This window comes from Oryza sativa, chromosome 4 (genome assembly GCF_034140825.1).
Source record: "Oryza sativa Japonica Group chromosome 4, ASM3414082v1".
Lineage (NCBI taxonomy): Eukaryota > Viridiplantae > Streptophyta > Magnoliopsida > Poales > Poaceae > Oryza > Oryza sativa.
The window spans coordinates 13,560,288-13,632,376 of NC_089038.1; the positions used below are offsets into that span (position 1 = coordinate 13,560,288).

The 72,089-nt window shown below is 42.7% G+C and overlaps 3 protein-coding genes and 1 long non-coding RNA gene across 9 annotated transcripts in view; 1 reads left to right on the forward strand and 3 right to left on the reverse strand.

Annotated features, from left to right (window-relative positions):
• Positions 1 to 14,314: 14,314 nt before the first annotated feature.
• Positions 14,315 to 24,212, reverse strand: LOC9266921 (uncharacterized). Of its 6 annotated transcripts, none has more exons than XR_001545211.3 (13): positions 24,096 to 24,212; positions 23,838 to 24,016; positions 17,133 to 17,276; positions 16,771 to 17,044; positions 16,296 to 16,677; positions 16,124 to 16,205; positions 15,925 to 16,045; positions 15,703 to 15,857; positions 15,316 to 15,613; positions 15,118 to 15,236; positions 14,952 to 15,031; positions 14,798 to 14,872; positions 14,315 to 14,650 (listed from the first exon to the last, which is right to left on the reverse strand). XR_001545211.3 is itself a non-coding variant. In XM_066309316.1 (13 exons), the coding sequence occupies exons 9-13, from the start codon at positions 15,815 to 15,817 to the stop codon at positions 14,632 to 14,634; spliced, it is 678 nt and encodes a 225-aa protein (XP_066165413.1). In that variant the 5' UTR covers positions 15,818 to 15,857; positions 15,925 to 16,045; positions 16,124 to 16,205; positions 16,296 to 16,425; positions 16,575 to 16,677; positions 16,771 to 17,044; positions 17,133 to 17,276; positions 23,838 to 24,016; positions 24,096 to 24,212; the 3' UTR covers positions 14,315 to 14,631. The 6 variants fall into 6 exon arrangements, 4 of the variants coding, with proteins under 4 accessions (XP_066165413.1, XP_066165415.1, XP_066165416.1 ...); XM_066309316.1 differs by having other exon boundaries at positions 15,118 to 15,506; positions 16,296 to 16,425; positions 16,575 to 16,677; XM_066309318.1 differs by having other exon boundaries at positions 15,118 to 15,315; positions 15,433 to 15,506.
• A 7,160-nt stretch (positions 24,213 to 31,372) lies between these two features.
• On the forward strand, positions 31,373 to 34,862 carry LOC136356347 (uncharacterized). Its single transcript, XM_066310109.1, has 4 exons — positions 31,373 to 32,416; positions 32,518 to 33,056; positions 33,198 to 33,970; positions 34,079 to 34,862. The coding sequence occupies exons 1-4, from the start codon at positions 31,384 to 31,386 to the stop codon at positions 34,698 to 34,700; spliced, it is 2,967 nt and encodes a 988-aa protein (XP_066166206.1). The 5' UTR covers positions 31,373 to 31,383; the 3' UTR covers positions 34,701 to 34,862.
• A 9,136-nt stretch (positions 34,863 to 43,998) lies between these two features.
• LOC136356303 (uncharacterized) lies at positions 43,999 to 46,908 on the reverse strand. Its single transcript, XR_010741018.1, has 3 exons — positions 46,439 to 46,908; positions 45,179 to 45,267; positions 43,999 to 44,237 (listed from the first exon to the last, which is right to left on the reverse strand). It is a non-coding gene; the product is annotated as an uncharacterized lncRNA (long non-coding RNA).
• Positions 46,909 to 67,929: 21,021 nt separating this feature from the next.
• Positions 67,930 to 72,089, reverse strand: part of LOC9269507 (transcription factor BHLH6-like) — a 4,666-nt gene continuing 506 nt past the window's right edge. Inside the window, exons 2-5 of the mRNA XM_015778381.3 lie at positions 71,820 to 72,089; positions 71,449 to 71,697; positions 71,079 to 71,249; positions 67,930 to 68,291 (exon numbers count right to left, since the gene is read on the reverse strand). The exon at positions 71,820 to 72,089 is cut by the window's right edge and continues 22 nt beyond it. Coding sequence (XP_015633867.1) covers positions 68,223 to 68,291; positions 71,079 to 71,249; positions 71,449 to 71,697; positions 71,820 to 72,089 — 759 coding nt within the window. The 3' untranslated portion in view covers positions 67,930 to 68,222. The remainder of the gene's footprint in view (positions 68,292 to 71,078; positions 71,250 to 71,448; positions 71,698 to 71,819) is intronic.

The following is a 72,089-nucleotide window of genomic DNA, read 5'->3' on the forward strand; positions in this document are numbered from 1 at the left end:
GTATGATTGGATCTTTGCTGTATCTAATTGCTTATATGCCAGACATACAATTTGATGTGTGTTTGTGTGCACGCTTTCAAGCTTCTCCTCATGCTTCACATCGTCAAGCGGTCAAGCGAATAATGAGGTATTTGAATCATACACTTGAGTTTGGAATTTGGTATTCTACTTCATCTTCTATATGCTTAAGAGGATATTTCGATGCTGATTTTGGAGGTTGTAGGATTGATAGAAAAAGTACTAGTGGAACATGTCATTTTCTTGGTACATCATTGATTGCATGGTCTTGTAGGAAACAATCTAGTGTTGCTAATCAACTGTTGAATCTGAATATGTTGCTGCTGCTAGTTGTTGTTCACAGATTCTTTGGCTTTTATCTACTTTGAAAGATTATGGTCTTACTTTTGAGAAAGTACCTCTCTTTTGTGATAATACTAGTGCTATTAATATTGCTAAGAATCCTGTTCAACACTCACGCACAAAGCACATTGATATTCGTTTTCACTTTTTGAGGGATCATGTTGAGAATGGAGATGTTGAATTGCAGTTTTGGACACAAAGTTGCAACTTGCTGATATTTTCACTAAACCTTTGGATTCTAATCGCTTTGCTTTTCTTCGTGATGAATTGGGCATAATTCATCCTTTTGGCATGATTTGAGGGGAGTTTGTACCTCATGGTTTTATCAAGCAATAATATGACAATGAGAAAAATTGAGAAAAGAGAGCTTTGTTCTATACATATGGTATTTTCTTGTGCATGCTAGCAATACTTTGAAGGTTTATTTGTCTCTAGCATAGCTTGTATGTATTCTAGTCTTTTCATGATATTTAGATTTGGCTTTTAAGAGAGATGATGCATGACACTTAAATTCTACTTGAATTAAGCAAATATGCAATATTGATGCTAGCATATGGTTTGGTTTATAAATGCTCTATATATATGCTTTATTGACTTGTTATTCCTCATATAGTTTTAATTGCTCATTGTGAAAAAGAGAATAAAAAATATGAAAAAAATGAATATCGAATCCTTGGAAACAGTCTTGACGACAAGAACGTATTCGATGTGAGCAAAATAATGGGTGCCGAATCCCTGGAAATAGTCTTGACGACAGGGACGTACCCGGAATAAAAGAGAAAAATATGAGAAAAAGGCTCAAGAAAAGAAGAAGTTTAAAAAATTCTCTTGGTTATTTTGTGCTAAAGTTTATTTGAGAAAGCGTGATAAATGTAATAGGTATATGTGTTTAGTGTTTATTCTTCAAGCTATGTGCTTGTTAAGATGTTGCATTATAAATCGTCTGAAATCATGAATTTTTTATTGTTGATTCAAGCTTAATTGTAAAATCTTTGGTTAATGGTTATATGTTAATGCATGCTTATTATATTATAGATGGGTTCATCTTCTTTTTATTGCAATACATGACTTGATATGCTATGTGTATGCTAAGCTCTTGAACATTAAAGAACATAATTTCTATGCTTAATGAAATCATTGTTAAAACGGGTAGAAGTAATATGAAAATTTTTGGATTTTTGGAGAAGCAAGGTCAATTTTTGGAGAGTTGTTGAGAAGAGCATGAGAAGAGCAAGTTTTTGGTTCATGAGAGAATTTCTTTCTTTTAAAAAGGGGGAGAAGTTTTCTTTTGGATTTTTGAGCACGATGTGTACATTTGTATGAAGTGTGCTTTTTACCAAATAACAAAACATTTTTTATGGGTTTGCCAATGTGTTCATCAAGGGGGAGATTGTAAAATCAAAGGTGTTTTTGATTATTATTCTGTGATAAATAATTGGGCATCAGAGATTATTGGTTTTGTTATTTGGAATCTATTCACGAAGTGGTTTTGGAGATGATTGGATTTCGCAGGTGATCGCAGGATTCGTCATTTTATGTGACCGGTCAGACCGGGCTATGTACGCCAGTCAAACCGGCGGTGATCGAGCGGTCGGACCGGCCAGCCCGCGGTCTGACCGGCCGACGCTGTGTCGGTTTCGGTTTTGGTTTCGGGTTGTTTGTTTGGATATCCGTAATTATTTCATGATTATGACTTCTAGATGGATACTATACGTATGTAATACTGATGTTTGCTACTAATGAGTCAAGTTGGAGATAGCTTGGTCTCGGAATATGGTTTCTTTGTTTATTTCATGTGTAGGTGACTCGATGCCTCGGGAGAGTATTTGCGGTGATGGACCGGGAATCTGCTTAGGGATAAGACGACGTCTGTGGTGGTCAGAGATCATACGGGATACTTACTCTAGAGTTGATGCACGTGGTTGATGGAGATTTCATATGGCATACGATGGAGGTATTGTGTGCGTATGGGATGCGGAGTCGAATTTGGAAGGAGTCCAAATTTGGTACGATTGGTTATGTAAAGTTTCTTTCTTGTACTAGAGGGTTTACTAAGGTGTTTAGGACTTCTAGTATGAGTTTGGTTCGTGGCTTTAGGCTGCCTACCTCCGGTATAAATAGAGGGGGAGCGTGAGGCTTCCCGGTATCGCTTTAGAGAGCAATTGAGTTGAGTTTTGAGTTAGGGTTTCGAGTTTAGTCAAAATTTTTGTAATGAATGCTGTTGGTGCACTTTGTAAACACAAAGAGAATCAATAAAGTCGTCATGCACTATAAGAGTTCTTCGATTTGTGTTTACCGGGTTTCAGCGGTGTAACCGGCAATCTACCGGCGGTCAGATCGGAGGCACGCGGCGGTCAGACCGGCTGCATACGGGCGGTCAGACCGGCGGCGGCGACAGGCGCGGCAGGCAACTTCGGCGGTCAGACCGGAGATTCAACACCGGTCAGACCGGCGGCATCCACTCGGTCAGACCGGTAGATTAATCTCGGTCAGACCGACTTCCGTCGATTTCGAGGGTAACTTTTATTTCCGCTAAAAGTTTTCGGTTTTTGGATATATCAACCATTCAACCCCCTCTGGTTAGATTAGTTCTTATGATTCGATCCTACATCAGCTTCTCACTTTCACCAGCTTTGGAATGCCTGTGGCGGCACCACTCGCCGGACGGTACACTCTAGCAACATCTGCAGGCAGTCACTGCCCTGACTGACATGCTTGCGTGCATCAACGATTCCCAGTGTCTCCCAAACCTAGATAGATCGATGGTTGTTACAGATCACACTGCGAAAATGGGACTATATAACGTACGAGTATTAATTTTGCAGAGGCCGATCAGCAGCAAGCAAGTGCTCATGAATGAGTGACCTTGCTCTTTATTTATTTGGTTCCTCCCAAAGATATATATGGTCGTCAACCAATTCGATCAATAGCTTCGTACTCCTTACGGCCCAACTAAAACAATGGCACGACTGCGTTGCTCAGCGTTAATTGGGGCAGGAACCCTCCGATTCCACATTAATTTCCACGTGCACGCCTTGAATCCGAATTTGTAATTTCGAAACAATCAGGATATTGGCAATTTCGGTTGAAAATTTCCGCACGATGAACATTGGACATTGTGAGTGGACACTGAACATTGTCATGATATCCGCACACCACAGACCTCTGCAAACATTGAGCATTGTCATGATCCGCTTGCAAAAGAGATTACTATAGAGCACACATTCCACAATAATCATAAAAACCAAAAAAAAAATCAAAAGCATTTTCTTTTGATAGAAAGAACATCGGTGCCCGTTGTTTAGCAAATGGAACCCATCAATTAATGCTTTTCGTCCAAACATGGATTTCATCCAAAAATCATACGGGGTACAACCTTGCCATGGCTCTTGAGGGTCGCTGTGCACATGCACAATCATACCTTTAGCACGTCCAATGGTCCTGATGCCGTCAAAGCCCCGTCCTATGTGTACTTTATCTCAAGAACTTTTCGTAGTCCTAATATATATACAGATTATATATTTGCATCTACATATCGACAATCACAACTTGCTAGCTAGCTGGGCCAAAAATGCATAAGACTAGATCCCAAATGATTAATTTCCATCTTCATAGCAAGTATAAATTAAATGGTGGTTTTTCCATGTTCGTCTTATGTACATGTAACTACATGCATATACTCCTATATGATATGATTATCGGTAAAATTAATTAATTTACGGTGCATGTGTATTTACTTGATATATACGTATTTGGATGTATTCATATGTGATCATCATTCAATTATAATCCTGTTAACGACCAAATTTAGCGTCAACAAATCTAATTCACCCATCATGCTCATCTCAAATTCCCTGCGCATAGTCTCAGCAAACTCCACAACCAAAGCGTGAGATGAACAACCAAAGATAATATCATCCACATAAATCTGAACAAAAAGTTGATTCTCACCATGCTTAAGAACAAAAAGTGTTTTGTTAACCTTTCCCATTGTAACACCTTTTGCAAGCAAAAAGTTCTTAAGCTCCCCTTGAACCTGTGACAGTGTACCTGCAATATCGGGTCTAGTACCTGGACTAGCCTCATCAAAAGAAACTTCGCAAGTCTCAACGATTTTGTTACTCGCCAAAATAAGTACACGGTAGCCACGAGTATATGCGGGGTAACCAATAAATAATCTATCGGTAGAACGTTCCTCAAACTTATCTAAATTTACAGATTTCAAGATAAAGCACTTGCAGAGTTTTATATTCATCCAATATCGTTCTAGCCATCTCGACCAAAACACGGTTTTTCCTTTCAACAACACCGTTTTGTTGTGGAACACGAGGAGAAGAAAATTCATGTTCAAGACCTCTTTCATTGCAAAAGTGTTCAAAAAAGTATTTTTAAACTCACCACCATTATCACATCGAATTCTTTTTGAAGAACCAGGAAATTCAAGATTCAATCGAAGAAACAAACCACGAAAGTGTTGAAAAGCTTCGTCCTTAGTTGCCATAAAGAAAACCCAAGAATATTGAGAAAAATCGTCAACAATAACCAACACATACCACTTTCCTCCAACGGATTGCACTCTAACCGGACCAACAATTTCCATGTGTAATAGCTGTCCTGGTGCATCCGTCATCACAGAAACAATAGGAGCATGTGAAGAAGCAACCATCTTAGCATGATGACGTGGTGTACAAACCAAATCAAGATCTTTCTTAAGTTTAGGCAAACCACGAACAAGATCCAAACCACTTAACCTAGTGAGATGATCAAAACCAACATGTCCAAATCTACGATGCCAAAACATCACATCTTTATCAAACTTAGATACTAAACATGTTATCACAGGTAAAACAGGATTTTCAAAATCAGCTTTAAACACTCTTTCATAGCAAGAAATATTCAACACAGAATCACCACAAGAATCAAAAACTTTACTTCCAGTTTTCTTAAAGTGAACCTCAAAATCTTCATCAACAATTTGTGAAACCGAAAGTAAATTGTACTTTAAGTCCTCAACCAAAGCTACATTCCTCAATTTAAATTTTCATTTACCATAACCAAACCTGTAATGAGAACAGCACTTGTAGAAGCATCACCAAAAATAATCGATTCAGTCTTGGATGCCTTTTTGAGGGAGGAGAACCAATTTTTATCACTGGTCATGTGCCGCGAACAACCGGAATCCACGATCCACACATTCTCCTTCCTTGCCACCAATACACACAAGCAGAAGTCAAAGCCTCAGTATTGGGGTTAGATGATAATAAAAATTTAGGAATCCAAAACTGATACACACGACCAGAAGATCCAATAGGCATATATCCACGTGCAAAATCAATTTGAGAATTTTTAGAAAAATTTCTCCGAGGCCGGTCTGACTGAGGTACAATGGCTGGTCTGACCGGGGGCTAGTCTGACCGCTTCTGTACCGTCGGTCTGACCAAGGCTCAGTAGCCGGTCTGACCAGTCGCCGGTCTGACCGCGGGACCCACTGCGGTCTGACCGGGTTCCTCGTGGGAAAACCCGATTTTTGCCACTTTGATTTTGCAAAAGCAATATCTTTCTCCTTTTTCTGTTTATGAGCTAATCTGAAACAAAAACCATCCATATGTCCATCTTTACCACAAAAAGAACAAGTATATTTTTCACGATGATTAGACACATTGGTAGAATTAGAAGACTTAGCAACACAAGCAACAACAGGAGGTTTTGCATGCACAACATTGGATTTTGAAGAAGATGCACTCAAGGTAGACATGATACCAGCAGATTTAAACACAGTTTTGTTAGTATCAGGTTTAAACAAAATCTCACCACTTCTAGCACCAACACCTAACACAACAGGAGGATGTCTAGAATTATCAGCATAAGGATTAAAACCTAAACCACGATTATGTGTGCTAATCTTTGATTGATCCAAAATCATGTTGAGATTCTTTTTACCATCAGAAAATCTTAGCAAAGAATTTTTCAAATAAGAAACCTCTTTTTCCAAATTAGCACAATTTTCACAATCTACCATGACACCTTTGCTTTTACGACACTTGGGGCAAGAAAGCACTTCATTGTTTTTCACAACATCTTCCATGTACTCAACATGACCTAAAGCATGTTTTAGTTTCATCTTATTCAAATTACATGTTGAGTAAACCAAAACATCATGAGATTGTTTTAACTTTTTAGCAGAAATCATGTTAAACATCAAACTAGCATGAAAAGCAATTTGATATTTTTGCAACAACGTTTTAGTTAAAAACAACTCATCCAAAGTGCGTGTGTGCAAAGCAAAACTAAGAGCAAGAGAAGATTTATTTTTCAAATCATGTGCAGCATTAACATCTCTAATTTTTAAAATCTTATTCATTAAAACCTCACAATTTTCGCAATCATCATCATTAGGAATAAGAGATTTTAATCTAGCAATTTCAGAATTAAGAGATTCAATGATAAATTCCTGTTTTCTATACATTTTCTCACACTTCATATTTTTTGCACTCAAAATATTAATAGCTTCTTCAAAAGCACTTACCTCATGATCTTCATACTCTATATCTGATTCAACACGCGCCATGAAGCAAACACTGGAGATGTTCTTTCCCTTATCATCATCTCCACTCTCACCATCTACATCGCTTAATGGCTCAAATGTGGCATAGACTTGATCAAAAGCCCTCCTAAGATTCTCCTTGAACTTCCTCCCTTGGGATGTACCCTTCGGCTTGTTGTTGTTGGTCTTCTCACCATCTTTGTCTTCTCTTTTGCCTCTCCCAAGCTTAGGACAATGCGAACGAAGATGATCAATTGAACCACATTCAAAGCAACGATTTGGACCACCTCTTTTTCTGTTCCTGGATTATTCATAGCTCGAGCAATTCTGTTGGCAACCAAAGCCAAATCCCCCTCCTCAATTTGTTCGAGTTGGTCATCAGATGTGGCATTAAAAACAGCAAGAAAAGAAGGCTTAGATGAAGAAGCATCAACATCCAAAAAAGAAGAAGAAGAAACCAAAGCACTCGACTTAGAATCAACTTTCCGAGAAAGAACATTCATCTCATGTGTTTTCAATTTTGTGTAAAGTGAATCCAAAGACAAAGTAGACATGTTAACAGACTCCTGAATAGATGTAACTTTCATCTCCCAAATAGACATGTCAAGACCATTCAAAAAGTGTCGAGAAATCTCATATTGTGGATAATTAGTATCATAAGAAGAATCAACAGATCTAAGATCACTCAAAATTTTATTAAACCTAGAAAGATAGCCATCCATAGCTTCTCCAGGTTTCATCTCAAATTTAATATACTCATTTTTGAAAATATCACGACGAAGTTTTTTAATGTTATTTGTTCCTTGATGAAAGTTACTCAAAGCATTCCAAATCTCATGTGCAGTTCGAAAATGCGCAACACGATCATAATCCGAACGAGAAATACCACTCAAAAGAATGTTGCGAGCTTTGCAATTTTGTTCAAAAGCAATTTTTTCAGCAGCAGTATTAATAGCTTCAGGAATCACATAAGGATGAGAAACTTTTCTCCAAATATCATAATCTTCAGCCATAATGTAAGATTGCATCCTACTACACCAATGATAAAAATCCGTTCCATCGAAAACATGAGGCTTAGTTGAAAACCTAACAGGAGTAGCCATGGCAAAAACTCTAGATCGATAAAAATCAAAAGAAGAAAACAAGGCTCTGATACCACTTGTAGGATCGAATCACAAGAACTAAGCCAACCAGAGGGGGGGTGAATGGTTGGTATACCCAAAAACCGAAAACTTTTAGCGGAAATAAAAGATACCCTCAAAATCGACGGAGATCGGTCTGACCGGAATTGATCTGCTGGTCTGACCGCTCGGATGCCGCCGGTCTGACCGCCGGTGAGTTGCCGGTAAGATCGCTGAAACCCGGTGAAACACAAATCGAAGGACTCTTAAAGTAGATGACGACTTTATTGATTCTCTCTGTGTTTACAAAGTGCACCAACAGTACTCCTTACAAAAATTTTGACTAAACTCGAAATCCTAACTCAAAACTCAACTCAATTGCTCTCAAAAACGATACCGGGAAGCCTCACGCTCCCCCTTTATTTATACCCGAGGTAGACAGCCTAAAGCCACGAACCAAACTCATACTAAGATTCTTAAACACCATAGGAAACCCTCTAGTACAAGACACAAACTTTACATAACCAATCATACCAAATTTGGACTCCTTCCAAATTCGACTCCGCATCCCATACGCACACAATACCTCCATCGTATGCCATATGGAATCTCCATCAACCACGTGCATCAACTCTAGCCTTAGTATCCCGCATGATCTCTGACCACCACGGACGTCGTCTTATCCCCAAGCCGACTCCCGGTCTATCACCGCAAATACTCTCCCGAGACATCGAGTCACCTACACATGAAATAAACAAAGAAACCATATTCCGAGACCAAGCTATCTCCAACTTGACTCATTAGTAGCAAACAACAGTATTACATACGTATAGTATTCATCTAGAAGCCATAATCATGAAACAATTACGGATATCCAAACAAACAACCCGAAACCGAAATCGACAAAGAGTCGGCCAGTTAGACCGCAGGCTGCGCCGGTCTGACCGCGCAATATACGCCTGTCTGACCGGCTACCAGAGCCTGGTCTGACCGGTCACATAAAATAATAGAACCTGCGATTCACCTGTAAATCCAATCATCTCCAAAACCACTTTGTGAATAAATTCCAAATAACAAAACCAATAAACACCTTTGATTTTACATCGTCCATCGTCATGATCTTTTATCCTACTGTAGTATCGTTTTTATTAGGGTGATCTAAATGAAAAAATGTTTAGTGACGGTTATACCTTATATTTTGGGATATAGAGAGTACCTAGAACAATGATCTGCTTGGGAATAAAACTTGGAAACTAGCTTGATCCCCTTGGAAATAAAAGTTTTGTTGGAAATACATGACATTTTAATTGTTGAACAGACCTATAGCATGGCAGTGAGTACATTAATGATTCCTTTATGTCCATTAATTCGATTGAATTTTGCTCTTTTCCGAACGTCATCACTCGAACAGAGTACCCGCAAGTTCCAAATGACATAAACTGGAGTGTTGATTTTTCACTTACATACTGGTCACCGGAATTTATCAACAAATTAGGGTACGAGATGAAACTGGCACCAGTGTACCTTGTCATGCAGAAAAATTTCTGCTAAGGACGGCCAGCATGCGCACGGCCAAGAATGGGACAACTGTGAAGCATCTGTCTACTGTTCGCATCCTGATTAGGGGTGCGAGTACTCACCGTATAGCTACGGGTGGGGAGAGTATAGATAAAAGACTGAAGTGATCAGACCGAGATCGAGAAATTCAGTCACTAGTTCGGTCTCAGGTGTTGAAAAACCGAATTATCATATCTCATGTAGCAATAATCTAATCTAGTTAAATAATATCATATCCCATGTAGCAATAATATCATATCCAGCTGCGACATAATATAAAATTTAACTAGAAAAATTTTATCTTTAAGTGACATGGTTTAAGAAAAATGGTGATATTAAGCAAGAAATTAACAAACTAGCTCAAATGGTATAAATTTACGGAAGTTCAAATTTAATAATATAAAATGGCTATTTCACTCATTGAACAATGTTGTTTCTTATTGGGTACATATGTACACAAGTGAACCATGCTCCCGCCATTGTTCGACACATATCTATTTGGGACCTCTTGCGTGAGTGTTGGATGCGCTTGCTACAATAAATGTATGAGTCAAATCAATCTCCAGTGATACCCTTTGGGAAAGGAAGCCCCAATTAAGGGAGGGGCACTTCATCCCCAACTACCCCCAACTTCCAACTTTCCATCACATCCAAAACTTTCTTACACACATAAACTTTCAACTTTTTTTCCAAACTTCCAACTTTTTTCAAGAACTAAACACAGCCCAAACATTGGGAGAAAACAACCAAGCCACGATGATGAAGGCGAAGCAAAGAATTTGGGAGATGTGCTATGGGAAAGGTCAGACTTTCGGATAGAGCAAATGGCTTGCTACTACAATGACTTTTGGACGCTGGGGATCGTACTAGTGTGCGTGGCATTAGGCCCTATAGCATTACTCGTACCTGACCAGGGGCGGAGCAAGAATGGAGGGGGGTGCACCACTAGTAGCATATAATTTTAAGCAATATCACAATAAATTTTAATGTTTTTTGCGCATTGTTATCATCAGTGATACAGTGGAGTGCACTGACAGAGAAGCAGAGAACAAAATTAATTACATACCAAATAAATAAATGCACTAATATTAGTACAATGCACATGTTGACCTCTTAAAAGGCTGATGAATTTTCTCTAATATTACCGTAACTTTCAACTGAAAAAGTACACAATAATTAATTATGTAAAATAGATACCAGTCTAGAATATATTTTCTCAAGTCCATTCTTTATGATCTTCCTATCAAATTTCTCAGACTAGGATGGTAAGCAATAATTTTCTCCTCGAGATTGGATCATACTCGATCCCCTATACCCAATTGAAATTCATCATTCGATAAAATAATAGACAATAACTATATTATCCTTCAGTTGTTACATTGCATATCACGGTATGTATATAATTTCACTCCAAACCCTAACCATTTGATCTGAAAACACGAGAGCTGTTATCACGTAATTGAAAACCTATCCCTCACAGTTAGGACCTCTTCCAATGAATCAAATTAATTAGTCCTCACGGTGATGCAAGCTGGACTTGTATTGGGCTCCTGCCATGATTGTGGTTGTAGGCCATTCGTGCTTGTGTGGTCTGATTTCTAGCGTGGGGGTACACCAAGCTTGACTGAGGGGGGTGTACATATAGTCACTGAGGGGTATTAAGCACTAATTTTTCTTTTGGAACTGGGTGCCTAGGAACCCCCTTAGTGTACTACTTAATTAGCTTCACCCCTGTACCCGACTATTCCATAGTGAATCGCGAGGTGGATGTCTTTCTGTCTAACAAGTTTTTGGCTCATCGGAGAGCTAGATTGCCAACTCTGGATTATTTTGGGAATTAGTTGTGTGTTATTCTCGTGGAGAACGTCATGTGCCCTCTCCCTCCTATTCTTTATTCCATGTATTTTATCCTCTTTGTAACCCTTCTTTTTATACTCTAGGGCACCTACAAGGCTACAACTTAATTCGTGTTGATGTTTGTTCTGTGTAAACTCCTTGGAAGTAATTTAAGCTATTCATGTGAGGAAGTTCTCCCACATCCCCAAGTGACCTTTTAGTAAAACACTATATATTAATCAAATTAATCGAGGGTACAATTACTTTGCAGCTAAGCTAGCTTTCTCTTCAAGAGGACGGAGAGATAACAAAGAGCACTGCACCGATCTGCATTAATATTTGATTTGGTCTGAGTACTGCATGATCAGCTTGTGCATGATATTGATGAGTGCTGCTGCCTACTATATATCCTAGCTTGCGCAGTTTGGGCTGAATATGAATGGCCAGGGTTTGCAATTTCAGTTGCTCAGAAATTTCGGTGGTTGCCAAAAATTTCGTGATTTTTTGTTTTTTTTGCCGAAATTATTTGAATTTTTAACATATTTTGATTGAATTTGAACAAATTTTTACCAAATTTACAAATATTTGATAAAAAAAACCTAATATTTTGGTGAGATTCGTGCTTGCCGATGGCGGCCAAGATTACCGAATTTCAAACCATGGCGATGGCGCATGTCACCTAAGCAGCAAGCCGGCCGGCTAGAACGCATGCGTGCAGCTCGCACAGTGGCTTAGGTGTGTGAAGTTCTCTAGATAGTGGTGTGCAATCACCGGTGTTCTGTCATAAGCAAGAGCATCGGTGTTCTCTCGCGCATGAAGGTTTTGAGAGGGTTGCACGTCCGATTATCCCGATGCCTTCTAACCCTATCTACACAACTATTCCCTAGTCTCCTACATACCTGTCCAAGTATTGTTTCTGTCTTGATATGCCCAACTTTACTACCTAAGATATATATCAACCCGATATATGTGGTCTCCACTGTTCATTTTGAAGTTACCACATTTATACCCTTATCCCTCGGCCTATATATAAAGTACACTAGACCTTAAGGCGCGCTTCGCAGCGCCCTATCGTGTGTTAAGGGTGATGCGATGTATAGATTCAGATGGATAGCACTTTGAGAAATTCAACGAACAGAAGTCCATGGGACATGTGAGCATGGCAAGAAACTATCGCGGTACACATGCACTTAGCACGGGAACTAACATAGTTACATAGATAGTACTACTGCAAAGCAGAATAGTATCACACAATAGCACACGAACTTAATACGTTACAGGATACTGCTAAGAAAGGGAAGAATACGATACAATGCTGTGAATCAGAACTGATTGTTTCTACCGATGTGAATTAGAACCTATTGTTCCTACGGAGTTCGGTTGGAAGCCGCTGCATCACATCTGATCTTGATCCGCCTTCGATAGGTCCATTATCTGAATCAATTGTTGATTGCGTTCATTGAAAATGTTTGATGACTGGTTTTCTTGGCCTTGACTCTTCATAATGCCGTAGTGTTTCGCCATCGGTGTCGCTACCACTGTCCTCATCAAAGTAATCAAAGAGCTTCTCAATATGAACTAAAATTGTAGAGCCAGCAGCATCACGATTCCAGTCAACTTCAGATGGATCCATTGGTCCTCTAGTTTCTATGTTCCATTCAATAATCTTTGGTATGAGATCAATATCGGTCGTCCATGGAGCTAGCCTTGATACTGTCAGGTCTTGTATATGGTGCTGACCGTATATTTCTTCAACCATGCAACTGATTCAGGCGGCACTCCTTCTAAAGCAAGGATAACTCTTTGACGAAGAGGTCTTTTGGTGCTATGTATATTGGTTTTAAATGGTTGAAATTTCAGCCGAGTAGTTTGGAAAGTAAATGAGCCTTTCTCAAAAGCTTTATGAGCCTTTTCTTCTTCATTATCCATGAACAAAGCAATGTACTTTTTCTCTCTAAAAGGAAGAAGGACTGCTATTTCATCTGTGTCAGTACACGAAACTACAGCCAACATTGCTATTATCTTCTCTTTGATTGGTACACCGGCTCCTCCAACAGAAATAACAACAGCATTTTGATAGATCACATCGGCTAGGAGCTGACATATCTCTTTTGGTCTGCTAAACTTGGTTGCTCTAAGTGGACGGTTTGTTCCATATGCTGGTTCTTTACCCTTGTATGAGAATGTAGCATCGTTGGTGTATAAATTCATCTTGGTTGTTCTATAGCTGGGGAAAAATTTAGGAAGAAATTCGAAGCATTAATAAGACCGATCTAATGTAGTAGTGTGGTATGGAAAGCCAGAGAATGGAGATGTTTGAAGCTCCTACCTTGGTTTGTAGAGATGGTTGTTTGTTGTTCTTGTTTCCCTCTCCTTCTTGCTGCAAGACGAAAAGCACGGCAAGGAAACTGAGCTAGTAAGAACGGCGATGTAGAAACTGTAGTACTGTAGTATGGGAAACTGGAGAATAGAGATCTTTGATGCTCTTACCTCAGTTCGTGGAGATGTTTTATGCTTTCTTGTTGCTCTTCCCTTGCTGGAAGAGGAAAAGTGAGCAGTGAGCAAGCACAGAGAGAAAGTGAGAAGTAATAACCAGTAGAAATAGCTAGGTAACTGACATGGCTACATTGGTTGTTGGGTTCAGTACTGAATACATTTCTTGAGTTGTCTTGTCACATATGGCAGTGAACTGTGGATAGCGATATTGAATACGCAGGCATATAACATTTGATGCTAGTAGCTTTTTCTATCACCTCACTTCCCTAACGTATATGATTTAAAAAGTTAATGATGTAACGTGCTATGTGTTCTCAATAGATCACATATCACTATACGGAAGCAAGAAGAAATTGCTATATAGCAAGAAATAGTTTGGAGCAAAGAGGAACTCAAACCGTGGAGAAAAAGGACTAAATGGTAGAATGCAATCGATAAATTGGTTCCAATTGCTTTGAATAGAATTCATGGTTATCAAGGCATGCCCATGATAACTACAAATACTGGCAGCAAAACCAAGTGGAAACTTCTGTCTCACACATAAGCTATGAAATTACATGACAGGTTGAAGTTTTGAAGACATCAGTAGATTCTACTCAATAGGAGCCAATCTTGCAAAATACAGTTTGCAGGTTACATGCCAGGAAGGATTTAACAGAGCACGGTAACAAAAGGCTCTCTTCAGCTGCAACTGTGTATGCTCCATCCCATGGAAATCTAAGTGGACTCCTGGGCACTGTAGAAACGAATAGAAATGATATAAGAACCTATATGCAATGTTGTCTGCTTTCTTGAAACTGAGAATGTAGAAACAAATAGAAATGATATAAGAAGCTATATGCAATGTTGTGTGCTTGCTTGAAACTGAGAGAATAAAGCTTACCCTGTTTCCTGTTGCTCATCATTATCATTTCTGAAGAGTTTCCTGGCTTCAGTGCTTCCAGGTGAGGCTCTTGTCCTGTTCCATATTTTGGGTGCAGTTAGGATTTTTGTGATGTCTTATCGAGTAACAACCATAGGAATTTGATATAGCCTACCTCTTCTTTGTTCCTTTGGAAGTGCTCTGGGCTGCACCTAGACCAGCAGCTTTTAGCGTTGCAAGCGTTGCATTGTCTTCCTGTACACCGTGTTTACTTTGTTAGATTGCGTACTGTATATCTATAGCACAGGTATGAACAATGTAATAAATGCAAAGGAAAATACCTCATCCTTTACTATTGCGGAGGCTTTGGTTTCCCCCTTTTTTGATGAACACTCAGAGATAACATCAATTCCTTTTGTTGGAGTAACCATAGGGCCACTGATTCCAGCAGAAGGAGTATCTGGAATTGATTCTTGGCCGATAGAAAATCCTTCAGAGGTAGCCGGAGACATTGCTAATATAGGGTGCCTAGCAGATACCTGTGATGGTGAAGGAGACATGAGTAAAAGCTGATTCTGTGGGCCATCTCCAGTGAGAATGTTGTTGACCTGGAAACAAACATTTCCAGTTGACAGAGTTGTCTCTGTTAAGCTAACATTGAATGTGAATTCCTTTTCCAGGAGCCCTGCGATTTCCTTTGGCTCGAACTCCTCACCAGCAGGGTTGTCATCTAGTAAGATATCAACTGATTTGCCTATCAGCTTTTGTGCCATATGTCCGAAAAGAATAAACTTTGTATCAGATGTCATCTAGTAAGCTATGAGACTAAGTTTGAACCTGTGAACGGTAAAGTAAGGGAGGATGTGTGAAATCTCTACTTAGCAATCGATTTCGCTCACAATGCAATGTTTGTCACACACTATTACCTTGGGGAAGCAGGCACAGTTGGTGGGCAGTCATCGCCAAAGCAACGATAGAGGTAACCATATGGTTTTGCTGTCCTCTTGCACTTGTCACATGCATTGTACCACCAAGGGCCATCTATTTTCTTGATAGTAACTGTGACGATGAACTCGTTCTTCTATGAATCGATATGTGTTAGTATGCGGAAAATCTTGTTAATATATGAGTAGTAAGAAGAAATTTACCTTGTATTCGAAAGGATTTAGATCTTTGATCTCAACAATTGTCTTTTGTTCAGCTGTAGCACGGATCGCGTTCAATGGAGGCAAATCAAGCCACTTGACAGGTTCATGCTTGTCTTTCATGCTGTTGTATAAAACAGTAAACATATAAATTAACTATATGTGTGTCTAATAGCTAGCTAGTTTAACCTAATAGAATTACCTATCTCTGAAACTCTGTATTTCATCACAGCCAATGTTGATGTACCATTTGCATGCATTGTTTCCTGATAGGTAGACCTCCCCTACACAGTTGAAAGGTGCAAATAATGAAGTGTAAGATGTGATGGAAGAAAAGAGAAAGCAATAACATCAGATGTAGCAAGGAAGCTTACTTCTGAAACCCTTGACAAGTGTCCCAACAAATATAACTATTTGTGGTTCCTTTGCCCTTTTGCAAATACTTCTTCTGCAGGAAATTCAGTAGCACGGTCTCCCCAGAGCGAGATGTGGATAGTATCATTGCTAGTAAAATAGGGTAGTAAGAGTTGTTTAATTATGTTGTGTGGGAGTGGTTATCAGGTTAGTAAACATGTCAGGTTCAGAAGCATGTCATGTCAGAAATGTATAAAATAAGCAAAGCAATATATTTGTAAGAAGCAGATAAATCTAACTTTGCATCGCGCATGTGAACGTTGCGCTTCAGGCTATCAGCATTCCTTGTGCACGAACGAACAGATGTTATAGATGTAATCTCAGTGATCACCCCAATAGTATCTGCATGTTGGCAATTATTTTGTGTCATGCAATGTACCGAGCATATAAGAATCAATTGAGTATCTAGCTATTTCTATAGAACAGAGATAGTACCAATGAATGAATCCTTTTTGTCCACAAGTGATGGGAACTCATTGAAGCTTTTCAGTGTGTAGACATATGAAGGAAAGCTGGATGGCGGCTCCAAATATTCTTCAACTTTTGTCCATTTTGTGAGGGAGATAGCAAACTTGTTTGCAACTGGCCTGTAGATTTTGTTACGTGGCTTGACTCTATAGTATGCCAGATAGTAGATTTTTCCTTCAGTCAACAATGGCTCAAAAATCTCATTGATATCGGGGAAAATCTGAGCAGATATGCTATTCCCCTGTGCAAACAAAAGCAGTATGTGATCAACACTTTGCTACAATGTGTCATATGAAAGAAAAATCAACATGGGCAAAGAAGATTCAGACCGTCTCATCAACTAAGACCAAAGCCTTGTGCAGCAGTTTTGTTTCATCACTTGCATCGCAGAACTTCCACATACGGGACAAGCGAATACAGTGGCAACTTTTGCTGCCGCCTAGCTCGAGCTGAGATATCAAGCAGTCACCCATCTGTTTATACATAAATAAAAGATCGTGTTAGTTCTGGATATGCAATATATGTAAAATGGTGGATGGAGTAAAATAAAGAGAGAGCAAACATCAAATCACGTACAAATCAAACACACTGAGGAAAGCACAAACAGAGCCGAAAACTTAAATAGAAGAGAAACCATTCATCGAATTTACAAATAGCTATGTATCATGGTCCTGCATCGGAGAAAATATATGTGATGTAAGTTTTTTTTTATCTGAAAACTTGAATAGGCCACTGTCACACTGTTGTAGCATACCACTGATTCAAGTGATCTAAGAATCTCATGGTACACCACATTACTAGTCTCTGAAGCACATGATTCATTATCATCCTCTATGAGGATTTTAAGACCAGACCTTGAAGTTGCTCTTGATATCACCACATATAGTTGCCCATGTGTGAACACTGGTTTTTTTAGGTAGACACCAACATGCGACAGTGTTTGCCCTTGGCTTTTGTTTATTGTCATCGCATAGCAAACACGAACAGGGAACTGACGTCTTTGTAGTGTGAAAGGCCATTTTGAATTTGTCGTGTTTAGGGAAATTCTAGGTACAAAAACAATCTCTCCAATTTTAGATCCAGTCAATATTGTGCGTTGAAGAACCCATTCACCGAGCACATTGATCAATAATCGTGTTCCATTGCAAAGCCCCATTGATTGATTTAGATTTCTTAGCAGCATAATAATCACACCTTTCTTAAGAACCAAACGATGATTTGGAAAGTTATTAACATTAATAGAATTGGGAAACTCGGTTGGGTATAACAGATCAAGATCAGGTATGTGTTCAGATGATTTGGCTATAGTGTCACAACTGAGATATTCCTTTTCTTCACCAGGTAGCAAACCAACAACGTAATTATTAATGTCATCAACAGTGCCGTTGTTTGGACAAACAATAGCACGGCATGACAGGTATGTAGGATCTGTGTGATTGTGCAACAAATCAGGGAAAACCTCATCTATAAGTGCAGGTATTTTATCGCCATCGGTTTTAATCAGCAAGTCCTGAGGAATCTCAACCCATGTTGGCTCAGTTTCGCGCTCTCTTTGAGTCGCAGGCACATCACCATTTCCTATATGAAGCACCCATTTTGCAAAATTATCAAGTTCATCTTTTTTTGTTTGTGTAAGCCCAGATCTAAGCAATCGCATGTTTATTTTTAGTGAAAGGAGCTTAACATGGCGCCATAATGGTGAATTTGTTATAGATGCATCGTCAATTGAAGCCCTCGAACCTTTCTGTATAACAGGCAAAATCTGCCTGAAATCTCCACCAAGAACGATTACTTTTCCACCAAATGGGACAATAGCATTCGCAGGATCATGTTCAGACAATAAATCTCGTAACGTTCTATCTAATGCCTCGAAGCATAGTCTATGGGTCATGGGTGCTTCATCCCATATAATGAGTAAAGTTTTTTGTATGAGTTCTGCAAGAATAGTTCCCCTCCTAATACTACATATGCTGTTCTCGCTAATGTCAATCGGGATCTTAAACCTCGAATGCGCTGTACGGCCACGTGGGAGCAACAGCGAAGCTACACCAGATGATGCAATTGCAAGAACAATTTTTTGTTCGGAACGGATTTTTAATATGATTGCGTTCCATAGGAATGTTTTGCCTGTACCACCATGACCATAAACAAAGAAGAAACCTGGCTTTTCGAAGCTAACACGGTCAATAATGGTATCGAAAACTTTTCTCTGGTCGCTGTTTAGTTGTGGGATTAAGGCACTTGCATCTAAGGATAAAGCGGTGCAGTCGAGGGTTAGTTCTTCATCAAGTAGCCTATTCCCAACTATGTCATCCGACGTATTGCTCCTTTGAGGAAGGTCATAATCATCTATGCATCCACCACTATTTGCAAATACTGTGGCCAGTCCTTTAATAAGCAATGACATTAGCTGGTCATGTGGCACAATGTAGCAAGGGTTTGAAAGAGCATTTCTAAGTCTACGTTGAATGTCATCTGTAAAGTAGAGCCAATATTTATTGAAAAGTGCACGTATGTCACCAACAGAACAGAACATGACAACCGTGACAAATAATTGTCTAAGCTGAAATGAGGTCGCACTTAAAATAGACTCATCAAAAAGCAAATGCCATTCAGCATCACTGTCGAGCAGGCCTCTTGCTTCACATACTTCTCTAAACGTGGAATATACCACACCATTGAATGTTCGAATATCAGCGTAGCTACATGCCCCTTTGACTATCATCAGTAACATTCTTAGGTAATGGAGTTCACCAGATGTTGAGCTAACATAATAGATTCTGCCAATTTTTACACATGGTGTCCTAGGACGCCAATGTCGTGAGCTATTATCCCAGCTAAATTCTTTTGGGAAATCACAGTAGGTTAAATTTCGTCCAGTTGGGTGTTTTTTATTAGCCTCAAACCATTCAGTTAGCATAGTTTTATTCGCAGCAGGGCTGTGCAATAATTTTGTAAGATCAGTTCCTTTTTTGTATTTCACAAAGTTCATTCCAGGCAAGTGCACTGTGAGACGTTCAACAGAAGGCAATCTATAATGTATCTCAAACTCGTAGGCTCGCAAAAAAGCCTCGCATGTTGTTAGAAACCTAGCATCTATGTACTATTGTATTTCATTTACTGGTGTATCTTTTTGGCTCTCTGCTCAAGCAGGATTTGTCTTGTCAGATGCCTTGTCTGTTGTTTCAAAGTATACCTTCGTTCTATCAGAGCCCTTTGTCACGTACTTAAAGAGATACTTTATCATGTTCGATTTGTTGCACCATTCAACATTTATGTGTGCTTGATATTTTTTTAGCAATTTCATATTGTAAGGAACAACATTTTTGTTATCGAGTTTGAGACCGTTCTTGACAACATAGCGACCATCATTACGTCTCTTGTAAACAGTGAAGCCAAACTCATCGAGCATTGTTTCGTCTTGAAATGATTTTGGGAAATGCTTTGAGCAAGAACCTTTTTTCATGCATGGGCAGCTTTTATTGTCGTCCTCACAAGGGCCATGTATCATGAATTCATCTACTAATGCATAGCCAATGGGATCAGTTAGAACATCAGGTATCTAAGCTGAGATGAAACCGTCAACAATAATTGGGTCGAAGTCCGCGTTCCTAGCAGCTAACCATACAAGGCAGTGTATATGGGGCAGGCCTCTTTTCTGGAACTCTACTGTGTACAAAACTACATTGTCAAACAGAAATTGGTAAGTATCATAACAAATTAAACATGAAGGATTTTTTTTAGGTGGTGGGCAGACCTGCTAAAACAGGACCAAATGTGTGCCCTTCCTTAATGTCTGAAATGAATTCATCAACCTTCATGTTGAAAACCCGCACTATCATATCAGCTCTATCACTTGGTACTTGACCAGGCTCGAAAAGCAACGCATCATATATTTCTTGCCATTTAGAGTTGCATGTGAATGTCACAAAAAGATCAGGGGAACCTAGAACTCGACATATCGCCATTGCATCCTGATAATTCTGAACCATGTATCTTCTCCCACCAGTAAAGCTTGATGGAAGAACATATTTCTTTCCAACAGAATCACCTGTTGAAAGACCATGGTCTATAGCGTCAACAATTTCTTGTACACATTCAGTGCATAGGTCAGGTTGGTGGTCAGCTATGAATTGTAGTCTCGATCCTTCGACAGTTGAGTATGCATCAACAACTAGAGAATCACTCAGCCTACCACAACAAGTGTATGGGTTAGGCTTATTAAGTCTGTAGTGCATTCTATATATGTAATACTCAAGCATAGTGACATATCGTCTCGCTGTAGGAGCCAAACTTCGGAAATCAGTATATTTGATACCAAGATGGAAACCCCTATCTCCATATGGGAAAAGCAAAGGGTATGGCAAAGCCATGTAAGAAGGGTGTAGTGCAGAAACTTGTCTTAATCGATTGTCTTTGGATTTTACTAACACATCGTAAATGTATGCATCTTTAGAGTAGTCACCAACTACAATCCCAGCTATCTCACCATTGGAAGGCAAATTGTACTGAACCTCGTCCTTAGCATTGCAACCCATGAGCCTAAGAGCAGTATCCTGGTATCCATGTTCCTCCAATCGTTCTTTTGCATAACGGAATGACTTAACCAATTCGTTGTGCTCGTCTAACATAGACCCTAGTTTTTCAACGATTTGTTTATCAGGAGGGCCATCACTGGATGATTCTTTATCAAATATATTCATTCGGTTAGTTGTTTCGTTGTCAGTATCATAAATATATAGCTGAGCAAATTTGGGTGGGGCACCATGTTTTGGTAGCAAGCTTCCTATACGATGGTGGACCACGCCATTTATCTTAAAAACACAAGGTGATGAGCCTGTATTTATCGACCTATCAATATCAGCCCCTAGTGAGGTAAATGCAAAGAGAGAGTTGTAGGAACGAATTTGTCTAAGAAATCGTTTGGACCGAGCATCGCCATCAAACTTTAGTAGTTTAGCTAAGAAAGAGGGAGGATGTTTCAATTCAGGCAGGTCAATTCTACCTCCCTTGCAGCAAAGGTTGTACACAACCTTTCTCTTGGACACCAAAGATGATTTCTTAACTCTTTCTTGATACCAGAACACAGCACCACAGTATGGGCACTCGTGTGTTGGGCCACCATAATATGAGCGTTCAGGATAGAGAGCTACAAGTAAGCAACATCAAGGGAACATGCAAAGTAGGGGAAAAGGACATATATGGCTAGAAGTCAGATAGTTAACCTTTGAGTGATTCAACATAATCCTTAGGAAGCGGCAAAATGTCATCGACACACGGGTGAGGACCTACTAAGTTGAATATAGCATAAGAAAAATAACCAATCTACATTGAACTAACCCGCAAAGCCTTTGGTATGTAAAAACAAAAGATGGCGTCTCCCTCTATTGGTTGCAGCGGAAGCTGAAGGTATATCAAGCAGCAACGTTCTCTTTCCTAATATGATCGGTCTTAGAGCAGAGCTTTTCGTTGGGAATTCGTTGTAAAGTAAATGTGAAAATTAGCATTCTGTGCTCACTCTTGGTATGCATGTCCTCTCCGACGCTCTGTGCGGCAAGCAACATGTTGTCTACAGCATTAGCTGGCACAACAGTAGCACCAAACGAATTAGCAGGCAATGTCTCAGCACTGGGAGCAGATTGAGCAGCTGCACTTCCACACTGATCAACCCCACCAAACACCGGGCTTGCTAAATAACCTAAATACACACACTGCAATTCAGCATTGGGAAACTAACAAAGAGAGGACATCATTCAGACCATAACTGTTGAATGCTAACCTTGACCTAGTGCCAGTTGACGACGTTTTCTACTATCACGGGACACGACTTGACGATGCACCCAGCATGATAACAGATCGGCTACACACGCATAGAAATGGAGCATGCTAATTCCACATCACAGGGAACAGGAAAGCAAAAACCGTGCAGCAAAGTATAGGATATTAGTACCGTAACGAATCAAAGTAAAAGGGAACCAATCTATTATCAAGGCGTCCATTACAACATACATAGATAACATATATGCCAATTAAGCTGCAACATAAAAACGACCATAAAACTAACTGGTAACACAACGGCCTAAAACCCAACTCACAACGTAGCACACGAACGGGCAGGATAACGTATGGTGGACAGGAATAACCACCATAGTGGAAAATCAGACAAGTTGTTTTCGTCCAGAACAAACCTAAACCACATAGAACTGAAGTCCCTCAGAAGGAAATTATTGTGGTCAGCATGCAAACCATGTGGTACCCTAAACTGAGCTAAGCACGCAGATGCCGAAAGAGCTAAATCTATAGCTTTCATAGCCATCCTTCTATATGTGACCATAGACGCGTAGTTGTAATCCTGCACAACAAACCCGTATTTAGATTGGAGGAACCGAAGTGCCTCCGAAGCAGCGATTTCGTGAGACATATCATATGGCTCGGATGCCACAACCCAGAAGAATCTACACTCTGCATTTCCCGGAAAACCGGCACACGGAAGCAGCAGTTCAACTCCCGCAAGTAGGGTGCCGTCGTTCCCGAGCTCCCAAAGGTAGGAAACGAAGGACACACCACAATGGTATGCGACGGCATTGAGCAAGGAGATGTACGACACCCCAACGGACAACATCTCCGTGGTTGCAAAGCTGCAGTGCGGATGGGAATGTAAAGACGGTGAAAGAGAAGGCAAGGAGTAAAGAAGAAAGGAGGAACCTAGAACCCAGAGTCTCTGCCTGTGACTATATAGAAAGTAGTATACGCACGTCTAGTTAACTGGGCTGTACAGTACTCTGTTTTTTTTTGGCCTATGTGTGCAAGCGTGCGTGGCAAACTAATTGTGCTGAACAACCACACCAGGAAAGGAAGGAAAGAAAGGCAATATTAAGCAGTCAAACAAACACTCAGACAAACAATGGCAAAAGGGAAAAGAACGCAGCAGGATAAATAAACTTCAAAAAACGAATGAAAAGAAAGGAAAGGAAAAATGCAGCGCAGTATGAAGGTATACACAAAAGGGGAAAGGAAGAAGTCTCGAACGGTACCTCACAATGGCAGAAGGAAGCAGAGGAACAGGCTGAAGAGCAAAGATCCGATCCCGAAAAGCGCTACCGAGCCCCTCCTATTGCCGGTTGAAGCTGAGCAAGCATTCCAACCAACAGATGAGCGAGGAGCACGCAGCAAGATCAGAAACCAGCATCAACAATCCTCGCAAGCGGAATCACTGCATACCAAGAATTAGTCCACCATAGTAAAGAAATGATTCGTGAGAGGGAAGAGAACAAAGATGATCTAAGAGAAACCTGAAGAACTCCATGGCCATCGGTTGTTCCGGAGCGGGGACGGATTAAACACGGCAAGAGAAGGTGGTAGTAGAAGGCGTGTGTTTTTTTGCTCTAGCAGGACAATGCATCGGGAGCATGCGTGCTGAGTGCGTGCTTTTGTCCAATGGACAAAAGATTGAACGTGACTGGACAGGGCGAGCAGGACCGTGCAAAAAAAGTGTTAAAAATGTAACCCGGTAACTTTGGGGGCTATAAAACAAAAAAACGTGAACTTTCAATGCTATATAACCAATTTTGCCTAAAAAAATGGTACTCCTCAAGCACTAGCACTGTAAAATTGCTCATGTAATTAAGTATAGGAAAAAGTACGAATTACCCCTTGAACTATCGAGGTCGACCGAATTACACCCCCGAACTCGAAAACCAGACATTCAGCGAGCAGCGCCCTGTCTCTCCGATGACAAGTTAATCAGCTTCTTGTTTAATTAGTTTAGTTTTCTCTTGAGATTCTTCCTGGTTTCTTGGGCTTTGAAACCAAAAAATACAGCGACGATGCATGTGGAGATTATGGTTACCCCATATCTACATGGCGGTTATGTTCCAGCTGGATATATGGTACCAAATATAGATAGAATATCTTTATGAGAACTCGGGTTAGATTCTAAACTTGTATGTCAAGAAAATACCCGGGATCCTAGTCGGTTACGATTGTATTTTATCTGTAATCCCATGTTCCGTTAGGATATGGACTGTAGTTTGTAAAACGGATCCCTTCCCCTATATAAGGATGGGTCCGGGTTCCTCTCGGGACGATTCTTTTTTTCTCCCAATCATACAATCAATAACACACTCGGCGGAATCATCCCCGGACAGGAGTAGGGTATTACTTCTTGAATAAGAAGGCCTGAACCTGTATAAAACTCCTTGTCTCTAAACCCATCCACTTTCCTAGCTTGATAGCCACCCCCTTTTATTATTGCCGAAATCTTGTTTCCACAATGCACACACTGTGATTAGTTTAATTAAGCTTAGCTTCGATCTTGCTCTCTAGAACAAGTTGACAGTGCATGCATATGATGCATCGATCTGCAGGTACTGGCGGACAGGTTATTCCCGGCGATGGCGACGCCGACGACGACGACGACGTGTTGACGCATGTCACGCCGGCCCACCGGCACGGGTCGTCGGCAGCGCCCCCGACGGATCGTCGATCACCGCCGTCTTGAACGCCAGCGCCACCACCGCCTCCACCCGCGCGCCCCACGTCGTCGTGGGCGGCGGCGCGTCGCCGTCGACCCACGTCGCGTCGCCTCCAAAGCCTACACTACAGACAACAGATCGATCGGCCGCCCGTGCGCCGGCACAATGCCGTCGCCTTTTCGGTACGATGACGACGAGTAGGAGCGTGGCGGCCTGGTCCAGGCATGGACGTCCGAGGAGAGGAAGTTGGCGTCGCCGTCCTACCCGCGGCGGCCGTGTCGCCGGTCGATGAGGAGGAGGTCGAAGAGTGCCTTCCGCCTCCGCCTCCGCCTCCACCACCGGCTGCCCGGGCGAGCTCCGCCTCCGTCTCAACCGCCCGCCACCCGCCGCCCGCCACCATCCGCCGCCGGCAGCGTCGCCTGCTCCCGCCCTAGAGCGGTCGCCACCGTGCTGGTGAGGAGAGAGTGGAGGAGAGATTAGGATAGAGTAGTGAGGGATAGAGAGGGGAGGGGAACTGACAGGTGGGGCCCACTGATTTTATAAACAAAATTTGCTGACTGGACTGCCATGTGGACCCAAAACCACTCCGGATGGAGTCAGGGGGGTTATTTATCCGGTTTCAATAGTTGAGCGTGGAGAATGTCTGGTTTTCGAGTTCGGGGGTGTAATTCGTCGACCTCGATAGTTAGGGGGGTAATTCGTACTTTTTCCTTAAGTATATATGTCGTCATATGAAGTAGCATTATATTATTCGGCCTTCTCTATCTGTTCATCTTTTTATCTGTTTCTCCTTTCTTCAAACAGCTTGAGTTTGAGTTATTAATCAATCATCATTTTCAGCATCATACCCTATCCATTTAAAACATTGATTGCAATTTCGATTCGAAATTTCAGAAATTTTGGTAATTTCATCCCTACCGGCAAGCAAATATGTAGCCCGAAGTTTCCAGTTTTTTTTTAATTTGGTTAAAAATCTTCAAATTCAGTGAAAATTTGTTAAATTTTTAAATAATTTCATGCTGAGTAAAGTTTGGAAGTTCTAGAAAAATTTCGGTGACACCAAAATTCAAAATTCTTGGTTGAAAACGAAAGCGGAAACCCTGATTTACTATCAACGCAATGTTAATTTGGTAGTAATATTTGTTTAATCGGGTTACATTCGTGATGACGATAAGCGTATCTCAGCCATAGCAACCCCATGCCATTTTCTCGTGAAGAATGGAACAAGGAAAGGGTGAAGTTTTGGCAAAGCAGTGCCTCTGAGAGATGAACGAAGAAAGAGCCTGATATCATACTTGGGATAACGATCAGCTCACACGGCGTGCAATCGAAGGCGCATACGGGCAATCTTGTACAAGCCCTGCCTACCATATGTATGCATGCATATCGAAGTCCCAATGCCTCCTAAGCCCTAAAAAGCACACGCATAATTTGCGACATATGTATCGGTGTAGTTGTGTAAAGCCTAGCATGCATATATGCATCCAAGCATTCAATTGGAATTAATGTACCCAAACTTTTCAGCTATTTTGTCATTTGGGTGGATATGCACCCTGGACATTTACTTATAACATTTGTTAGCACCCAAACTTGATACCTATACTCGAAATAGAAAACACATTATCAAAGTTTGGAAGCATCGGATTTCCATCACATGACCGATTTGATGGCCGCCTATAGGAAGTGCTTATGGTCTGACCGGTGGTGTAGGGCCTGTGAGATCAGCTAGGTCTAAGTTCGAATTGAATTTTATGGTGTCTCGGGTTTTCTTGCTTAGGGAGATATTTTTTGAGTTCTAATTGATCTCTATACCAAGTTTGATGTAGGTAGGTCCTATAATTAAGAGGCAAAACCAACCCCTTCTACTTTGAACACGACCGGTTCAATTAGATACACGATCTACTTTGAACACAATTAACCAATTGAATCGCTTTTTAAATATCGCATCTTGTAAAGTAAAAGTTATTCCAAACTAATTAGCATTTGTAAATTATATTAACCCATTCTTATTTGTGAAACTAAATTTCTGGAATTTTCGAAGGCAGTAGACATGGTAGGAAGTGCTTATGGTTAAATGATTTTAATTTGTTTGATTTTAGTAAAATATTTTCAAACTCAGAGTGAAAAAAAACTGTATTTATTTTAATTTAGTGCCAATGAGGCGTACCACAAAGACACCAAACTTTCACACAGGACGCTCGCACCCAACCAACTGCACGACGTTCCATGGCGACGGGTCGATCAGGGGCAATTTTGCAGGCTCCCTCATGCCTTGTTTAAACATCTGGTGCACACTGAATTCTTGAAACCTTCCAAGCCCATGCAACAAGTTTATACATATGGAGATCTCTATGAGCAAGTTAATTTTTATTTACTGGCTATAGCTGGAAGTAGCCTGGAGTGGCTTGCCGTAGACCAGCATTTGCCCTTCCTGTCTCTATCACCTGCAATAGTAATCTTTTCTTGCATTCCAGGATATATATATAAGGCCAAGTATGCATGTTTGCCAGATGTAGCATCTTAGATATATTTAGTAGTATCAATATATATTAATTATTATCTCTTAAATAAAAACTTGAAACTTGTATACAAAGTTCCATATTGTGTATAAGGAGGCCACATAAAAATTTTCATATTTTTTGAAACTTCTGATGAGATAAATCAATTGTTAATATTATATGCTTCTAAGGGTATTTTGGGTATTTTTGAAAAAAAAAAGAGTCTAGCCCTATGATGTATTGTAGAGCAATTGATAAAGTCACTGGAATATTATAGAAAGATACAATATCCATTGCAAATCATTGAACTCAAACAAGCTGAATGGTATAGAATATATTCTCTCATAATAAAAATACCTTCCTGACTTGTCAGGAGACATGTAATACTCACCCAAGTTAATTGATTCAGGAAAAAAATAGTGCAAACCACAAACGCATTGAAATTTGTAAAGTACCGTTATATAAAAAATTGACATACATCAGCAAGAGTAGAACTTTCTCTTAGTAAAACTTTTACTCGTGATTAAATCTAAAAGTAAAGGTTTAACCTGCCCTACCCACGTTTGGCCGTGCCGCCGCCACCGCCCCTCCCCCCTCTGGCTAGATCTGGGAGGGAGGGAGGCTGTCGCCTGGAGCTAAGGGAGGGAGGGAGGGAGAGGAGGGAAGCCGCCACCACCTAGACCTGCCACCGCCTCGACCCTCCGCACCGCCGCTACTGCCTCCACCGCATCTGGGAGGAAGGAGAGGAGCCGCCACCTCCTCCACCCTCCGCGCCGCCACCACCGCCGATAGCCGCCGTCGCCGCCCTCCCCCCTCCCCCGTTCGCCAGATCTGGGAGGAAGAGAGGGAGGGGAGCCATCGCAGCATCCACCTGATCTGGGAGGAGGGAGGGGAGCCGCCGCCTTCTTCACCCTCTGTGCTGCCACCGCCGGTACCCGTTGCCGCCGTCCCCCTACCCCCTCTGGCCAGATCTAGGAGGGAGGGGAGCCAGCTGCCACCGCCTCCACCCTCTACGCCGCCACCGCCATGAGCCACGGCCGTCACCGCCAGTAGCCGCCGACGTCACTACCCTCTGGCTGTAGCTCTGGCCGGATCTGCGCCGGGAGAGGACGGGAGGGAAAGATGAGGGCTGAGATGTGTGATGACTTAGCGATTTTGGTGGGTAGGGGCGGCTTTTAATACGTTTAACATCTTTTCGGGTAGACCTCTTAAGTGGTTTACCTACAAAAATAGATTTTTGGTGGACAACGATCTCGCCCCACGGTTGTCATTTTCATAGGCGGCTATTTAGCATCGAAAGGCCTACTTGCCTTTAAAAAATGTTATCGTTTGAAAAATGGTTTTTATGTTTGTAATAACGGTTAAAGTGCACGAAAGGGCTAAAATTTGGAAGTCTGTAATGGATGTGCTTTCTAGGCGGAGGAGCATGTTTCTTGTGCTATTTTTTAGGTACTGGGACAATACATGTTCTATCAATCAAATTTTGTCTCTTAATTATGGTTAAAATTTCTGAATTTGTTTGAATTTAGCGAAAATTCGTTCAAATTCCATGAAAAGAATGAATTCATACTACTATAGTGCCAATGACACGTACAAGAGGACGCTCCAATAGAACAAAGTTTCAGAAATGTTATTATTAATATAGTGTTGTGGCCCACTTTGACGCAGCACGCGTAAACATCAAACCAACGCAGGACGTTTCATGGCGACGGAGCAGGGGCATCAGCAAAGGCATAGATGTGCTATGGCTCCTTCATGACCTATATGAAAGCCCATGGTGAACACTGAATTCCTGATGCTTAATTTGTAATCCTTTAAAATAAGCTTATACATATATGTAGCTCTCTTAAATGTAAATGCAAGTGATAATTTGGAGCTCCTATCTCTCTCACACAAATATAATAATGGTCTTTGTACCAGGTGGGTGATCGATCTGCCCAGGACAATCAACCAAAGAAAAGGGCACGTAAAGAGCTCAACTATTTCTTTGGAACAAACGAAGCATTTGTTGGCTAGATAATCACGAGACGAAGTAAAAAACATAAACTGACCAACAAACTACAAGGTGAAAGCGTAATCTTCCGATAAACTAAAGAGATCGACTTCTCCGGAGGCTTTGCAAGCCATGCCGGCAGCAGCGATAAGGCTTAGAGCCTTAGAGAGATCGGTCATTTGCACCTCCCATTTCGACACAGGTAGATGGTCCTGTCAGCTATATATGCAACCCAACGATGAACTATAGGCTGCCTGCTAGCAAATTAAGTGGTTCGTCAAGAGGTCATTGAAGTTTGTACTGTTCGCCTGGTGCATTGCGAATTCACCATGCCTCCCAAGCCCCAAGCAAATAGGCGCAGGCACCAACAGAAAGGGGAGGCACAGTACTGTCACTGAGCATTGCGTGCTTGAACAAATTGATTGAAGGTTGTTTTGCAAATGCTGGCCTTTTGTGCATGCTGTTCTTGCTACCAAGTCATGGTAACTTTCAGTTTGTTTGTGCAATTCCGTGATAATTGGATACTTCCGTTATATGCCACGTGGCACTCTACAAACGCTCCTATGCCGCCACGTGCCACTATCTAATCTCACCGTCGATTTTCATTTAATTCACTGGTGGAGAAACCATCTTTCGTCGGTCGGCCGATTTCCACAATAGTCCCGGATGCAATAAAAACCGGGGCTAAAGATGATCTTTAGACCCGGTTCAAAAGGGTAACGGGCATATTTGATCTTTAGTCCCGGTTTGTGTTACCAACCGGGACTAAAGATCATCTTTAGTCCCGGTTCGAATGCTGTCAGAACCTGTCAGGCCCCCCCGGGATCTTTAGTCCCGGTTGGTAGCACCAACCGGGACTAAAGATCTTAACTTTAGTCCCGGTTGGTAATACCAACCGGGACTAAAGATCCCGGTGATCTTTAGCCCCGGTTGGTGCTACCAACCGAGACTAAAGATCTTAACTTTAGTCCCGGTTGGTAATACCAACCGGGACTAATGATCCCGGTGATCTTTAGCCCCGGTTGGTGCTACCAACCGGGACTAAAGTCCCACCCCTATATATATGTCTTCTTCCTCCTCCAGCTGCCCGAGCAAGCTTCAAAATTTCTTCAAAAAAGAGGGGAGGTCATGCCAAAATTTCTATTGAATTTATTTTGATGATTACATACAAATCGGAGGTGCCTAAAAGGTTTGCAACTTCATCCTCCAATGTTTTTTTTTGTCATACTACATTTGCACCTATGTTTTGCACACTTTTTTTGTCTCCAAAATTTAGTTGTAAGTTGATGAGTGAGAAAATGTGTGTGGGGAAGAAAGAATATATAGAAATTTAGTTCATTTGCTAAACAAGGTTTTATAAAATAGTTGAGAAGGAAAACTCTAGTGAAAGTTAATATTAAATAATAGAAAACAAACTAAAATAAAAATTAAAAGAAGTAAAACACATTAAAATTAGTTTAAAACTTCACAAATAGTTTTTAAGAATTATTTGGTGTAATATTTTATGATTTTTGTATGAATAAAGATATCTTATAATTATTGTATGACTGTCATTATTGTAAGAATAATTATTTGTGTGCGGTTTTTTTGACTCATGTAGATGGATCGGCAATGGATGTACGCTGACCGGCGGTCCAAAGAGTTTATTGACGGCGTGCACTATTTTTTGAGAGTGGCCGAAGCTAACAGGCAAAGGGGTTTTATTTGTTGTCCATGCAATAATTGTAAGAATCAGAAGGAGTATTCTGCATCCAGGACTATTCATTTCCACTTGTTTGAGTCGGGGTTCATGCCAAGCTATAATTGTTGGACATCCCACGGAGAGCAAGGTGTTGAAATGGAAGAAGATGAAGTGGAAGACGACAATATTCCGGACTTTGCTCAGTATGTTGGATTTGAAGGAAATCAAACGGGCGAGGAGGAAATAGCTGCTGATGGTAACGACGTTGCGGATGATCTTGGTCAGATGTTGCAGGACGCCAGGGAAGACTGCGAAAGTGAAAAGGAGGCCCATAAATTGGACAAGATGTTGGAGGACCACAGAACTTCGTTGTACCCAGGTTGCGAGCAGGGGCACAAAAAGTTGGATACCACTCTGGAGTTGTTGCAATGGAAGGCAAAAAATGGGGTTAGTGACAAGGCATTTGGCGATTTATTGAAACTCGTCAAGAACATTCTTCCGGGGGGAAACAAATTGCCCGAGACAACGTACGAGGCTAAGAAGATAGTCTGCCCGTTAGGACTGGAAGTTCATAAGATTCACGCATGTCCGAACGATTGTATCCTATATCGCGGTGAGGAGTATGAGAACCTAGAAGCATGCCCTGTTTGCAAAGCACTACGATACAAGATTAGACGGGACGATCCAGGAGAAGTTGACGGGCAGCTAACAAAGAAGAGAATTCCTGCTAAGGTGATGTGGTATTTCCCTATAATACCACGGCTAAGGCGTTTGTTCAGGAACAAGGGGAATGCTAGAATGTTGCGATGGCACGCTGAAGAGCGTCAACAGGACGGGATGCTGAGACACCCCGCCGATGGTTCGCAGTGGCGAAACATCGACAGAAAATTTAAAGAATTTGGAAAGGACGCACGAAACATACGGTTTGGTTTGAGTACGGATGGCATGAATCCTTTTGGAGAGATGAGCAGCGGCCATAGCACTTGGCCCGTTACGATGTGTATCTACAACCTCCCCCCTGGCTATGCATGAAGAGGAAGTACATAATGATGCCGATTATTATTCAAGGCCCCAAGCAACCTGGTAACGACATCGACGTGTACCTAAGACCATTGGTCGAAGATCTTAAACAGTTGTGGAAGAAGGAAGGTGTCCCCGTGTGGGACGAGGACAAACAGGAGGAGTTTAACCTACGAGCGCTGCTGTTCGTAACCATCAACGATTGGCCTGCACTTAGCAACCTATCCGGACAGTCCAACAAGGGGTACAAGGCTTGCACTCACTGTATGGATGAAACAGAAAGTACGTATCTTAAGCACTGTAGGAAGATTGTATACATGGGTCATCGTCGATTCCTTGCAGCAAACCACCCGGTACGGAAGAAAGGCAAGCACTTCGAACATAAGGCCGACCACCGTACGAAGCCTAAACATCGCAGCGGGAAAACAGTGTTGGCTATGGTTAAAGATCTTAAAGTAGTGTTCGGAAAGGGGCCTGGAAGCCAGCATATAGAGAGCGAAGATGGTCACGCGGCGATGTGGAAAAAGAACTCTATATTTTGGGAGTTACCATATTGGGAATTCTTGGACGTACGCCACGCAATCGACGTGATGCACCTCACTAAGAACCTTTGCGTAAACCTTCTTGGCTTCCTAGGTGTATACGGAAAGTCGAAAGATCCACTGGAAGCACGTAATGATCTGAAGCATATGGAACAACGCGGCGACCTTCACCCGGAACCAAAGGAGAAAGGAAGCCATTACTTGAGTCCAGCCAGCTACACTCTTAGCAAGGCAGAGAAGGAAAGTATGTTTGAATGCTTGGAGAGCATAAAGGTACCGTCTGGATACTCCACGAATATCAAGCGAATAATAAGCACGAAGGAGAAGAAGTTCACAAACCTAAAGTCTCATGACTGTCACGTGTTGATGACACAACTGCTACCAGTTGTAATAAGGGGTATCCTTCCAGACAATGTCCGGGCAACAATAACAAAGCTATGTGCATTCATGAACACAATTTCGCAGAAGGTCATCGATCCGGATAGATTAGAAGCCCTTCAGAATGAAGTGGTGCAATGTCTCGTCAGTTTTGAGTTGATATTTCCACCTTCATTTTTCAATATAATGACGCATCTGCTTTGTCACCTTGTGAAAGAGATCCGTATTCTCGGGCCTATGTACCTACACAACATGTTTCCTTTCGAGAGGTACATGGGCGTTCTGAAGAAGTATGTTCGTAACCGTGCTCGTCCAGAGGCAAGCATCGCCAAGGGTTATGGAACAGAGGAGGTCATCGAATTTTGCATAGAATTTATCGAAGACCTTCGCCCAATCGGGGTACCTGAATCACGCCATGAAGGGAGACTACGGGGAAAGGGAACTCTCGGAAGGAAAGCAATAATGACGGTAGACAACAATTTATTCCGTAAAGCCCATTTCACTTTTCTGCAACACTCTTCATTGGTAGCTCCTTACATCGAGGAGCACTTGGCTTTAGTTCGCGCCAGGAACATCGGTAAGTCCGATGCATGGATTACACGGCATCACATTGATACTTTCCCCGCGTGGCTACGACAACATCTCATGGGTAACGAGTCGATCAACCAACAACTTGTCTTCCTGGCGAGGGGACCGTCTGGGTCGATCGCGACATTCCAGGGATATGAGATCAATGGGTACACATTCTACACGAGAGCCCAAGACATGAAGAGCACGAACCAAAACAGCGCTGTTCGTGTCGATGCCATGGGACACGATGGAACAACTGCCACGTATTACGGTGCCATCGAGGACATATGGGAACTTGACTATGGTCCTCTCAAGGTTCCTCTGTTCCGGTGCCAATGGGTTAGGTTGACTGGTGGAGGCGTAATGATTGATGACAGTGGGATGACAACTGTTGACCTTAACAAGGTTGGATACTCGGACGAACCTTTTGTCCTTGCCAATGATGTAACGCAAGTCTTTTTCGTGAAGGACATGTCTAGCAAAGGAAAGAAGGGCAGAGGGCCTGATGAGCCTAAGCGTCAAGTGGTCCTCCCAGGCAAAAGAAAAATCGTCGGAGTTGAGGACAAGACTGACGAGGATTACGATCAGTTGGATGGGCAACCCCCTTTCACGGTGACGATTGACCCTAGCATCCTCCTATCAAATGAAGACACCCCTTACTCACGCAGCGATCACAAGGAGGGAACAATAGTGAGGAGAAAGTACGTGCGGTCAACCGTCACCGCCGATGTAATGCCGTAATTATTGTGTACACGATGTAAACTATTTTGGATGTATTGATTATCCATATAAATCAATTGATGTATGGCATATGTTAATTACGCACGATTATTAGAGGTTTCAACAAGTTTAAATCATGTATATGTTAGTTATATGTGATACTTACAATTTTTAAAAGTTTTAAATCACACAGGTGGCAATTTCATATGTATGTTAATTAGAGTTTTTAACATTTAATTTACTAGCATTCATATGCTAATTATAATTGACTAGAGGATTTTTAAAAGTTTTAAATCACGCAAGTGGCAATTTCATATGTTAATTAGAGTTTTTAACATTTAATTTACTATCATTCATATGCTAATTATAATTGACTGGAGAATTTTTAAAAGTATTAAATTTAATATATTTTTAAAACTATCATTCATATATTAGAGTTTTTCACAATTTAATTTACTATCTTTCATATGCTACTTATATATGACTATTCGAATTTTTAAAAGGTTTAAATCATGCATGTGGCATTTACATATGTTAATTAGAGTTTTTAGCATTTAATTTAATATAATTCCTACGCTAAGTACATATGATGATTACAATTTTTATTAATTTTAAATCATGCAGTATGTACATTAATATCTTAATTAGAGTTTTTACCAATATAATAATATCATTCATATATATGCTAAGAATATATATATATTGGAATTTTTATTAATTATAAGTCATATATTTGCTTATTACGATTTATCCACTTAATTTATTACAGACAAAAATAATTTTTCGAAGTAATTGTCATTAATCTTTGTACTTTAAAGAATGTTAATGCATTAACTTCTATTTTATAAACACATATGTAAGCGAAAATCATATGCAGTGCTATAATCTTTAGTCCCGGTTCTTAACCCTAACCGGGTTTAAAAAGAATTTCGAAATAGCGGGAAAAGATATTTACTCCCGGTTGTTGAGAACAACCGGGACTAAAGATCTTTTCTTTACTCCCGGTTGTTCTCAACAACCGGGACTAAAGATATCTTTAGTCCCGGTTGTTGAGAACAACCGGGAGTAAAGATCCAGGGGTATATATATTCCCGGTGCGCCCTCGTCTTCTTCACCAACACTTAAACGTTTTCGGCCGATCGATCTCTCTCGGCCTCTCTCCTTCGCCGCCACTGCCTAGGGCAAATCCCCGCGCCGACGCCGCCGTATCTCGCCGTCGTCTCGAGCTCGTCGTCCTCGCCGCCGCCTCCGCCTCCTCCGCTGCCGCCGCATCTCTGGGGTGAGAGCCGCCGCATCTCCCTTCATGCATCTCGATCTCTCCGATCTCGATCTCTCTCCGTCGCCTTCGACGCCGCCGCCTTCGACGCCGCGCAACGCCGCCGCCGCATGCCAACGCCACGCCGCCGCCGCCGTCGCCACGCCGCCGCCGCCTTCGCCGCCGCGCGCGCAATGCCGCCGCCGCCACGCCACGCCGCCGCCGCCACGCCACGCCACGCCACCGCCGCCACGCCACGCCGCCGCCGCCACGGCCCCACAACGCCACGCCGCCGCCGCCGTCGCCACGCCGCCGCGCCAACCGCCGCCCCGATGCCGCCACACCGCCGTTAACGAACGAGAACGAGAACGATCGAACGAACGAGAGCGAGAACGAACACGTCAACGTACGTTGCCGCGACAACGTGAACGAGAACGAGAACGATCGAACGAACGTGAATGAGCTAGGGAACGTGAACGAGCGAACGAACGAGGACAAACGTTAACGTGAAATGCAATACATGTATATATATATATACATGTATATATATACATGTATATATATATATACATGTATATATATACATGTATATATATATATACATGTATATATATACATGTATATATATATATATATATATATATATATATATATATATATATATATATATATATGTTACTTCGCATTTATCCTAATACATTTTTTTTATCTTGCAGAAAAGACGTGTTGTCGGAGTCGTCCGTCAAGCCTGAGTGGAAGAGCTAGCCCTAGAAGGAATTGGAGCAGGCAAGTGACGTAATAATATAAATGATTGTTATATTTGTAATGCAATTAATTAAGATTATTAGACCTGTAATTAGACTTATCATATAAGATTGTGTAGTGTTCTAATATTATTTGAGTTTTAATATAAGATTATTTTATTGCAAATTAGACTTAGTATGACATTATTGACTACGGAATTGGTGCGACTCCTAGGAATTGACTATTGTAGTCTTAATTAGACTTAGCATATACGCACGAAACACTTAGCATACATTACTATTTTAGTCTTAGCATGTAATATTATTTGAGTTTTAATATAATATTACTTTATTTGTAATAAGACTTGGTATGTAATTATTGACTACGGAATTGGTGCGACAAGTAGCAATTGACTATTGTAGTCTTAATTAGACTTAGCATATACGCACGAAACACTTAGCATATACATGACTATTTTAGTATTAGCATGTAATATTATTTGAGTTTTAATATAAGATTATTTTATTTGTAATTAGACTTAGTATATAATTATTTACTAGCTAGGGTTGTATAATATACGTCACCTAGACTTACCTTATATCACGATTTGTAATTAGACTTAGCACGTAAGGTTGTGTAGGGTTCTAATGTACGACATTTACACTTAGCATACATGACTTAGATTGTTAAAACATAAATGTCTCGTGACTTAGCAGATGTTTCTTGTATCAACAGATGGCTGACCGCGATGAGGAACAGATATTGTACGATACAATCGCGGAGGGAAGCAGCCAGTACTGGAATGAAGAAGAGGGGAACGAGGATGCAAACCAGTACTTGAACGAGGAAGGGAACGTGGAGAGGGATGCGGAGGGGAACCAGCAGGGGCACGTGGAAAGGGATGTGGAGGGGAACCAGGAGGAGGAGGCTAGTGGTAGTCAACCCTCCGTTGGACAGAAGAGGGCACGCGGGCAACGAGGTGCAGCGAAGAAGCTTGAGGGTCGGCACATCATAACGGAAGTGGAAGAAGATGGACGTCCTAGTGCCCCGGCCGAAGCCGCCAAGAACTATGTACGTCACAGCGGTTGGGTTGTGCGGGATAACGTGCCTGTCAGTACGGTGTACTGGCGAAGAACAAGGGCACGCGGAGATCATGAGAGCTTTGTCCCAGATTCGGAGAAAGAGATGCTGTGGACCACAATGCTCGAGACATTCACCCTTCCTGCGGGTACAGAGGACAAAGTGAAAAGGTGGACTCTGAAGAAAATGGCAGAACAGTTTCAGAGCTTCAAGGGAGATCTGTACCAGAAGTATATACTGAAGGGGCAGACACCGAACTTCGACACATTCCCAAAGCTAAGGGATCACTGGGACGAGTTCGTTGCATATAAGACAGGTGAACAAGGGAAGGCGATGATGGAAAGAAACAAAGAAAATGCCGCCAAGAAGAAGTACCATCACCACTTGGGGTCAGGAGGCTATAGCGTCGCGATGCCGAAGTGGGAGCAGATGGAGGCTAGCTTGATTGAGAGGGGTATCGAACCGGCAACAGCCAATTGGCCGGAACGATCGAAGTTCTGGTACTATGCTCACGGTGGAACGCTCAACCCAGCTGATGGCTCACTGGTCTTCGGCTATCAGATACAAGAGGCTGCGCGACGACTAACAGATGCAGTGGAAGCCTCCTCTCAGGGCACGTTCCGACCAGACAGAGATAGGGACGAGCTGACACTCGCCCTGCAGACTCTAGAGCATCCAGGACGAACTCGAGGGAAAGGGGTGATTCCTTGGAAGATTGGTTTCAAGGAGGACATCCACACGTACAGGAGTCGGATGAGGAGCAAGAGAGATACCGAGGCGAAGATTGCAGACCTAGAGTTCCGGGTATCGAGCTACGAACTCAACATGCAAGAGGAGGTGGCAAGGAAGGTTGATGAACGCATGGCCGCACATCGGTCCCATGATCCCCAGCCGACCATTCCTCCTGCAATGGTGAGCCCGTCAGGAAACCGTAGCAGCTGCGCCTCAACGGGGCAGGTAGGATCACAGAGCATGGACGCCATGCAAACACAGGACGAATCGACCTGTCCCGTTGATGACATCACTCAGCGGACACCATGTGAGCTGCATATTCCTTTGAAGAACTTATCAATAAAGGTAAGATTTAGCCATTCCGCTAGTTGCTGCTTATATATGTTGATTACTAATAAATAATCTCTCACAACATGAAGGTGGCGTCGGGCATGGCCATCCCAACGGACCCTTCAGGTACTTACCACTGCAGGCCGATTCCAGCAGGATACTCCAAGGTCGAAGTTGAGTTGGTCGAAGGCGCGTACGAGGACCTCGAGCTGGATTACCCTAGAGGAGACGGTGAGACGCATCTACGAGACACATGCCATGCCATTATTCTATGGCGCAGGCGGTACATCATCCTCCCTAGGCGACAAGCGGCGTCTCGTGCACCATCTCCTCCGGCTCCGCCATCTCCTCCTCAGGATCCTGCACCGTCTCCTCCTCATGGTCCGCCAGCACCGTCTCCACCTCAGGCTCCAGCATCGACTCCTCAGGATCCTGCACCGACTCCTCCTCGTGCTCCTACACCTACTCCCCCGCAAGCTCCTCTTCCGGCACCTTCAAAGTCAAGGGCCCCCCCAGCTCCACCGCTTGCCCACATAAGGGCAACAAAGAAGGCGAAAGTTGACGCCGCCAAGAACAAGGACCCGGGGTACGATTGCACGCAAGAGGAGCTTGACGCTTACGTTGCATCAGAAGTCAAGAGACAATTCAAGCCTCGAAGTCCAGAAAAGAAGATTCCTATAGACCCCAGTGTCAGGAACTTCTTCAGGGGTATGTCTGCATCTGTCAAGGAGGCCATCAAGCTATCGGACTATGAGCGAACGCTGAAGAAAGCATCTTCTGGAAAGTCCAAACCAGTCCCTCAGCTTGGAGAGCAACCAAACCAGGAGATCGAGCCGTTGGTGACCGGTAAAGAAATGACGATAGAACAATTTATTACTGACACCGGTCTAACTACGGATCAATTGCTACGAGTCGCACCAATCGAAAAGGCGGAAGTGAAATACATGTACGAACTCGGTAAACCGCTTGTCAAGCCTGAGCTGCTGCAGTCCCTACCCACACAAATGTACAAGTTCCATCAGCTGTACATGGAGATGAGCGCCACCGGTAGAGAGATGATCGGAGCGAGGATCAGGGACACGGACTTCTTGCAAGGAGATGACATTCTCTGGATCAATTTCAGGGGAATCTACAAACTATACCAGCTGGACGCCCTCGACGTCTCTATTATGAGTTGCTGGATTTTGTAAGTATATCGTTCAGTTAGATTTCTTACTATACGTCTCCTTTAATTAATTAGGTCCTTGTATATAAGTAGACCATAGAAAATAATATACTCCCTTTTATCGTTGTAGAATGGAGATTCAAAGGGCCCGACGGCGGAGGGTTTTCGATACTGGATTCATCGACCCTCGGAAAGTAAACGTCGCAATGCTCGACCAATATCCACAAGAAACAGAGGACAATCTCGTCCATCTCCTGAAGGCGCAGCATTACAAGACGTTCATACTGTTGCCATACAACACAGAGTTAGTTTAATTTTACTGTCTTCCTACATACCAAATTTCATTCCCGTACGAACTTGCTAAGTGTTTCATATGTAATGCATCCCACGCACATTGCAGATTCCACTGGGTGCTTTTACTCTTCGATCTGGAGGCCTGCACCGTCAACGTATATGACTCAATGGATAAAAAAGAGTCTACGTTTGACAAGGTTTTCGAACTTATAGACAGGTACCGTCATAAGTTCCTTTGTTAATTAAGAAAATCTTGTTATGTTAATTGCTACTACGAATCATAGCTTTAAACTCCATGTAGGGCTTGGTATCGGTTCCGTCATTTGGTCCGCGGCAAATGGAGAGAAAGACTTAGGCGGAAGTTCAAATTTCCTGTGAGTACACATGCTCTACATTTATATTTTTCCGATTCAAATACATACAAGTGTATATTAATTAGATCTCTCGTTGTTTGTCATTTATTTGTAGTGCGCAAAGCAAAAGCAGGGAACTAATTTGTGCGGCTATTACGTGTGCGAGTATTGCCACTGCCTTGCAGACCAAATCATCACCACAAGAGAGCTCGATGTACGTACAAATAAATTCAAAATTTCATTACATAGCAATTTCTTGTTTAATTACTAATCAATTTCATACATTCATATAGTTTATTCGCATGAGGGATAACCTGACCACACACAAGGAATTTATCGCGGCGGTTCAAGAACAACTCATGGGATTCATCAACGAAGAAATCCTTGATCCCAAGGGTGAATTCTACTACGACGGAAACACAATTCACCGGTCCTTAGCTTCTGAGCTAGCAGCGAGTACTACTACGTCGAAATCGTAGCTAGCTAGGACATATAATGGATTGTAATTAATACATGACTACATATGTTTCTATATGCATGTGTACACATTTTCTATAATGTAAATATATTTTGGTCATATATATATCTATATACATATGCATTTGCATAACATATATATGTATAAATACATATATATTATGCATGTATATACATATAATATAATATAATATATATACATATATATGTATTGAAACATATATATGCATGGTTTATATATATATATATATATATATATATATATATATATATATATATATATATATATATATATATATATATATATATATATATATATATATATATATATATATATATATATATATATATATATATATATATATATAAACCATGCAGCAACAGGGCCATGCAAAAAAAAAAAGGTCAGCTCGATATTTAGTCCCGGTTGGTAACACCAACCGGGACTAAAGATGGCTCAGCCGGCCACGTGCTGAGCCATCTTTAGTCCCGGTTGGTGTTACCAACTGGGACTAAAGATCGATCTTTACTCCCGGTTATTTCACCCGGGACTAAAGATAGCGATCTTTAGTCCCGGATTGGTACTCCCGGTTTGGAAACTGGGACTAAAGGGGGGTTACGAACCAGGACTACAAAGGGTTTCTCCACCAGTGTAAATATTGAAAAAAAACTAATTACATAGTCTACGTGTAATTTATGAATCTTTTAAGCCTAATTGCGTCATGATTTAACGATGTGGTGCTACAGTAAATATTTGCTAATGATGGATTAATTAGACTTAATAAATTCGTCTTGCAGTTTATATGTGGATTATGTAATTTATTTTGTTATTAGTCTATGTTTAATACTTTAAATGTGTGTTCGTATATCTGATGTGACCCGGTAATTTTTTTTTTTTTTTTGCCGGTGGAACTAACCACAGCGATATATAGGTTGTAGTGCGATTGCGTGATAGATGGATCCCAGTATATAGTCCTCTTCTAGATTATACTATTTAGCATTTGCCGCTCTTGACGAACTCTTGTTAATTCTGGTTTATAAATTTGCCGGTGGATTCTTATATGAAGTGCTAATGGCTAAAGATTCCAATTCATTTGAATTTAGTAATAATTTGCTCGAATTCAGCGACAATATTTTCATGATATACACAAACTGATAGACACAACACACCTTCACTAAGTTTCAATTAGCAAAACAAGATTGAAAGCCACGTGAACAGTACGTATGAGCCATCGATGGAACTGATTCTGTCAGTGTTAAAATGATCCTTTGTGATATCTGCAGCTGGCAAGTTTAATGAAATTCACTCATCATCTAGATTGTTCTGAACGTTCTGATTTCTGAAAGAGCAGAACATTTTGTAACTAATGTTGAAGCACCAAAAGGGGCTTCTAAGTGTAACAAAACCATTTATTAAGGGGAAATCTTGGTTAATAACATTAAAATACCATGTTTTAGGGAAGCACCTGTAAAGTGCTGCTGGAGTTGTCAATGCATGACTCCATTAATATCCACGAACATCATACAAGCAGGCAGGTACATGTAGTAACTTGTGTGTAGTCGTGTATATGGTTGTGCCTTATATGTAGGTGCTGGATGGAAAAAACCACATATTTAGTATTAAGGGCAATTGTGCATTTGACCCTGTTACGAAGGCTAACTGCCAATCTGACCCTTTTTTTACTTTGCTTATTTGAACCCGCTTTTCAAAATCGAAGATGAAAGCTGATTATATTCCGTTAAGATGAGTTAACGGTGTTAACTAAGGGGCAAATAGTATCTTTTGCCCTTCTTATTTGACCCCGTGAAACTTCACCTATTACTAAAAACTAGGAAGAAAACCTGCGCAGAAGCGCAGGAATCTTATTTATTCTTTTATGAAAATAATGCTAAAAGAAGTTATATATCACCATTTCTACGCCGTGAAATAGATTGTAGACTTTAATATATTTAAATGATAAGGATCTCTCATAGATTAAATATAATCATTTTGCCCTGATTACATACAAATTGTCGACGGTGGGTACCCGTGGACCGGATATAGAGAGTATTGGGGTACGCTGGTACGAGGATCTATGTAATACGACATCAAGGAAACAAGAGACAAAGATTATACTGGTTCAGGCCCCTTAGCAGGTAATAGCTCTAATCCAGTTGTTATGGGATTATATGGAAAGAACCATAGATTACAAAGGGAATAGTAGAACTCGGCGATACCGACGAGACCGTAGTCGAATTGATTCGACTAGATCACCCGGCGACTTGGCTCCTGTAGTCTCCGACTTCGTAGGCTGTGGTCATTGTCTAGGCTCTGAGATTCGATGCTTTAGGTCCCCCCGGGGGGTCCCTTTTATATCGCAGGTCAGGTGGTCTCCAAATAGGACTCGGAGACATCGGACCCTGCACGATATAGTAACGACCCAGTCCTATACGGGTAGGAACCTTTCCATTGGCAGACTTTGTGATGGATTTCCTTAGCGTGTTCAGAGAGCGTCCGTATATGCACCGATATACCGTATTGCCGTATAGCATACATCCAAGGGTAGAGGGTATACCTTATCCGTAACCCTGATAGTAGCCCCTGACTTCTACTTAAATGAACTCATGTAACCAATCGCGACTTCTGATGTCGGAATTGTTGTCGTTCTCAACTGGTCGATCTCGGTGTGAGGACCGTAGAGACAGAGAGTGTTCGACAACACCATGCGTAGTCCAACAGTTATGATTGAATTTAAATTGAAGTCCAAGAAACTGCCTCGCGCAACGGACCCAGAAATTTCCAGCGGCCATCTCTCTCCTTCCCTTGGAATTCGCATCTGTCGGGTCCCAAAACTAATGATTCAGAAACCGATATGTTTAACTGTATCAAGCCCTAGATCAGTAGATTGATAAAGCTTCAACAATCTGGATCTTCGTTGCGTACATTTGAACAAGGTTCCAAAGGAGTTGTTATTACATAAAATAAAATAATAGGGGAATTTACAAGATTGTGGCTAACTATTACAGCAGAAGCTATAGAGTGACTCAACTCTAAGGTTTTGCTATAGACTTAAACCATCTAACTAGGTTGAAATAAGACTAACTTATATGATTGAACTCTTGGCTTCGGCAAGAACTTCAATTTAACTCTGGAAAAAGGGGGTTGAAGCAAGGGTGAGTACAACGTACTCAGCAAGCTATTATATTCAAAAATGAATGAATGAAATAGTAATATTTGAGTAGGATTAAAATTACTTGCAGAAGGCAGAGAATATAGAAGTAGAAAGCCTGATGTTTTAAATGCAGCAACATTTATTAAAATCTTGAATTAAGTTTCTAACCAAAGTACCATATGAGTCCTGATACTCAATTCCGTGAGCACGGCTATTCGAATAGATTCATGTTTATTTTACTGCAGTAAATGTACGCTTTACCCGCAATCCATGACATGCCAATATTCTTTAGCTTAGTCATGGCAAAGCTTTTCGGTTACTAACATCAGTGGCACCTGTTGCATGAACTCTCATCCTCATGCGCTCTGAACGTAACGTTATCAGCAGTGAGAGGAGTTCTAGCGTTCCCGAGGTTTTTAGAGAGAGAACTGGTTGAGAGACCCCCGTCATCTCAACCAGGTTTTCACAATTATATATATACTTGAGCTCAATAAATCATTTACCCGCGCCTCAGTAAATGTCACAGTTGCCCTTCGCGGCATATAATTGCCTCCTACGCGAGGACTTAAAATAGAACCACTGTACAGAGGTACCACCTTTGCTAGATAACTTACTTTGCAAGGTATGTCCCTATTCTAGAATTGCGGTCGTACTCATTCGTTTGACATAAGTACTTGGTAATAACTATATCGACTGAGATAGTACTAGCCACCCGGAAATCAACCAATTCCTACGTATTGTCCCAATCTAAGTTCATTATATTTTTAAGCAGACTAACTAGGCAGGGCTAAGCAAAGCTAGTATATCTGGTTTGCTATGTTCAGGTTATGCATTCAAAATCATGTATGACTAATGCATAGAATAGAGATATAAGAATATAGGATAATTATGCTCAAAGGGAAGGAATAATAACTTGCCTTGCTCCAACGCGAATAAATCCAAGGTAGGCAACCTGATTATCCGATCCTTGAAATACCACAGGTTGCCATCCAAAATAAAATAAACTCTATTGAAGAAGAGGAAGAGCTAAATTCAATAAAAGCCATAAAATAACAAAAGATCGATAAGCGGCTAAGAGAGCTAGGGTTTAGGGTATAAGCTATCTCCTTTATAGGGTATAGGAATTATTGGGCTAACATTTCATGTGTAGGTTCTAAAGGGTTGGAGGCTAGAGGAGATTAAGCAACATTTGTCACTTATATTTCATGTGTGGGTTTTAGCTTCTTGGAGTGTAAGGGATATAATGAATAGTCTAACTGGTTAAGTGGTTATGTGGCTAGCATTGGTCGAGATTGGGCTTTGGTAGAAGAATGGCTAGGATTTAGTTGTTCTCGAGTCGATGCTGAAATAGGATAGCATATCGGCTCGTATTTCATGCATAGGCTATGGGTAGTAGAAGGGTAAATGGTTGGTATGGAATTTGGATAGCAGGCTGGCTGAGGTTTCATTTGATTAAGCCGATATCGAGGTAGGATGAATATCGGCTGGGATTTGGGTGTTTGCTAGTCGTTGCTAGAGTTGGTCAGTATAACGACTAGAATTGGTAACTTCTCTAGCCGGTGTCAACAGACAGCATAACAGGTAGAGAGATAGGAGGTTTGTGTAGGTTTAGTGGGGCGGAAGTGTTACTTCGACAACCGTGAGTGGCGGCGGAGCGGCTAGGATCACACAGAGCCCAAGAGCTAATTGTGCGGCGTGCTGTGGAGGTCGAGGGAATAGTGAAACTCCGACCACTATACACATCGAGGCGTGGGGTGCCACGAGCAGCACTTCGACCTTGGGTTTGGGTTTTGCCGGGCTTTACAACCAACGGCCCGACGTCGGGGATATTAAACCGCGAACGTCCCTATGGAAGGCGTAAAGTTCCAACCGGCGGCTTTTTAGTGGCTAAAGGGTATTTTGGAAATAAATGGAAATATTCGAAAAGCAAATATAAGTTTAAATTGTAAATTCAATTATAAGATTAAATCAAATATTTATTCAAATGGTATTTGAATAAATTAAGGATAAAATATTAAAATAGCAAATTTGGTATCAAAATGTAGGGTTTGAATTTAGATGAATTTAGGTCTAAGTTTCACTGGAATCGGATCTACGGTTTAGGAGATATGGACTTCTAAAGATTGGGTTTTGAATTAAATCTAGAAAATACGAAAATGTACTGTTCATGGGCCCACCTGTCAGCCTTTCTTTTTCTTTTTCTTTTCCTTCTTCTTCTTCCTCCTGTCGTCTTCCTCTTCTCTTCCAGCTGAGCAAACGAGAGGAGGGGGAGGAGGGGCGCCAGGGCTCTGGTGGCTGGGAGGCGGCGACGCGGACGGCAAAGTGTGTTCCTGAGCGTCGCGCGTCTTGGGAGGGTGGTTTCCGGTGGAGAAAGGAAGAGAGATGGCCGGAACGGGTGATGGAGTAACTTTGCTCCGGCCGGTTATGGGGTTGACGGTGATGGCTTCAATCGAAGGGAGAAAGGAAGGGAAAACTATGGGAATGGGTTTGCCTCGTCGAGGCGACGGTATTGGTGCGAGGATTTGGCCGGCAATGCTCCGATGAGGGAGATCGGCCGACGGCCGGCATAGGGAGGAGAGAGAGAAGAAGAGCTCGAAGCTCAGTTATGTGGGAAAAGCGAGGGCTGGCGGATGTCGGTTCACGAAGGTCGGTTCGCCGGAGGAGGATGAGGAAGGCACGGCGATGACTTCGTGAAGGAAAAGGGGACGGCGCCGGCTTCCGCTCGTGATTGGTCGGCGACGGCGCTCACACGGCACGGCCGGCTTCCGCTGCTGTATGGTTGGGCGGCGGCTGTTGACGAACACGGCACGGCGACGGTGGCGGCGCGACTTGGCGGCGACGGCAAGGAAGCGGCGACGGCGCACAAAACTGTGGGCGGCGGCGGCGTGTGCGTGTGCGCGTCTGCAGAAGGAGGATGGGCGGCTCGGCTGTGGTGGCTGGGCCGGCTTGGGCTGGAGGAGGGAAAGGGTTTCGGCCCAGTCTAGAAAGAAAGAAAGTCTAATTTTCCTAGAGATTCAAATAATTGATTTAGAGGAATTTGGATGGCTAGATTTTAAAAAGGATTTGAATTCGGAGATATTGATACATGGAGAGGGGTTTTAAAATAAGGATGTTCTAATTTATTTGAGTGCAATCTTTTGAGAGATAGAATATAACGGAATTTCTTTGATGCACTCGATTGAGAGGGAAGGGAAATAAATAGGATGTTAGCCTCAAATTATTTAGCAAGAATTTGGAGAAGTATTTGAGGCTAATGGGGAACTTGGATATTTGGCGATAAATAAGAATAGGTTTGAAATCAAAGGATGGGTCGACAATTAATTCCAATGAAATTGGAATTGCTTCAGTTTAGGTTCAAAGGTATTGTTGGAGGATTTCTTGGACCATGATTCATAAAAGTAAAAAGGATTTTTAAACTAAATTTAAATAAAAGAAATTTTGGTCGAAAGAAGGTTTAAGATGCAAAATCAAATCAAAGAGAATACCTCGATTTAACAAGATCAATTTTTAGAATAAAACCACGAAAGATTTTAAATACTAGACAGGGATTTTATGCATGTTAGTTTTAGGAGGTCTCGCTAATTATAATGTCCTAGGTTTAAAGAGGTTATTAAAAACATAAGACCCGGCATGATGCAAGATTAAAAAATAGTAAATTTTCAGAATGTTACAACATCGTCGGTAGTGCGCCTATTTAAGGGAGTTTTGGGAATACATTTTGGAGTCCGGTGGTTGTGAGAAATTTCTTGCCTCCAAACGTTCTTCGTCTTCTCCGCTCCCACACAAACCCTAAGTCCGCATGCTTCGGCTTCTTCTCCGGCGATCTCCCACGGCAATGGATCTCGACAAGTCCACCTCCAGCCACGCGTCCTTGAAGAAATTGCAAGAGGAGGGTGCTCTCCCTGGTCGCGGGACCATGGAGAGGGAAACGGGAGGTACTGAACCTGAACCCATCCTAGGCCGCATGGTTGTGGTTGAGGACTACATTCTCTGTGGTTTTCTTCCCCCACCTTCCGAGTTTTTTCTTCTCGTCTTGAACTTCTACGGTCTTTCTCTGCTTCATCTAAACCCCAACTCCATAGCCTTCCTTAGCATTTTCTCTCATCTCTGTGAGGCCTACATTGGGGTAGAGCCGTTTCTCGACCTCTTCCGCTTTTACTATGAGTTGCGCTAGATGGAACCTAAAAAGGTGTCCGGATGTGTCGGTTTCCGACTTCAGGATGGCATGATGTCGCGATACATCCCCTTCCAGTGCCCCTCATCTCGCAGCAAATGGCAGGGGATGTGGTTCTATCTTCAGATAGAAGATTCGGATCCAGTCTTCATTGTTCCTGAGGAGCAACCAGACAAGATTCCATCTTGGACCGCCAAACCCGCCTTGACCCCATCCCTCCAATCTTTCATCGATATCATTGATGACCTCCAAGTACGGGGGTTGTCAGGGTATGAAGTCGCTGCCGACTTCGTTGGTAGATAGATCCAGCCGCTCCAGGCTCGAGCCCATCTAGCCTTTGACTACTCTGGGCCGGAGGACGCGACCCGGGTTTCTCCTCAGGGTATTTTTCTTGTATTTCGGGTTCCTCTCCTTTTATGCGCATTCCTCCTGACTTGTCGAAACTTGATTCTCGATCTACAGGTCTGAGCAGCGCAACCGTAGAACAACGCATTGCCCAGGTGATGATTAGCGATCCCACGATGGCGAGCGACGTCCCCACCCCTCTTTGCGAGAGGGAGGTGGCTGAGCGTGAAGCCGCGATTAACGTGAGTGTAGTCGAAGGTCCTTTCTCTTTCAATTCTTAGATTGTATCGTGTCTTCATGTCGCACAGGCTCTCCCCCTGACTGACGTCATCGGGCCGCTCGTGGACCATCAGCGGCAGCTTCATTGAAGTAGGACGTTGCCCGGGAGGTGTCCGATGCGGCTGTTGCCGCTGCCGCTGCAACGACCAGCGGCGGCAAGGTTCCGAAGACGGGGAGGAAGTTTTCCTCCGTGCTCGGCAACCGCCGGAAGACGCCCACTCCATCGGTAAGCTTCCTAGGTCATTGATTTACGTAGTCGGAGAATGTCGCCCTCATGTCGTAATCGGTTTACTTAGGCCTCGGATGCGTCTCCCCCGCCTCCGCTACGGCAGAGGCTGGTGACACTCGGCGAGAAGTAAGGGACGAAATTTGAGGCTCTTGACTTGATCGGATTTTATCGTCTTGTTACGATGACCGACATGGCCGTCTTTCGTAGGGCGCGGGCGAAGGCGGCGCAACATGGGTCTGGAGCAAACTCCAACGCGTCTCCTGCAGTGACCTCGACCGAGGTCGTGGTCGTGCCTAGGAGCCATGAGGTGACGCCCAGCGGCCCAGCTAGCGATCTCGCGGTTGGTCGGGGTCCGCCAGCTGCCGTCCTCACCTGGGAGGAGCTCCAGGTCGAGATGGGGCGCATCCTCGAGGCTAGTGCTCGCGGCATTAACCGCGAGATCGTGGAGGCGAGGGCGGCGGCGGCGTCGTCGGCGAATGAGCGCGCCGACCGGCTGACGCGTGATCTGGCGGAGGTTCGCGAGGACCTCCAGAAGATGAGGGAACTGGTGGCCGGCAACGAGCGACAACGGCAGGGGCTCGAGCACCGTATGTCGGAGCTTGAGAACAACTTGTCCGATCTATACCCGGGCGTGCCACGTCCTTGCATGTGTGAGGCTGGCGCACCCTAAACTCGATCTCCAGAAGATCTTGGATCAGGGGGCGGCTAGCGACGCGCGCAAGGATGTGATGGAAGAAGTCAGCGATTTGGGGGAGTCCGTCCTCCTGCTTTTTGAAGAGTATGGCCGCCGCTTGTCTGTACCCTTAACCAATCGCGCTTTGTAAAACTTTTCGTTGGTTCCGACTGCTTTTGTGTGTGCAACCGTTACCTTAGTTTTCTTTGGCGTTTTGATTCCGGGTACTTTGTCTGTTGTTTGTAGAGATGCCGATGTCGAGGATGTCCAGCAGCGCGGGCAGCCTGAATTGCATGTAGTCGTTCCGGCACTTGAGCTCGAGCGGTATGTGCCGCAGGACGGCGTAGACCAAGATATGCCCGAGGAGATGGACGTGGCGACGGCTCCTTTAGGTTGGTTCTTGTTGTTTCCATTTCCTTTGCTTCTTCTGTCTTGATTAGCTTGACTTAGGTATTTGCATGTCGAGCAGACCTCGAAAGTGCGCTTGCTGATCACGACCGTCGCATCCAATATCGGAGGACGAAGTTCGAGGTCACCGAGCTTGACAAGGCTATATTGGAAGTGAAAAGGGATCGGGCCGTGGAGGCGCTCCGAGGTTGCGAGGTATGGTTCAACTCGTACCTTAGGAGTTGCTGCACGACCATGGCCGTTGTTTGCAGAGAGCTCCGAGTACCTCGCGGGGATCCCGAGGAGTCAGCGGCGGGCTACATCTCGTGGCTGGACGGGGCTTGTGCTCAGCTTGAAGGCATCGACGGGCGTATCGACGAGGCCCTGAAGCAGGAGTGTCGTCGATCGAGCCGATACGCCGGAGGGCATGTGCTGGCGTGTATACGAGATCATCGTCCGCAATTGCACCTCGAGTTCCTTCACGAAGGGTTTTCCCATTCTTGGAGGAATCCTACGGAGATATACAACCTAGCGAAGTCGATGTCTCCGCTGGTGGAGAAAATCTTCCGGTCAATGGACTGGCGTTGGCCTTCCTGGTAGTGCTTGTATATCTGTGACAAACATCTTAGGAAAAACGTAATATATTTTGGAATTCTTTGCGACCTGTAAGAAATGCTTGCGAAATAGAAGGGAAATCTATCTAACTAAGCTTTCTTACTCTGGATGCGATGTGCACGAGTGTCTTCTCACTTCGTGACTTCGATCAGTCACTTGAGTTATGCACTCTCCCTAGCCCCTAGCCTTGTCGTCGGAGAACTCTTCTCAGAAGATAAGGCTCTTGGACTCTCGACTTGCCTTAGTTGAATAAGCACTGATCCTAGCCCCCAGCCGTGAAGTTGGAAAAATCCATTTCCGATTACACGGCTTGGTTAATACGCACGGCAAGAACTCTTACACGACCAGATCTTACATGGTCTTTCGTCTCTGAAGGATCCGACAAGGCCTTATCAGCTCTGAGCGTCCCCAGCCGAAGTTCCCTCAGGTTCTTCGGAGGCCTTGTCAAGACAGCGTAAAGGGACATGAGGATAGGTTTCAACGCTAGGTGTCGTCTGGGTAAGAGATCATTGGGAAGGGGCACTGTGATTGAAATCTGTGCCTTAAAACAGACTTTATTGAAGTTATAAGATGTCTTACAAATGTGGACACTATTGACTTATACATACAATTTACGCAATTGGTCAATGTTCCATGAATTTGCTAGCTCACGACCATCGCCGTCTGCAATCTTGAATGCGCCTGGTCGCAAGACTTGTGTGATCGTGTACGGTCCTTCCCATTTGGGCGAGAGTTTGTTTCGCCCTGCCTGGCTTTGAACTCGTCGGAGGACGTAATTGCCGATCGAAAGTATGCATGCTCGGATGCGCTTCTCGTGATATCGGCATAGGGCCTGTTGGTAGCTAGCTGCTCTGACAGCGACCCGTTCTCGATGTTCTTCTAGTAGGTTCATGTCGTCGTTTCGCTGTTCCTCCTGATCCTCGTCGGAGTACTTCTGTACTCGTGTACTCTGATGACGTAACTCAGTAGGGAGCATGGCCTCCGAGCCGTACATGAGGAAGAAGGGTGTCTCTTTGTTGGACGTTGTCGGTGTGGTGCGCACGGCGCATAGTACCGAGGGGAGCTCTTCGACCCACTTCTTGTCATGTGACATGAGCCTGTCGTAGACACGACTCTTGATACCTTGTAGTACTATACAGTTTGCTCTCTCGAGCTGCCCGTTACTCTGAGGTGAGAAACCGAAACGAAGCATATCTTGACTCCCAGTCCGATGCAGTAGTCTTCGAAATCAGCGCTGATGAATTGGGAGCCGTTATCCGTTACGATGCGGTGAGGCCATCCAAATCGGCAAAATATCCCCTTAATGAACTTGATGGCGTTGTCGGCCTTGATTTGCCCTGTGGGTGTTGCCTCAATCCATTTGGTGAATTTGTCGATAGCCATGAACAGGAATTTGTAGCCGCCCTGTCCTCGTGGGAACGGACCGAGTAAGTCAAGCCCCCAACACGAGAACGGCCAAGTGAGAGGGATGGTTTGTAGTGCTTGCGCTGGTAGCCTTGTGTGTTTGCTGTGAAATTGACAAGCTTCACACCGTTGTACCATGTCGCAAGCATCTTTGAGGGCGGTTGGCTAGAAAAATCCTTGTCGAAAGGCTTTCCCGACCAATGTACGACCAGCGGCATGTGACCCACAAACCCCTTCGTGTATGTCGAGGAGGAGGTGCTTGCCGTTGTCGGACGAGACGCATTTTAGAAGTACCCCGTTTGGCGCCTTCTTGTATAGATCGTTGCCGTTTGACGGGTTATTTTCTCGGCTTCTGCGTCGTCCTCGGGCAACTCATCGCTGTTTATGAATTTAATGAGTGGGGTCCACCAGTCGTTCGTGGTCTCGATGTCGGCAACGACGCGTTCTGCCTCTGTAGCCCTCGGGCTGATGTCGGGGGTTACTAGGCTATCTTCGTCGTTTGCCTCTTTCACTGATGGTTTTGTCAGGATGTCTAGAAAGGTGCCAGGTTCGAGTGGTTCTCGTCTAGACGCACGCCGTGCTAGATCGTCCGGCTCGATGTTGTCCTTGTGATATACGTGTCGGACCTCGATTCCATCAAATCTTCTTTCCAGCTTCCTGACCTCTGCGAGATACTTGGACAGCTCAGGGCTAGAGCATTTGTAATCTTTGTGCACCTGGTTTGCGACTAGTTCAGAATCCCCTTTCACGATCAACCACTTGACTCCAAGTGCAGCTGCAGCTCTTATCCCAGCGAGTAGTCCTTCGTACTCGGCTATATTGTTGGTCACCCTGAAGTTAAGGTGAATTGCATGCTTGAACTGATCTCCCGAAGGTGATGTCAAGATGAACCCCGCACCTGCTCCTTGGCTGTTAAGTGCGCCATCGAATGCCATTGTCCATGTTTCATTGTCGGTCGGGCTGTCTATCCTGTTTTCAGGCATGGTCCAATCGGCTACGAAATCAGCGAGAACCTGGGACATGATGGCTGTTCGTGGTACGAAGTGGATGTCAAACTGACTTAGCTCGACTACCCATTTCACAATGCGGCCGACAACGTCTTTGTTTCTCACGACTTTGCCAAGAGGGAAAGCGGAGACAACTGTGACCCTGTGGGCTTGGAAGTAGTGGCGTAGCTTTCTTGACGTCATGATTACTGCGTAGAGTAGTTTTTGGATCTGTGGGTACCTTGTCTTTGCGTCGTGTAGAGCTTCGCTGACGTAATAGACTGGTCTCTGCACCTTTTCTTTTCCGACAACAATGACAGTACTCACAGAGTAGGGTGTGGCGGCAATATAGAGGAACAACTCTTCATTAGGTTGGGGAGCAATGAGTACAGGGGGATTTGACATGTAGCGTTTGAGTGCGATGAATGCCTCTTTGGCTTCCTGTGTCCATACAAATTTGTCTTGCTTTTTTAGAAGTGCAAAGAAGGGCTGTCTTTGTTCTCCCATCCTAGCGACGAACCTACTTAGCGCCACCATGCATCCGGTTAGCTTCTGTACTTCCTTGAGTCTTGTGGGCGACTTCATGTTCACGATTGCCTTGATCTTCTCGGGATTTGCTTCTATTCCTCTGCACTTCTTAGGGTTGAGCATGAGGCGATATCATCTGAGGTTGTCGAAAGTTTCCCATAGATCGTCAATCAACGAGCCGCCTGTCTTGGTTTTGACAACGATGTCGTCGACGTAGGCTTCAACATTGTTACCCAGCTGATCGCTAAGTGCCCCTTGGACCGTAAGCTGGAAAGTATTCCCTGCGGTTATGAGTCCAAAAGGCATTTTAACGTAACAGAATGCACCGAACGGTGTGATGAATGCTGTCTTCTCCTCGTCCTCTTTTACCATGTTGATTTGGTGGTAGCCGGAGTAAGCGTCAAGGAATCTTAACAGCTCGCAACCAACCGTTGAGTCCACTAGTTGGTCTATTCAAGAGAGAGGGAAGTGATCCTTGGGGCACGCCTTGTTGAGGTCGGTGAAGTCGACGCACATTCTCCACTTCATGTTGGCCTTCCGTACCATGACTGGGTTGGCTAGCCACTCTAGATGGAGTACCTCTCTGATGAAACCAGCTTTAAGAAGTTTATCGAGCTCTTTTCCTCATATGCCCTGTTTCCGATCTGATGCGAATCTCCGCAGTTTTTGCTTTACTGGCTTGGCAACGGGTCGCACCATGATTTTGTGCTCAATCACCACCCTGGGGACCCCGGCATATCTGACGGCTGCCAAGCAAATACATCCGCATTGTCGTGGAGGAAGGTGATGAGCGCGAGTTCCTATTTCTCGTTTAGTGATGCCCCAATCTTGACCGTCTTGTCGGGGTTGGCACTGGAGAGTGGAACGATTTTGATTGCGCCATCTGGTTTTGGCATCTTAGTCGTTTTGACCACTTTCTTGGGTGGCTCGGCTGTGGCGGGTGGGCTGGGAGTGTGCTCGACCATGTCGAGGCTCGGCTTGTCGCATTGGACCGCCAACTTTGCGTTCCCTTGGATAGTGATTGTTCCCTTCGGCCCGGGCATCTTGAGTACCTGATACGCGTAGTGAGATGCGGCCATGAACTTCGCGAGTGCCGTTCTTCCGATGATTGCGTTGTATGCTGTGTCGAACTCAACAACATGAAATGTTATCTGCTCCGTTCGGAAGTTGCTCGCTTGGCCGAAAGTCACCGGAAGCATAATCTTGCCCAATGGCTTGGACGAAGATTGAGGGGTAATTCCATGGAAGGGTTGATCGGTAGGTGTCAACTCGCCTAGTGGAATTCCCATTGCGTCCAAAGTGCTGGCGAAGAGAAGATTGATAGAGCTGCCGCCATCGACGAGAACTCGCGCTACCTTGATATTCCGAATAGTGGGTTCGACCACGATCGGATTTCGTCCTAGTATAACAGCAGCCTTGGGGTGGTCTTCATCAGAGAACTCGATCTTCTGTTCAGACCACTTCATCTTGGGTGCAGCCCCCTGCCATGTCGAACAAACCTCACGCTCCACTTTTTTGTATTCTCGCTTTGAAGAGTACGCTGTGGAACCTCCGAAGATGTGTGAAACATGAAGATCGGAATCTGGGTACGCGGAGTCCGAGTCCTGAGTGGTTGCCTCAGTTGCCTTCTCGACTACACGTACTCGCTTGCCCTTTTCCAAAGCCAGTTGCCTTTCCAACGACTTTTTCAAGATGAGGCACTCCTCCAGAGAATGTCTGTCCGACTTGTGTATGGGGCATCATATTCTTTTTGTATCACTACCTTGTGGGTCTGGGTGTTTGGGCGGGCGCTCGTATTCAGATGCAAGGACTTCTGGTTGAGCTTTCCTCTTCCCACTCTTGCCGCTTTTCCTCTTGCTTGATTCGGGCGCGTCCTTTGCTGGCTTCTTCTCCCCTCCCGCCTTTGGTTTGTCGTTTTTGCGTCTCAATGCGTCGTCTGCGTGGGCACATCGATCGACAACCTCGAATAACCTTCGAGTAGTAGTGATTCGCCTTGTTGCCAACTCCTAGATAGTATAGCAATCTCTAACTCCGGTTTTGAAAGCGCGGATCATAGAAGCATCGGTGATATCGGGGATCGTATTTATGCACTCATTAAAGCGCCGAACATAGTCCCTCAAAGATTCACCATAATTCTGTGTTAGCGCGTGTAAATCGTCTTCGATCGTGTGGCGCTTGTAAGTTCCCTGGAAGTTCGCGACGAATTGTTGCCACAAATCCGCCCATGAAGAGATCGAGTAAGGTGGGAGGTGCATCAGCCACGAACGCGCAGAACCTTTCAACGCCGATGGCAAATAATTTGCTAACGCGTTGTCATCTGCCCCAGCGGCATATAGTACCGTGGAGTAGACCTGGAGGAATTCTTCAAGGTCAGTACTTCCATCATACTACTCTATTGCTCCGGGTCGGAATCTCTCGGGCCATCTGACATCACGTAGAGAACAGTTGAAGGCTCTACACCTAGTGCTGGGGGCAGTGAGTTGTCAGCGATCGTGTGTCCTCCGTGGACGTCTATCGGATGATGAAGATGAAGATGATGATGATGATGATGACGATGACGACGATGGCTCACTAGGCTCCGGTGTGCGATTCCGAGGGTGACGTTCAGGTTCTCGAGTGTTCTGTCGTCGTCCACCATTGTTTTCCTGGTGCCGATCTCCATTATCACCACCGTCCTGCTGATGCGCTCGACCAATGTCGTCTGGTGTCCGCTGTTCGCGATCGTCGCTGTCGCGGCGGTTATGCCGATTACGGTGGTGTTGGTCTCCGTTCGAGGGGCCTCCTCGATCTTCGCCCTCGCGATGTCGTGAAGAAACACGATGTCGGGAACGATTCTTGTTGTCTTGCGCGCGTCATGCTTCTCGGCGGCCATTTAGATGGTCGCGGAGATCGCCGGTGCCGCGAGGTGGAGGAGTAGCTCGTCTCGGCGATGTCCGCTGCTCCGGTGGTTCATCGTCGGCACCGTCAGCCGTGGGTCGTTCTGGTTGTGCTCTGGTAACAGCTTCCTCGAACGCGTTACTGAGATTGGCTACCGATTCCCGTAGTCGTTCTGTCCAACGTGCGAGATCATCGTTAAGCACAGGGTCGTAGGGAGCTTCTCAGTATTGCGTTGACGGTGCTAAGATGTTGGGCCGGCGTGCCCGTCTGGTTCTCCGCCTCTGCGTTAGCCTGTGCGGATGTGCTAGTCCCACCGATGGCAAACACATCGCATGGTGTACTTGAAGATGACGAGCCATAGTCTTCAAGTAAGTGAAGGACCGATAGCTCGTGGGGATCGATGTCGATTACTCCAATGAATCAATCCAAGGTCAACGTCACTCCTTGTTCCTTGTCTGTATCCTCGAGAGAGGTTCCTGACTGCTGGACCTTAGGAGTGGGCGTCTTCATGGCGCGGAGAAAGACCTTGCAGCTTGAGAAGTCATGATTCTTCGTCTTGTGAATAGGACAATAGACATCACGAGTTGGAAAAGTACGCTGGATTCCACGCTCTTTGCAACCACGGATTTCAGCTTGTACGTTGAGAAAAACCTAGCAAGCTTGCAAGTTGTGCTTCCTGGACTTGTGGATAGGACACCAGGACTTGGTGACCTGGGAAGTTGTCCTCGTCGGCTCGCAGTCCTTGTCGGAAGGACAAGGCTCGGCCACGCTAGGAATCTTCTTGGGCTCGTATGATGTCGATGTTCCGTTCTCCGCCTCGGCGGGGGGATCCTTCGATATGGGACCGTCCGGGTTTATAACCACGGCGTTCTCGTTTCCGGTTATTGATGGACCAGCCGAAATTGGCACCATGGTGTAAACCGGGAAGATGATTTCACCGACTTGAGTCCACACTAGCATTGTTGAAGCAGGGATTCCTTGGATGGCGCCAGTGTTGACTCTGTTGTCGACGAAGCTCGATTTCATAGCAGTAGAATCTTGAGCACCAAGTCCCCCTACCTGGCGCGCCACTGTCGACAGTGGGTACCCGTAGACCGGATATAGAGGGTATTAGGGTACACTGGTACGAGGATCTACGTAATACGACATCAAGGAAACAAGAGACAAAGATTATACTGGTTCAGGCCCCTTAGCAGGTAATAGCCCTAATCCAATTGTTATGGGATTATATGGAAAGAACCACATATTACAAAGGGAATAATAGAACTCGGCGATACCGACGAGACCGTAGTCGAATTGATTCGACTAAATCACCCGACGACTTGGCTCCTGTAGTCTCCGACTTCGTAGACTGTGGTTGTTGTCTAGGCTCTGAGATTCGATGCCTTAGGTCCCCCGGGGGGTCCCTTTTATATCGCAGGTCAGGCGGTCTCCAAGTAGGACTTGGAGACATCGGACCCTGCACGATATAGTAACGACCCAGTCCTATACGGGTAGGAACCTTTCCACTGGCAGACTTCGTGATGGATTTCCTTAGCGTGTTCAGAGAGCGTCCATATATGCACCGATATACCGTATTGTCGTATAGCATACATCCAAGGGTAGAGGGTATACCTTATCCGTAACCCTGACACAAATGTTCTTAGGCCCCGTTCTATACTCCAACTCCAAACTTTAGCTTTCTTGTTTTCCATTAGCACGCTTCCTAAATTACTAAACGGTATATTTTCGCAAAAATATTTTATATTGAATTGTTTAAAGAAAATCAAAATTTCAAATTTACAATAATTAATACCTAATTAATCATGTGGTAACGAGCTTTCTCGTTTCACGTGCACTGCAAATATTCTACTCTCCTGGTGAAACGAACAAAGCCTCCCATCAACTTATTATCACTGTTTAAAAGCCAAGTACCAATTCATAGATGAAATTACATATGTACCAATAAAATAAGCCTCATACATCATTTACCGTGAGTATTGTATAATGGTGGAATCCATCTTCCTACCATGTTGACAAATAAACATTGTGGTTGCCCTAAGGACCAGTCATCATACTTTTTTTTTACCTTGAAACTGTGGGGGGAAGCCCCTACAATAAATTTCCTAAATAGAGGGAATATTTACATGAGAACTAAAAATACAAGGGATTTACGTACGACAGCAAGGGTCTATCCATAATTGACACTAGTCTTGATGAACATCTCTAAGCCTTATTAAGTATACAATTAGTTAATCTTTCAGAGATGATTTGAGATTTCTAACGTGGGCTGCACTCCAAAAAAGAAAAGACCATTCCACTGCTATCCGAAAGATCTCCATGAAGAAATCAATTAATCTGTGCACAAAACTCTGCCTCTAAACAGCCAGATGCTGGTGTATATTCAACGCTAAATTCCACTGGCAGCAAAGGATATCACAGCTATTCCAGCAGGCAATGCTGAAAGGACATTCAAAGAACAAATGATCTCTTTTGTCTCTCTGATACTTCTGGTGCAAAGGACACAATTGAGAACTGGATTTAGAGGAGTTCTTACATATATTTTTAGATAATGGAGAGACTTTATTAAGGAACAAACATGACTATGCCGGCAGCAGAGTGCCATGATCAGAAGAAATTCTTCTGATCAACTTGTCGAGCCATGCGCAGTATTCGTAGTTCTTGGGTACGAGTAAAAGTATTTGTAGTTCAGATCTACACACCACATCTTGATACCACATTTTGTATTCTAACAAATGCTGCAGTTTTATTCTTGGCAATGATTATATATCGGCAGCTAATCATCAACTTCGAAGATTATGGTTTCTGAAGGACACGGCATTCCATAACCGGTGTTGAATCATGAATACAAAATGACTTGTGGTTGTGACAAAACCATTATAACTTCGAGAAAATGTAGTTCTAAGAGACACGACATTTTGGTTTATGAAAAACCATTTAAAAAAATATTAATTGGATCCATACCATTGCAACTTTGCCAAATTAAAAATAAATGCCACTGCTATTCGTCATATTGGCTACATGCTACTAGAAATGTCTAAAATTGAAACCATGCCACTTAAGTCACCTTTTCCGTCCTCTTCACTCATGTTGTCTCTGTTTTCGTCCTCATCCCCCTCCCTCGCCACCGCCCAGATGGCCACGCGCGCGCACAACATCACCGTGCTCGACATCAAGGGCCGCGCGGCGCACCTCAACTTTCCTGACCTCGCCCACGAGCTGCCGCGCCGGCCACCGCGGCACCCAAGGCTGTCCAAGCCACAGCCGCAGCCACGCTCGCCGCCGCGGCAGACTTCTAGGGAAGAAAAGGAATCTAATCCACGGATCTTTTTCCGATCAGACGACGCCAGCGCTGCGTCCGCCTCGCCGCCCCCGCCGCGGAGATCGAGGAGGTCTGGGTGAGCCAGATCGACAACGGCGAGGGCGGCGTCAACGGCAAGCAGGGATCCGGCGGAGAGGAGGGAATGGGTGTGGCGGAGCAGGGATCCCGTAAGGACGAAGACGGTGGTGGTGCCATCCCCAGCGGTGGCGTCCTGAGAGCGGGAGAGGTCAGCGAGCATGCAAGTGGCAGGCTGGAGTGGCACCATCGTTGGTGATGATGATAGCCTCGTGCAGTGCCTGGTCACCACTAGAGGAGTTCATATTGTCGATGCCACGGGGCCGCCCAGCACAATCACCATAAAGGGGGATGAGGACAGGAATAGAGATGAAGAATGAGGGATGGGATGAAGACGGGAATGGAGACGGCGTGAGGGCAAATTACGAAACAAAAATTATCATAATCAGTGGCAGTGGACTAATTAACTTTGTAAATATGGATATTTTAATTGGACTGAATACTATGCTGCATTGATTGGAAAAACGTAACTCAGGCTTACGTTGATTTGGGCATCCAATAGATCTCATAGGAAAGAAAAAAGATTAGATCGCATCTTTTTTCTCCACCATCGGTTCGTTCTTGTTCTAGTGTTAGGGTTAGAACTGATTCACCAGAGAGAAACAGTGAGAGAAGCGTTGGAATGGTTGAGGATCCAACATAAGACGAGATCAACCCATCAAGGCTAGGTGAAACGCATCGGGTAAGACCTCTTTTATGCAGTTGATTAGTTATTTATCTAGCTCACAAATTCTATCGTATAGTGGATTGGAATGAGATCTCCTCCTTTCTTCTTCTAAGGTTTGTGGGGTGTATCTACAAGGAGACATGGTCAAGAGAGAAACTATGGCAAGGTCTGATTGACACGGACGCACAAGAACTGAAGGAGTTCTAACGTGTTCTTTTGGAATAAAACGTAAATCTGGAGAAAATCACGCAAATGAAGAACTTTTATGCCAGCACGTGTTATTTGAAAAAAAAATAAATCTAGAGAAAACCACACAAATGAGAACCTCAAAGCACACAATATAAATCATGCAAATAAGAACATGTACGTTAGTACTAGGCAAACAACTTAACTGTCCCCATGCAGCACCAGTTTAAATTTAGGGACAATTACGCCCTCTTCTCTCTACTAGCAAATCATGTGTTTACTCTACCTAAATACATATATCAATACTTCAATACGTTTTACAAGATACCAGCAGCATTTGATTTTTACCTTTTCTGAAAGCCAGCATCGTAAAACCTGACTGGATGGGAAAAAGGCAAATTAATTAGGCATTTTCACTAGCACGGGATAGTTCATCTTAATAGGGCGGCAAGCCTCATCTGTGTCGAGGAGAGGTCCCGTCACGAACCAAAAGTCACTGATGTATCAGGTATTTTGCTGTCACGGATGACAGTTATCTCAATCGGGCAAAAACTAAAACCCGTCACCGATAGGTTTGACCCAATAGATCATTCAAACTACAGCCATACTATGGCCCATCACCAATGAGCTCAACCGTGATTAGCTCGTTCTTGAACACGAGTATGGTATGGTGCCCGTCACGAATGATCATCTCAATCGGGCTTTAACTTAAGCCCATCACGGATGACTCATCTCAATCGGGTTTAAACTTAAGCCCGTCACCGATGAGCTCATCTCAATTGAGTTTAAGTTTAAGCCCGACACATATGAGTACTTTAGCCAAAAAATAAATTTTATTTTTTTTAGCTAGCCTCAGGCCTTTGCTAGCCATGCCCGTTGCAAAAATGACAGAAGCACATATATGTTCCCTTCCCAACGATCCCATTCAGAGCAACTTAGAAATCAATGATATCCACATTCACATATCTATTCGCATATGCCATTCACAACAATTAACTAATCAAGCATATATTTAGTGATCACATCCAGACATCCATTCGTATAAATATGCCATTCACATCCATTCAATGATCAAAGTATCGGCGACATGCATCTTCAAGATCGAATTAAGCATCAAAACCTACAAAACCTAGTTATAAATTGGAATAAATTTATATGTAATTAGTATATACAGAAACATCAGACCGGATTGTATTACATATAATATATGCATAAGTGTTACATAATCACATGTCTTTGGTAAGCAATGAAAAATGTTCAGCCATTTAGAGATGAGCTACTACGACTGTAATCTAAAGCTTCCTTTTGTTGATAAGATGTCTTCTAGTATGAAACGTGCTATCTCCTCTCTAATGACTTCGAAGTAGTGAGGTGGATTGTTGGAAATTTTTTCATGCATGTGAGGCGCCAAGTTAGCGTATATATATACTTCGAAGTACTTAGAGTATATAGGCACATACACAACTGATGAACCACAGACCTTAAGGTTTGAGCAATGTCACCTTTTGCAACAATTCCCTGATGAAGCGAAGGCGCATCACTAGGTAGATTCTGGAGAATGATTCCTTCACACCGTGTACTCTGAATTCCTGGTGCCTTCTAAGCCCTAACTAATATTGCAGGCATGCTTGCTTAATTACTTGCATGAAGCCAATCGAGTTGAGAGTTTAATTTGTTAGCTGGTTGCTACAACTAGTTGGTCCGTGGCAACTTTCGTTCTTGCGGTGGAGCTAGTGCACTTCCGTGGCAACTAGCATTATGTGCGAGCAGCAGATCGATGTGGATGTGTCACAAGAACCACGGTAGTTTTTGCTCCCTCCACTGAACCTCATCTCTCTAGTCAAGAAAGGAATTTAGTCGAAGGCGCATGCTACAATTTAGTGGGAGCACTGCAGCCTACTGCTTGCATTCATATATATCGAATTAATCCCTAATACCGCCTCCATCCAAAAATATAAGTACTTTTGGACTTCGACACGATTTTCGAGATACTATTTTGACCAACGATATTTATAAAAATAATATGTTTTAAATAAAAAGAGTTGCATATTGTGATAGTTTGTTTAATGATAAATCTAGTAACATCAATTTTATATGATTGGTCTTTTTTATATTTTTGCTATTAATAGTTAAAGTTACAAATATTTGACTTGTCACTATACTAAAAATGCTTATATTATGGGGGTGAATAGCTAATTTAGTCCTTCAAGTTTCACCAAAGTCTCAATTTAGTCCTTCAAGTTTTATTTTGTCCACATAGGTCCTCTAAGTATTTGTTTTGGCCTAAAATCATCCTTGGGCCCACTTAATATGTCATATGGCTATTTCTAGTCAACAGTTCTATCAGAAAATGTCCCTTTTGCCCTTAATTTGTATACAACTATACACTAAAAAAACAAAAATGAATAAACAACATTGCATATGTACTTCCCATTATTTCAACATGTGCACATAAAACTTGAGCCTAATGACTATCGTATACATTTGCAAGTATATAATTTATTTTTGTTTTACATAAATTGCTATACATTATCTATAAAAAGAATTCATAGCATGTATTTTTTTTCTCTTATATATGTGAATGAGGGGGGTATAAGTGTTATTTATCAAGAGAGTTGTTGGTTATGTGGGTTAAAGGATAAGTTTGAATTAAAATAAAAACTTGAAGGACTAATATGAACATATTGAAACATTAAGAACTAAACTGATCCTTATATGAAACTTGGAGGACCACTTTGGCTATTCACCCTATTTTGGGATGGATGGAGTACCTCCCAAGCCCTAACGAGCATTTGTATAGAGTACCAGCATGCATGTCGGTATTGTTGTAAAGCCCACACTCTTGTGCTATATATGTGTCCACCGCGAGTTTTGTGCTGCATGCTTATGTCAACATACGCACACTGATGGTAGGAGTAGTACGATCAGAATCTCTCTATGTACAGCAGAGTATCATTTGTAAATTTATTTTGTCAAAGTCGGAAAAATTCATTGTTCGAACCTAATTATGAAAGAAGAGATTTGTTAAATATTGAATGAACACATGCAGTGGTAAAAGTGGTTACATTTTTCTTCAAGGGACTGATATTCGTAATCGAATAATTTTATGGTTACTAATTTTAATTTAAAGACTGAATAATAACTGTTAGGAGTAAAATACGAGTTTGGTAATTGTTATTTTTTTAGAATTATTAAAGAATTAATAATTAATTATGAACTTCGGAGTTATTAAGCCAAAATAAATGACGACGCATACTATCAAACCAAGTTAAATATTTATATTTGTTAATGACTTTAAAAATTATTTATTTAGTCAATAAAAACCTTAGAGTAATAAGAATTTATTTCAAATTACATCAACTGTTCTCTTATTAATCTAAACTGGTTTGCTTGGAATCAACTTAGCACATCATTGAAATTTTTTACATCAATAATAACAATCCATGTAATGACACGCGGGTTGCCCGCTAGTTTTCAATAATTTGTTGGGTGATACATATGACACAACCAACTTCAGTGCATGAAATATTGAATCTGCCAGACGAAGCTCAGGAAAGCATCAAAGATCGATCAAGGCCTGCCTCACAATGCTAGCATCTAAGAGTTCAAGCTACATGACTGTGTCAGGCGTTGAGATATTCTGCATTACTGCAGAGGAGTTGATTCCTTCAGTCAGCTTGTCTCCTTGGATGTGTAGAAATCTGCAAGATGGATGCATGCGAAGGCATAATGGCGCATAGCGATGTGGAAGGAGAGTAAGTCGTTTAGGCAGTGTATACTAAGTTCCCCGTGCCTCCTAAGCCATAGCTCATAGTTGCAGGTGTTCAGACAAAGCCACTCAAAGTATTACTGAGGATGGTGTGCTGCACATGTTTCTCCTAGCTGGTTCGTGGTTACTTAATTTGGCTCTTTTAAGTGTAGGTGGTGTAGTTCTGATCTGGGGATGCATATGCCGGTACACATCTATATATATTGCTCCCAACTCCCAAGATAATATACGGTTAATATCTGTAGGTCTTGCCATCCTGGGTGCAGTTAAGGTATCTTTAGTTAGTTGCCATCAGAGTTAGGGGGTGTTTGGATCCAGGGACTAAACTTTAGTCCCTGTAGATTCATGTACACTTGGCTGTAATCCGAAAACTCCTTTTCGGTCCACGTGTCAACAGTGGCTCCTAACAGAACGTATTGACCCACTGGGCATACATAAAGATCATATCGGTTGAACTTCTAGTGTATACTTATATGAACCCCTTTACCCCACGATATCGATTAAGCTCAAGGCTAGATATGTGGCATCCTCTAATAGCTCAATCATTCACTTGAACTTGTGATAGATTACATAATTTGTGATTGACTCCTCAATGACTTTTGGCATGGCCATGCAATTCCATAATCTATAACAACGAGGAGCCCATATATATATATATATATATATATATATATATATATATATATATATATATATATATATATATATATATATATATATATATATATATATATATATATATATATATATATTTCTCCATAGGACGAGCAAATCCCATCTTGATTATTCATATCTCACTACATGTTTCGTAGCATACCTGGAAACTACTTTTATAACTACCCAATTACGGAGTAGCATTTAGTAGTCCCTAAGTAAGCTACTATACATGTTGGGAACTATGATAATCTCAGGTCTAAGGATTCAATAACAACATTAAATGAGATCACTGATGACACAACACATATGGCTCTTGCAGTGTCTTATGTTGGGTCTATCCAACAACATGTTCCCCAACATGTGTCCACATTACTAATTTGGTATCTATATACCATGATCCATGAGACATGATCATCAATTAATACATGTGCTGATCATTGAAACTTATTAGTTACCATATGATATTTTATCAGGGATCATTTAGAAATAGCAACATACAACATAAAAAGTCTCATGAAAGAATCGCATATTCATTAACTAATAATTAATAATGAGTTATCTCTTTCAAGGAACAATGTCGAATAAATATATAAACATAGTATGTGCAATCATCTCTATGATTGCCTCTGGAGCATATCACAAATATCTGACACAACCAACTTCAGTGCATGAAAGATTGAACCTGCCTGACCAAGCTCAGGAATTAAAGCATCAAAGATCGATCAAGGCCTGCCTCACAATGCTAGCATCTAGTTCAAGCTACATGACTGTGTCAGGCGTTGAGATCTTCTGCATTACTGCAGAGGACTTGCTTCCCTAAGTCAGCTTGTCACCTAGGATGTGCTGAAATCTGCAATACGGATGCACGCGAAGGCATAATGGCACGTAGCGATGAGGAAGAGGCAGTGTATACTAAGTTCCCCGTGCCTCCTAAGCCATAGCTCATAGTTGCAGGCGTTCAGATAAAACCATTCAAAGTATGCTTGCTTGGGACTTCTTTTCTGGAGCTGCACATGTTTCTCCTAGCTGGTTCGTGGTATCTTAATTTGGCTCTTTAAGTGTAGGTGGTGTAGTTCTGATCTGTGGATGCATATGCCGGTACACATCTATATATATTGCTCCCAACTCCGAAGATAATGTCCGGTTAATATCTGTAGGTCTTGCCGTCCTGGGCGCAGTTATTAAACGAATCTTTAATTATTAATTATTGTGCCAGTCAAATTAATAACTGAAGACCTAACCGTCTTTGTGCTATAAAAACACCGAAATGGGGCAAATAAATCGATTGCTGTGTTTATCTCTTCTCCCTGAACTCGAACTCGGCCATTTGATTTAATTTATTAGCCCAGCAGTAGCAAGTTATACTACGTTTTAAAGTTAAGGGGTAAGTTTTAAACAAACACGATAAGCCTAATTTGGCCTTATCTATTTTCTTATTGGGCCAAAGATTTTTCACAATTTCATGGATGCCATATAAGTTGTTTCAGAGGACCCATCCTGCTGCATGCAGCCCATTTAGGCCTGGACTTCACACACCAAAAACAGGCGGACGTTTCGTTTCCTTAGAGCTTCCAGATTTTAATTTCTTTTAATCTGTTTTTACTCGAGTTCTCAAGTGTTTCTTTAGATTCAAAAGCTGATATAGTGATGTCCTGCATTGCCAATCCTAGTCATCAACTCTTTGTGGATGTAGGATATGCTTGCAAGATGTTTTTGGCTGCGACTTATAAGTTCAAGAGATATCATGCATGATAGGTGTAATTACAGAGAAGTTTGCGAGAAGACTTCATTTCACTGTTCCACTGCTAGCATCCCAAATGCCAACGAGAGTAAAAAAAAGGACAAAAACTCATAAATAATTCTAAAATCAAGTTATAAAATTCAAACTTCCATTGTATATACTACCCCTTCATCCTAAAATATTTTAACATATTACGGGATGAACCGTATTATAGTTCTAACTAACAACAAGGTTGCATATATTTTGTGGCGGATGTAGTATATTTGTGCTATAAATGGGCTTAAATTAATGGTCATCCAAAATAACCATTTTATCCTACCTAATTAATTAAGGCGCATTCGAAGTATTTCTATTCTAGTTTCTCTAGTGAAGCGTCTCTTTGGTACGTATAAACGTTGGTTTCTTATTAATTTTGTAGACCATGGTAATAATACTTCCTTCACACCGTAATTAATTAACGAAGACTGTATATAAGCAGTGAACATAAAAACAAATATTTAGATAATTGTACAGAACATATAATGACATCCAACATTATCATGTACTAGCAAACTATGACAACTTAAACCTGATACAAATATACAACATCATTTCTAATTTATTACATTCTAAAACTCGACATGTAATTAAGCATGTCAAATCATCATCCTCACATTATTTTCATAATATTTTAACATACATCCACCATCATTTCTAAAATACTTAACATGCATTCATCCACGTACTCACAGCCAAGTGCAATGCATCAAATATCTAGTAAGCCAACAAACATGCCATTACCTCCATTGTTATTGCCGAAAGATATATGATTCCTCGATTTACATCAATATATCTCAGATTAGCAGTTTATCTCTTGGGCCCTAGCTAGCAATCTAAAACTGCTGTAATATTACTGGAACATTGAAGTGGGCCGCCTGCGGCTGAACTCCCATAACGAGCGAAAATGATGATAAAAGAAATTATATTCAGATGCCAATGCAAGATTGCAACCATCGATCTTTGCTAGTAGATCATGGTCTTTTGTGAGCTACAAGTTTTTTCATCACATCAAGGTGCTGACAAGAGGGATGACTGGATCCTCTGCTTCATCTCTTGAGCACCACTCATTTGTTCTGTCTGTATGAGAGGATAAATTAGGTCAGAGAGAAACAATGTAACAAAATAAACATATCCACATGCATGATTAGATTCGTTTACATATAGGCACTAAGTTACAGAATTTATCAATATTATATTCATCTCTAGCTAGGTTAAGAAAACCAACAAAGCTCAATACGTCAATGCGTTGCAAAGTAGATTTGTGGCCCCCTTAATTATTTGCTATGGACATTAGCTCTTTTGTTGTCTTAAGAAGTACTACTGCTGTATTTTCTAGAGTTTTAGTGTGTTAATTAGTATTATTAAGAATACTCAGATATAAATACTCCATCCGTTTCAGAAGGTAAGGTGTTTTGGTTTTGTTGCAAGTTAATACTACAAAAGAGGAGTTTAATGATGGATTTAATAAAATTAATTTGTGTGCTATAAATGTTGTTAAGTTTTGTTTCTAAATGCTTGATCAACTTAAAGATATTTAATTTAGTAGTACAAAAGCAAAACACATTCTAAAATGGAGGGAGCATATATACTTGATCAATAAGTCTAGGCGCCATACACACAGAGACAGAGAGACAGATATATAGACATCCTATTCCTTTTTTTTCCTCAAATGGTATATCCTCATTTATATTTTGGGGAAAAAAGCACATTTTTTAAGGAAGATATTGAAGGCTTGAATCCGACAAGTTCTCCACCTCATTAATTCTTACAGAGGAGGAGGAGGGGTGCAAACTGACAAAGTGAATATATTGGCCATTTGTGAAATATGTAGGATCTGTGTCGTTTGTCTCGTTTCTGTATATGCGAAAAAACACATTACTTTTAATGCATGTGTGTGTGTATATAAGTTATTTTCCCAATACAGAAAGTAGACCGCGACAAATGAAAGTAACATGAGTATAAAACCTGGCCTTGATGGCATTGTCTGGTCCTTGTATTACGTGGTAATCATCCTTCGATATAGTTAATCTAAAGCCTATACACGTCTAGAGCCTGCCTCGAGCAAAAAAAAAAAAGAGGTAGATATTAAACTGGTATTGGTTTCTCTGAAATAAATAGAATGTTGCAGTGACGGAGCTAGTAATTTTATTTGTGGGGTCAATTATCGTTGTTTAATATTTTAGTGGGATCATTTACACAAAATTTAATGGATTTAAATGAAAAAAAGAGTATTCACAAGGGTGTTAGTGAAAAAGCTATCGGGTCAGCCGCCCCCACAGCTTGTAATATAAATAGCTCCGCCACTGGTATTTTATACTTCCATCAAAAGTATAAAAATAAAATTAAATATATAAATAGTTTAATTATTTTCTTGAGGGGAAAATACTTTTACTGGTCTCAATTATTTCTCTGTTCGTATATTTTGGGCTTGGAATATGTTGCTCGAAGATCTCAGGGCTGTGCTTGTGCATGAACAATCGACGACCTATGCCATGCTGCATTACTGCCCATAAACAGGCAAGTATATCACAGGAAGCTTTCGTCTTCTAATTGTTTATTAATGTCTCTTCTACGATCAAACCAGTAATTTCTTCACCAAGTCCTAATCAGTAAAAACATTATTGTTCCATCTTACACTTTGTCCATTTGAAGAAATTCTCATCAAAATATTTTGAACTAGTTATATTCTAGCCAATTTAAAGTTTCTTTCCAGCAAATTTAATGGTAGGCAGAGCATGGTGCAGAGGTCGATCAGGAATTCTCTTCCATATTATCAGGGAAAAAAAACAAATAAATGTCAATTTAGAAAGACGAGACAGCCTGTCCTATGTCCTTTAATTTCTTACTGTAGTTAGAAAATGCTGATACGATAGTCAATAGTCGTGATTAATAGCTGTTGGTACATGGTACGCATCAACATAAAGAAGATTAGTATAGTGGAAGAAGCTAGCTAGCTAGAGACACCGTGTTTAAGCAGGAATATTAGACCAGAACCTTGATTTGGCCTAAAAATTGTCCCCAACAAATTCCCTCTATTTGTAGGCCAGCGGAAAATTAAATTTTATATTGGCCTAAAAATTTCGGCACATGTTAATTAACTTATATTATCTTAATTAATTTTCGTGTGAAAGAAATGCATGTGTATATGTAACACTATAGCTTGCGACCTATTCATTCATAGCAATAAGTTCAACCCAGGGTTCATGATTTGATATTTTATTCCTCCATGTAAACGTTTTATTATGTATGGGCAAAAAAAAAATGTTATCTTCTGGATCTTCAGAATAAAAAAGTCATGTGAAAAAAGTACTACTATCTATAATGCTCCATAGGAAAATACGGCTTTTGTGAATATCTTCTGACTTCAAAAGTTTGAATTAGCGAAGTCTCCTAAAGCATCAAATACGCCACTATCTTGGTCAGCAAAGTCCAGCAACAAAAGCAAATTAATTAAAGCAGCCGCAAATCAAACAGGACGCGACGACCATTTGACATTCATCGACGACTACCTTCCCCCCACCCCCCCCCCAAAAAAAAAAAAACAAAAAAAAATCAGTTGCTGACCAGTTCAACTAGTTAGTCACCTAGGACAAACAAATATTGTTTGGTAATAAAATCATACAAATAAACCCTCACATCCCAGGTTAATTGGAGTCAGCATCCTTGGGTCACTCACATGTGTCACTCTCGTGACGTCATCCCGGTGACGTCAGCACAGTAACACGTGCAACAATTGCAACCGTGTGAAAGGATAAGTGGCAAAGTGGACCACTCAGAGATTGGTAACAGCATGAATGTGGAGGACATAATGATAGAGAGGGGATCAGGGTAGTGAAAAATGTGACATGTTATTTTGTTTGGTACCTCCACGAACATGGTGTGGACGATGGTGCCGTCGACGGCGGCGACGCTGGCGGAGACGACCTTGAGGTAGAGCGACTCCACCGCGTGGCACACCTTCGCCATGGCGCCCCTCGTCTTCGCGCAACGTATGCTCACCGCCACCGTCTTCTCGCCCACCTTGGAGACCTGGAGCTGTGGATCGGAGGGCCATGATTGTGAGGTTTGAAGGATTAAACCTTCAATTTTTTAAAGAATAATACATTTTTAATTGACGAATACTCCGTACCGAAAGAGACCTCGGTCAGATAACCAGCTAAGTTGGAAACGCACTAATCAGAAGAGTTGACAATTAGGATTGACCGTAAAAGTCCTCTGTTTCTTTTGTTTCTACCTCAAGGATTTGGAGAGGGGGTGAGGATGCCACGCGGAGGGCGCCGCCGCCACCGTCGAGCGGCGGCGTGCTCCGCAGCTTCTTCATACTCGGCATGGTGACGCCACTGTCGTCGACGTCCTCGACAGCGGTGGCGGCGACGGCGGCGGCGGACTGGAGGACGGATATCTCGTCGAGCAGTTGCCGCTCCTCCTCCTGCAGCTTCTCGATGTGCGCGATGGCGTCCCTCACGATCGACGCCTTGTCCATCTACCACACCCAAACATAAGCGCACTCTCATGATCTCATCTCATCAGAAGTGCAATTAATTCACTTGAGATCGACTGACTAATTGATTCACTAAATCAATCGATTAATCAGCTAAATTAAACCTTGGTGATTTTGGGGACGACGGCGCGAAGCGCGAAGAGCTTCTCGTTGAGCCGCTTGCGGCGGTCCCGCTCCATGGCTATGTTCTTGCTGCTCGCCGCCGCCGCCGCCGACGCCACCGCCGTCGAGCACAAGTTGACGACGTCCGGCGAGCTCGAGTCGGCGTAGCGAGACTGAGAGGTATACGCGTACAGCTCGGACAGCGACTCGTCGTACTCCTTCTCCACCATCGCCGGCGTCGCCGGCGCCGCCGCCGGGCCGTACATGCCGCC

Coding starts and splice junctions, on each gene's coding strand:
- LOC9266921 (XM_066309316.1), bottom strand. CDS start 15,817: ATGGCCCTTGGTGGTACAATGCATGTGACAAGTGCAAGAGGACAGCAA. Junction 15,507..15,702: donor ACTGTGCCTGCTTCCCCAAG/GTAATAGTGTGT, acceptor ATATCTTACTAG/ATGACAACCCTGCTGGTGAG. Junction 15,032..15,117: donor CCGCAATAGTAAAGGATGAG/GTATTTTCCTTT, acceptor CACGGTGTACAG/GAAGACAATGCAACGCTTGC.
- LOC136356347 (XM_066310109.1), top strand. CDS start 31,384: ATGTACGCTGACCGGCGGTCCAAAGAGTTTATTGACGGCGTGCACTAT. Junction 33,057..33,197: donor ACGTACGCCACGCAATCGAC/GTGATGCACCTC, acceptor GAACCAAAGGAG/AAAGGAAGCCATTACTTGAG. Junction 33,971..34,078: donor CGCGCCAGGAACATCGGTAA/GTCCGATGCATG, acceptor CTTCCTGGCGAG/GGGACCGTCTGGGTCGATCG.